General features: G+C 34.0%; 1 protein-coding gene across 2 annotated transcripts; it reads right to left on the reverse strand.

The window, feature by feature from the left end:
* Positions 1 to 11,445: 11,445 nt before the first annotated feature.
* Positions 11,446 to 52,027, reverse strand: LOC145256540 (uncharacterized). Of its 2 annotated transcripts, none has more exons than XM_080115576.1 (5): positions 51,840 to 52,027; positions 51,042 to 51,112; positions 41,435 to 41,537; positions 27,720 to 27,841; positions 11,446 to 11,593 (listed from the first exon to the last, which is right to left on the reverse strand). In XM_080115576.1, the coding sequence occupies exons 1-5, from the start codon at positions 51,952 to 51,954 to the stop codon at positions 11,582 to 11,584; spliced, it is 423 nt and encodes a 140-aa protein (XP_079971702.1). In that variant the 5' UTR covers positions 51,955 to 52,027; the 3' UTR covers positions 11,446 to 11,581. The 2 variants fall into 2 exon arrangements, with proteins under 2 accessions (XP_079971702.1, XP_079971701.1); XM_080115575.1 differs by lacking the exon at positions 11,446 to 11,593 and adding an exon at positions 22,460 to 22,984 and having other exon boundaries at positions 51,840 to 52,026.
* Between the last annotated feature and the right edge of the window lie 20,062 nt (positions 52,028 to 72,089).

Genomic DNA, 72,089 nt, shown 5'->3' on the forward strand with positions numbered 1-72,089 from the left:
GTCTCTCTGTTGTCTGTTGTTTTCCTTTTAGAACACAACTTGTTGGTCTGTCACATAGAAATTGAATCAACACATACTCTTTAGATACGCCAATATAAACGCCATTTACAGTCATATAAATAAATGAATTCCAGGACTTTAAAAATTACTTGGATTAAAATAATAATCAAAATATTAACTAAAGTTTTGAAAAAACGCAACCTTCGTCGCGAAAATGTCTCTCAGTCGTGCGGGGATGACGGTTTAACCAGTGTCACCCGAAATCTGCCCATTTTTAAGTGAAGCGGGCCAGGGTACTTATTCCTTATTTCCTCTGAAAATTTTTACAGTTTCTTTAGATCATTTACTGGTAAAAGTGATTATCGCTGCTACAAGAAGATTCGAAGCAATAAAAGGAATAGATAAGCGTACTTAGGAGGTATTACCTATCAAAGAGGAATGCTTAATAGTACTAGTTTATATTAGACTTGAACAGAGCAATGTTGTACTCAGAAATTAACTTTGTTAATGGAAGTTTTGTTTAGGTTAAAAGTACACATTTATGCTGACGACACTACACTCTATGGAAGCACATCAAAGACTGTAGACAACCAAGTTCTCTCTGATTTTCTCTCCTCTGATCTTGAGCCAATGGTACAATGGGGAAACAGGGACTGTTCACTTTTACTGCGTAGAAACCCAAGCTTGTATCTTTACATCATCAACGCTCTGATGTCTATTAGGCATCAGCTGAAATGAAGTGCTCTCGTCTTGGGAAGGCTTCATATTTGAAACGCTTCTGGGCCTTTACTCCCGATTTGAAATGGAATACATATTTCAAATCCATTGACAAGATCGCTGGGTAAATAGTAGGATCCTTCTACCGTTCCATTAGATACCTGACGTTTGATGTAATTGTCTGCCTATATAAAAGCCAGGTACGACCAATGATGGAGTACTGTTGCAACATCTGCGCAGCAGCTGCCAGAAGCATCTTATCCTGCTTGAGTGAGTTGAAAATAGACTTCGTAGCTTAGTTGGGGATGCTCTTTTATCTTCCCTGCAACCTCTTTCCCACAGAAGAGACGTTGCGAGCCTTTCTTTGTTTTATCGTTATTTTCATGGCGGATGCTTGTCTGGGCTTCAATCTATGGTCCCACTCGCCAAACTTTCGTGAAAAACACTCGATCTGTAGCTTAAGGCTCTACAACTGAACTATATCTACAAATGTAAGTAATTCTTTTCATGTAAGAAGAAATCGGTTTTTAGATATTATTATCTTCACTGCAACCATAACCGACTGTAAAAATTATTTTTATTCATAGGAAATAAACTCCTGGTTAGATTGAATTTTTCGACTCTTATTGTAAATATATATATATATATATATATATATATATATATATATATATATATATATATTCGGAATTTATCTATTAATTATGATTAAATGTTCTGATATTGTATTAAATTCAATATTGGGTCTACTAAAGAAGGTAGGATGTCAGAGCGACATAAAACTTAATTATTTAATCGGAAAGATTATTTTAAAGAAATTCAATTATTAAAATACAATTTCTCAAACATCAAGGCACGATAATGTCAGTTTCAAATCATCAAATTTTCAACTATAGATCGCAGTTACCTTAAGGTAAAATGCGAAATTCTGTTTTGGAAAATAGATACTTCATACTGATATGTTGCATTAGTTGCTTTTGTAAAAGAGTGTCGATAACTTAATCAAATAGCGGCTTCAACTGAAGTCCTCTATGCAGCACGTATTAAACACAGAATATCTAAACACACGTTTTAAGAACGAACCATCTAGAAAAACGCACACCAATTGCTACCTATAACTGATTCCTTAAGGATAATAATAGCCTTTTACCTAATTAATAGTCAATTAAGGATGCTGAGCCTGCGGTCTAAAAACGATATGCGAATTTTTGGTTCACTAGTTGCGGCTTACTGTGGTCTTTTGTGGAAATATTAATATATATCTTTGACAAAATAAGTATTTTATTTTTTCTCTAATATAATTATACATAAATTTAACACACACATGCACACACATAAATAAGATATCTCACTGCTGATGGAATTCTCTATCTATATAAGAGCCAGATACGTCCAAGGATGGAGTACTGTTGCCACATATGGGCAGGAGCTGCTAGAAAAGACTTTTCCTACCTTGATAGGGTTCAAAATAGACTTCGTGGCCTGGTGGGAGATGTCCTTTTCTCTTCGCTGCAACCTCTGTCTCACAGAAGAGATGTTGCGAGTTTGTCTCTGCTTTATCGTTATTTTCATGGAAAGTGTTGAACTGAGCTTCAATCTATGGTCCCCCCTCGCCAAACTTTCACAAGAAACACTAGACTAGCTGAAAATATTATCAATAATTTTCCCCACTCTTTATCTGTGCCTAAACCTAAACATAGATTCCATGATCAAAGCTTCTTTCTTAGAACTGCACGCCTGTGGAATTGTCTTCCGTTTTCCTGCTTTCCAGCTGTCTATAATATGGTTGTCCTCAAGTCCAACGTGAACAAATTTCTGATGAGTCGTTCCACTTAAGTTAACAAATTTACCGAACTTCCATTACTATCGATTACTATATTGTCCTTTTGACTACTCTACACTCTTTAACCCTTATCCTTGAGTGGCCTATCGGCCTTGATAAGTGGTGACGTCTATGTAAAAAAAAAACTGCATTCGTTGTTGTAACTCCGCGGGAAAGTTTTTTCTATAAACGAAATGAAATTAACCTAATAATTTTTAGCATATAAAGTAGTATTTCTTTGCTGGGCCAACCTAGTGGTAGTGTTTCTCATCACTGTGATCTGCGCTTTGTATTACTTGGACTGACACTTCCTCAATTTAGTGTTAATTACAAAAAATGTGTAAATAAAAATAATTGCAATAAATTTGTAAATAAATATTTTTATTTAAAACAGTCCATTAACTAGATAAAAACAATATAAATTATTCGAAAAAAATTGTTTGTAAAACACTGATACCTTTTTGTCTTCGGTTTTATCACGCTTTCATTTAACAAATTAATTCCAAAAAACAAAGAAATATTAGATGTTCCTATACAAAACATGGATATCAATGATTTTGGCTGTGTTCTTAAGGTATAAATTAACGGGCTTTATGCGAAAAGTCAACTTATACTAAAAGTGTGTTTTATTAACTCAAAATAGACGATGTGATAAGGAATAAAAATTTTGTTGTATATGAAATGGAATTACACTTGACTAATTTTTAAGTTGCATTCATATTTATGAATGTCACAGTTTCTATTGATATTTGGATTTCTATAACTGATTACTTTTTGAAACTCTATGCGTTCAAATTAACCTGTACTAAATTATATTCAATCTCACTATTATATTCAATCTCACTATTTAATGTTATCTTCGTATTTCAAAAATTTAGATATATGAAATATGAAGTTTGTCAATTAGAAAAATATGTAGCAGATACAGTATATTTCAATCAAATGCAGGAATTCTAGCAGGACGAAAAATATATATGATTTTGTGGGGAAAATAGAAACGAAAATACAAACGACCTACATGGGAAGCGCCCACGTGTTTGCCTGTCGTGCGCGTTGGAGAGAGAAAAGAGAAATCAAGATGGCGTCTCATGTGATCTCATGTGATCTTGCGAGGTGACGCGAGATCCACGTGGCTGATTGTTATATAAATGTAGGTCGCTTGGAGGAATAGGAGAGTTTTCGCTGTACAGATGGTAAACAAGTGACGTTACAAGATGGTGACTCACTGCATTGGACATAGTAAGGAAGCTCCCATTTCTACAAGTTATTTTCAGCATGGCGTCTGGGTTTGATCCCAAGCTGATTCAAATATTTCAGAGCAGTAGCGCTGAGAAGTCAGTACAGAAATAGGTCGAAAATGCAGAATTGATATTCCAGCTCAGCGGTGTGAAGTGTCTGGAATTCATGGTCCAAATGCGCCTAGCTGGGGGCGCATACGCTGTATACCAGCATCTAACAGACGAAACAAAGGCAGATTGCACCTGCATCCAGAACGCCATCTTCACAGCGTTTGCACTAGATCCAGTTGCTGCATGACAGGAGTTTATAGCGCGATAGTTACATTCAGGGAGACGGTTGATATTTATCTGGCAGAACTTAAGAAGTTGCGATCATGTTCGGAGAGACGAGACATTGAAGAGATAAACCAAGCACACAAGAAAATAAGGTAGCAATTGTCGAATGGGCAATTGTTTAATACAAGGTATTATAAACTACCGTGCGATAGCTCATTTATGCTGACGATGGAGACTGTCAGTTTCAATAAGGGGAATATATATCTTGAATGAATGGCTATCATCTGGAGAAAACTAAGATAGTGTTTAGCACATATCTCCAGCATGTTTAATTGAAGATTCAGTATAGTTTATTCTTAAAATCAATATCTATTCTACTTAATTTGGCGGAGGTTAATAGAGGATAATACAGTGGATGTGTTATCGGCAGCTCCAGTAACTCTCGCTTCTTCTATTTTGTCATTCATTCCTCATTCAATGAGTGATTTTTCTGACAAAGGGTGAAGAAAAAGCTGCTTAAAGGTCGGTACTACTTGGTTACCAGTAGTCTAAGATGTCGGAAATTTTTCTGTCTCTGTCTGTCCTTGTGGCCATGTAACTAGTAAGGGTGCTGGAGGTAAACGTTTTGTCTGGGCTGACGTTATCCACCTGATAGTCAGGGACCCGAACCTTGGATTAACCACTAAGGACGCTGTCCTATCAGCAGGCGCAAATTACTGGGACTGCTGTATTGCCATTTGGTGATTGGATCTGGACCATGCAGTAGTCTCTGGTGGGGCCTTTCGATACCATACTAGTGGGTAATTGTTACGGCTTTACCTTTTCGTGTGCTACAAAAAAAAAAAATTTCCTGTCTTTTTCTCTCTTACTTTCCCTCTCTGTACTACTCTAACCAAGTATGCCGACCTATTCCACAAATCCCAAAACCTCAACATGAAATATCTCCAGAATAAAAACTCGACTAAACCTAGAACCCCATCTTCCAACGTAGACCCCTACTACCAGGTCTCTTTCTCCAACATCAGGGGTCTACGTTCCAACCTTCCAGAGGTTGAAACCCAAGTACAGGAGACGAAATCGGACATATTATTTCTAAGTGAAACTAGAATAGGGCCGACCACTTCCCTAGATGAGTTCATAATTAACGGATACTCTAATTTAACAGCTAAATCTGACACCCAAGTTCGCCATGGGCATGGAATATGTGCCTACATTAAGGATGGCTTCCCGTGTGGCAGGGATATCTCTAGAGAAGATCCTAATTTACCCTATATGTGCTTCAGGGTTGCACTTGCTAACACCACTGCATTTATATTTGCCCTCTATAGGCCCCACAACAGCGGAGTTACTATCTTTAAGAGCATATCTAAGAAAATAGACCACATACTGTCTTCACATCCCTCGGCTAACATCCACATCTGTGGTGACTTCAACGTCCATAACGTGGAATGGCTGACCCATTCAAATAAGACAGATGATGAGGGGAGGTTTTGTCATGATTTTGCCATTGCTTATGACCTCACTCAGATTGTTCGTGAACCCACCCGTGTGCCCGATACACCCGGTCAATATGCAAGCCTCCTAGACCTTTTTCTCTTAACTTCCCCTGAGCTATGTTCATGTTCCGTTCATTCCCTCTAGGATCCTCCGACTACTCCGTCGTACCAGTTAAGATAAAAACGAAATGTAAGAAGCCCCCAGACGTACCCCTCCACCGTACTGTATACCGATACTCTATGGCTGACTGAGATAGCTTCCGTACATTCATATCTGATTTACCTCTGCACTCCATGTTTAAAAAGGAAGTGTCCTCTATAGTATCAGATCTGACCGAATGGTTAATTGTAGGCATAGAACAATTCATACCATCTAAAAAATTCCAACAAAAACCTTACAGACAGCCACGGTTCTCCCCAGAATGTGCTGCTGCTATCGCGCACAGAAATCACTTTTTTCCATAGCTACCAACGTAATAGATGCACTGAGACTAAAGCTGCTTTCAGGACTGCCAGCAACCACTGTAAAAGAGTAATAAAAAATGCAAGAGAGCTATATGCCCAGTCTGTTAAATCCAAGGTAGCTGATCAGCGGCTTGGTTCCCACCAGTTTTGGCAAATAACAAATAGGATCCTAAACAGAAGTGTGCGTTCTATCCCAACCATTATCAATGGACCAGAGGTCATCTCATCAGCGTCAGATAAGGCCAAACTATTTGCAAAGAACTTTGCAGCTAATTCTACCCTATGCGACGAAGGCCATCAACTCCCCATATTTCCTCCTATAACACAGAACAAGTTAGGTAACATACAAATATCGGTGCATGAGGTCGCCAAGCATATCAAGAACCTAGATTCCAGCAAAGCAACTGGCCCTGATGGCATTCCAATTATAGTGTTAAAAAAGCTTCAACCAGAACTTGCTTCCATACTTACGAAACTGTTTAAGCGCTGCCTTGAGGAGAAGTGCTTTCCGTCTCCCTGGAAGACCTCATCAGTTTGCCCTGTATTTAAGAATTCAGATGATAAGTCATCTCCCTCTCAGTACAGACCAATAAGTCTCCTGTGTGTTATGAGTAAGTTGCTGGAATCCATATTAATAAATACCTTCTTAGTGACACACAATATGGTTTCCGCTCTGCAAGATCTACCGCAGATGTGCTGACGGTTATATCCTACAGGATTAGTGAATCTCTTGACAAAGGCTTCCTTTCTAGGGCAATTGCGCTTGACATATCGAAGGCCTTCGACAAGGTATGGCATAAGGGTCTACTTCACAAGATTTCCAGCTACGGTATAACTGGAAATGTTTTCTCAATCATTAAATCATTTCTCTCCGATAGGCTCATAAGAGTAGTGGTCGATGGACAAAAATCGGAGGCCTGCAATATAAATACTGGAGTCCCTCAGGGGTCAATTCTAGGCCTAACTCTCTTCCTGATCTACATCAATGACCTCCCTAAACACATACTTAAATCATTCGTTGACATCTATGCTGATGACACGACCATCTACGGCAACACATCAAAGGCTGTAAATGACAAAGTTCTCTCTGATTCTCTCTCCTCTGATCTCGAGCGAGTGGTTCAGTGGGGGAAGATGTGGCTGGTTACCTTTAATGCATCCAAAACCAAACTCCTATCCTTACATCATCAACGCTCTGATCCCCATCTCGCATGAATTGTGATGGATGGCTCTCGTCTGGGTGAGGCCCGTGTTTTGACAAGCTTCTGGGTTTGACCTTTACTCCTGATCTGAAATGGAACACGTACATCAAGTCTGTTGCCAAGGTCGCTGGAAAGATGGTGGGATCCTTCTACCGCTCCAGAAGATATCTCACTACTGATACAATTCTCTATCTATATAAAAGCCAAGTACGTCCAAGGATGGAATACTGTTGCCATATCTGGGCAGGAGCTGCAAAAAACAGCCTATCCTGCCTTGACAGAGTACAAAATAGACTTCGTGGCTTAGTGGGGGATGCCCTTTTCTCTACCCTGCAACCTCTCTCCCACAGAAGAGACTTTGCGAGCCTATCCTTGTTTTATTGTTATTTCCATGGCAGTTGCTCGTCTGAACTCCAATCTCTAGTCCCCCCTCGCCAATCTTTCACAAAAAACACCCGTCTAGCCGAATCCACTGTGAAAAATTTCCCCCACTCTTTATCTGTGCCTAGATCAAAACGTGGATTCCATGAACAAAGATTCTTTCTTAGAACTGCACGCTTATGGAACTCTGTTCCGTCTGCCTGCTTCCCACCTGACTACAACTTGGATGTGTTCAAGTCCAATGTTAACAAATTCCTAATGAACCGCGCCCTTAAGTAAACACTTCATCAAATCTCTACACTAACGTAATGTACTTGCAATAACCCTTATCCCTAAGTGACTTCCGGACCTTGATAAGTGGTGATCACTGTGTAAAAAAAAAAAAGGTTCCACTTATATGCGAAAAATTAACTGACATTTATTCATGCCTAAAACTGTTTAGTGGATGATTAAATGCAGTTACATACATAGAGCAGAGTACGTTGCTTTTTTTAATTCTTTAAATAGACGGATTAAATTCGTAGCCGAAACGGATCTTTAACTCATTGACATCAACGAAAAAGACTGGGAGAAGATGATGTTGGCGCCATCCTTCACCTTGAAATGTTTCGATCGAACTAGAGACAGTTCAACCTTAGAATTTCCTAGACATTAACTACGCAGCGTCAAGTAAAACTGTCTTGTATGTCATATTTGCTGTAAGTGCTGCATGCTTAGAAATTGACACTCATATTTTAGTGAAGTCACGCTTAAAAAAGTAAAAACGTATAAAACTATATATATGTGTATATATATATATATTATAGAGAAAAATAATAGGACGATGAAATTAACTATGCGTATATATTATGTGCATACATATATACACATATATATAATTATCTATATAGATATATAGATCATAATCATCATGATGACGGGCTCCTTGCCCTGACCAATGTGACTCTTCCTCTCCAGAGTTTCCTGTCTTACATCAGTTGCCTCAGATCTTCATGTTCACAGTTGGCGTCGTGTGCTATTTGTTGGATGTACGTGGATCTAGGTCGTCCTCTGCTTGCGCGTCCGTGTCGTAAAGTCCATAGCAATACGTCACTCACCAATTCACGCTTGCTCCTCAGACAATGGCCGGCAAATCGTAGGCGTCTTTCTCTGATGGTATTAAATATGGCAGGTAGGTTGACATAAAGTTGCTGCCTCGTAGGAGGATTTTGCCAAGATATATTTAATATTGTTCTAAGCATACGGGTATATGTGCTGTCTAGTTTTCTTTCCAATCTTTTGATGTGTGTCCATGTTGTAGCACCGTAAACAAGGACATACTCTACCACTGCCCTGAAGAACTGGTTTTTCAGTTTGTCAGCCAGTCCCGAGGTCCATACCGAATGTAGCCCCTCCAATGCGGTGCATGCTTTTGAGAGGCGAATTCCGATATCTCTCTCCGTGGAACTATGTTGCTGCCCAGATACGTAAACTCAGCGACTTCTTTCAATGTTGATCCAACCAAAGCTCTGATCTCTCCTATCACATTGAAAGTCATAAACTTTCTCTTATCCTCATTTATGTGGAGACCAATGTCATTTGCAGACTTTTCTAGCTTACGTAACAGTGTTTCCGCATCAGCAGTGTTGTTCGCGAACAAAGTAATATCGTCTGCTGATCAATGACGTCTTTTTCTGGATTCATTTAACGTGAAGCCTAGCGTGTTGTGTATATCAACAGAGGTGTGAAGTACAAAGTCAAGACAGACAATGAAAAGAAAATGGGAAAGAGTTTCTCCTTGTAGAACCCCAGTGCAGATGTCAAAAAATTCAGTGTCCTCATCTGGGGACCTGGCTATTGCTCGAGTGTGCTCATATAGCATCATAATACCATTCATTTGGAATGCCATATGCTTTTAATATTCTAGCCATATTTCCTCTACGTACGAAGTCAAATGCTTTGGAGAAATCTACAAAGATCATGACTGCTTCAATGTTTTTTGCTTTGACTCCTTCAATCAGTCTCCTAACAGTAAGTATTTGACTAGTAGTATAGCGATTCTTTCTAAATCCATTTTGGTTCTTCCTGAGCACTTCTTCGGTGTTTAGTTGGATACGGTTGAGAAGCATGGCATTGTAGATTTTTGCTCCAATTGGAGTGAATGTTATTCCCCTGTAGTTGCTTGGTATGCTTAGGTCACCCTTCTTGGGGAAGGGAAGTATGCATCCTTCCCTCCATATATTAATAATTTTTTATTATATACAGAACTGCATGAATTAAGAAGTATGTCATTGAAACCACCTGTCTTCCATACTTCAGGAGGTATGTTATCTAAGCCTGCAGCTTTATGATTCTTGGTCTTCTTTAGTACATTTAGAAGTTCCTCCATTGTAAAATCACCCTTCTCAATATTGAGTTCCTGTACAACAATCGGATGAATTGGTTGGTCTGTCACTTCTGGTTTGTTTCCGAGTAGCTTTTCAAAATGTGCTTTCCATTTCGAACATGCATTGTCCGGAGTGTTTGCCTTTAACTTAGTTGTGGCGGGTCGTTTGCGCCCAGATATCTCATTTACAACTTCCCAGATATCTCATTAACCACTTGGCAGGCCAGATATGATTGTTTGTTATCTGCTGCATTCTGGATTCGATCTATTTGTTCTTTAACATACTTCTGTTGTTCTGATAGGTGCATCATACTAAGCTCTTGAAGCGCCTGCTTCCTTAATTTTGTATTCTGTCGAGTGGGTTATTTATGTTGCTTTTTGATTATGCCTTTTTAACTTTTCTCTTTTTAATATTATTTTATCATTTTCCCACTGCACGTTTCGCTGTACTTTGGGATTCAGAGGTATACACTTCTTTGCTGCTTCTTGGTGTGATCTAACGAAGTTTTCCTAGGTGGTATTTGCAGTTGGTTCCTGCTCTTGTGCTTGTAAAGCATCAAATCTGTTTCGCAGTTCGAAGATGAATCTGTTTGATCTGATTGTCGTGTGACAACGTTGACCATGTGTAGGACTGTCTAGATTATTTTTTAGTTTTGTTCGCTCGTAGGCTTACCTTCAACTTGGAGGTTACAATCCTATGATCAGTGGACACACCATAGAAACTGCTATAAGCTTCACAGTTATGACAGCTATTGGTCCACTTTTTATTTATAAAAAGATAGTACAGTTGTGCCTTGTCTCCATTTGGGGATTGATTGGTCCAGAGCTTACCGGGTCTTTTCTGAAAACGGATATTCATGCATTGTAGGTTGTTTTCAAGTAGAAAAATTAATAGAAACTCTCCATTTCGGTTTGTTCCATCATGGAAAGAGAACTTATGCTTGTTGTCTTCCCGTCCTATATGTGCATTCATGTCACCTCCGATAACCAATAAATTATGTTTGGGGATTGAGCGCACTGTTGTTGAAAGTTCATCGTAGAAATTCAGAATCTCTTGCTTGTCATTGACTTCGATAGATAGATGGATATATATATATATATATATATATATATATATATATATAGAGAGAGAGAGAGAGATAGATAGATAAATAGATAGATAGATAGATGTAACTATATTATGTGTGAAATAATTTCCTACATAAAGGAACAAGTAATTACTGTTTTAGAAAATATATATTCTAATAGACATGATGGATACATTATGTTTTGGAAAACAATTAAAGTTGTGCGCCTATTCACAATTACAAAAATCTCTTCGATATATATATATGTTAGATACAGAACATGAATCAAAGAAACAATTCACACATAAATGTTTAACCACATGACTGTGACTGCTTCCACTCAAGGGTCAAAATCCTCGGTCATGTACACGAATGTGACCTGTAGGTAGTAGGACACGTCTTGTCTATCTTGCTACTCAGGGTCAATTCTGTAACAGCTCTCCTGATTGCTTCCGATCTGAGAAGCTACAAATTTCTTCAGATTCCAGTGTCTTTCAATCTTCATTAGATGTCGACTGTTTTCTCGTCTACTCCTTTCTTATAATTTTTATTTCAAAAATTAGTCTGTAAAAACAAAAAATGTCAATATCAATGTTTTTTTTTTCAATCATTTCTTTTCTATAGTTAACCTTTTTCTTTCCTCATGCCTTTGGCTCGTCAACGTTTATCTAGGACAGTCTCTTGTATCAGTCTCTATAAAAGAAATTATAAAAAATCAAAGTTAATTTTTAATTGTTCCCTCAGTTTAGCTCCAAGATATTTGTACTTGAGGCGTCTCCTTTACTTTGTTTGCATTAAAAACTGCATCCTCGCCATCGGTGCTGGTAACCCTGAAACGTTCCTTACTCTCAATCATCATCCCTCCCTTCCTGACACACCATACCGCTGCCGATAATATCGCACTTAGAAGCATTGTCATGCATATCCATTTCCCCACAATTATCAAATTATGGAAGCTGCATTTTTAGTGTACACTAATTATTAATATCCTAAACAAGTTAGTTACAAGTTCTTTTAACAATATTTTGATAAATTCATCTCAACAGTCAGTTACAGAAAATGTAATTTTTCCCTTGAATTGACTGGTAGCGACTTGGTAACAGTTGAGTCTTGGTAATTTCAAAACTCAAAACCTCAACCGGACTGACTTAAAAAAGCTAACTATAACTTGCGCACCGATATTCATAGTAAAAGTGTGATGTTGGCCAAAAGGGCTGTGGGTTTCTCATTCTGCTAATCATCTTGCTCTACTGGACCTTTTCTGATAGTTGGCCAGCACAACCTTGCATAGCAATTTGGGATTTTCTCCAAGAATTGCGTAATTTATATTTTCTGCACACGACTTCAGGGGTTAATACTTTGACCCTTTAGGCCATATTCTTAGAAGAAAACAAAACATGCCTTGTTTTGCCTTTGCACTTTATTGCGTCATCATTACATGTTAACTCTTTTTCGTATTTAAAATCTCTCAGGTCATCCGCTGTTCTCCAGAACAGCTTATATAAGAAAAGCGTCAATTCGGTGTCTATTTAACCCTTTAATGACACATTTCCTGTCCCCTGAAGATTTGGGCCGGATTCTCCCCCTTAGCTATTTCACTAATTTGTTAAATCACAGCAGTAACAGGTTTTACAAACATATCAGCGTAAATCTTAAACTCCAACCGCACTGCTGTATCAGATTTGTTTTCCTAAACTTGGAGTATATCTTATGTTTTTGTGTATAAATGCATAAACAAGATACACCAATGTCGCCCTTGTTTCCTGTTCTTACAAGTAATAATGTTGTGTTCGTTACAGTTCAAAGTTTTGCCAGGTCGTCGAAAAGGAACAAATAATAATACATTTTTACTACCGTTATGTACTTGACCCGACACCACTAAAGGCTCAATCACCCACTTTTATTCGAATGTGTTTCTTCCCCGAGTACGTGGTGTCCTTTTTCTATTTTCATTTCACATCAATTGGAGCACACTTTTAATATGGATGTGCGCTTTTTTTTGCTACAGCCGGTGCTAATCTGTTGGTAAGCCATGCGTTCATATTCACTATGTTACAAATGGATAATATATATCTTGGGAATTATTCACAAATCGTGGCAATTGGACTGACGTATAAAAACACTTTTCAATTGTTGTGTTCCATTTCTATTATATAAATTTTCTTTGTGCAAATTGCCAATTTTTTCCGAACTCTTACAGAACCACAAAATTTACGCAAGTTATGTAGATAAATTATGTTTATATGAACAGTTTATTAATGTATACAACATAGACAAGTCATAAAACAAGGAAAAGAAGGTATAAAACTCTGTGTAGACTCATCCATACACAATTAAGTACAGCCAAGCACTACGCAGACTAATTCCTCAGCTCAACAGATAAAAAATGTCTATCAGACTGTTTTTTAGAAAACTATAAATACGAATTATAATGTTCCTTCTTAAAATAAATACACCGCGAGTCCTTTCTTTTAACATCGGTCTTTAACATTGTTCAGTGTTATAATCCTCACTTGAAACCGATTATTTAAACATTTCTTTGATATTTAAATTGAACTAAAAATAAAAACGCCATTTACCGAGAAGAATGGGACAAGTATGGATTACTTCCACCGCTCGATAAAGGACCAGGACGACTACGTCTACGATATGTGCGATACAAAGATTTTAACATGTGGTGTGCCGAGTCAGAAAGAAAAAGGCACAGAAAGAAATAGGGATAAGGCGGTAAAAATAGTGATACATACATATTGCTTTACTTATAAAATAGCATTACATTGTATGCGATCGACTTATCCCAATATTGACTTTCCGTGGCAAACCAGCAATTAAACTTCGCTTTTTTACATTAAAATGAAGCCAACCAAAGGTCAGATATTTTCATTTGAGGTTTTCTTTAAAATCTTGCACTTGTGCCCAAATTTATAAAGGTTGAACTCAATTTACAAGAGATCACATTTTATCTGTTTTATGTGTGAAACTTGTAACGACAGTTGCTATGGGTGATTTTATGATAACATGTTATTCGCCCCTCATGCATTTAATATTGAGCTATGTATGTCTTAGAAAAATACGATAGAAATAAAACATAAAATATAAAAACGTATATCAATGAAGTAAATGCAATTAAACTTCGCTTTTTACATTACATATATGAAGCCAACCGAAGTTTTCTTTAAACCCGTGCACTTGTGCCCAAATTTACAAAGGTGGAAATCAATTTACAAGAGAGCAAATCTTATCTGTGTTGATATGTGAGAAATGTCAGTTGCTATGGGTGATTTTATGATAACATGTTATTCGCCCCTCATGCATTTAATATTGAGCTATGTATGTCTTAGAAAAATACGATAGAAATAAAACATAAAATATAAAAACGTATATCAATGAAGTAAATGCAATTAAACTTCGCTTTTTACATTACATATATGAAGCCAACCGAAGTTTTCTTTAAACCCGTGCACTTGTGCCCAAATTTACAAAGGTGGAAATCAATTTACAAGAGAGCAAATCTTATCTGTGTTGATATGTGAGAAATGTCAGTTGCTATGGGTGATTTTATGATAACATGTTATTCGCCCCTCATGCATTTAATATTGAGCTATGAATGTCTTAGAAAAATACAATAGAAATAAAACATAAAATATAAAAACGTATATCAATGAAGTAAATGCAATTAAACTTCGCTTTTTACATTACATATATGAAGCCAACCGAAGTTTTCTTTAAACCCGTGCACTTGTGCCCAAATTTACAAAGGTGGAAATCAATTTACAAGAGAGCAAATCTTATCTGTGTTTATATGTGAGAAATGTCAATTGCTATGGGTGATTTTATGATTATATGTTACTCGCACATGACCACAAATTCTTAGAACTGTTTCGCACCTCATACATTTAATATATTTATCGCTAGTATTGAGCTTTGTATGCCTTAGAAAGAACACGATAGAAATAAAACATAAAACATTAAAACTTATATCAATGAAGTAAATGCGCTGCAATTCATCTCAGAATTTACACACATATGTGAAAAATCTGAACGAGTAGTATGTGTAATGCGTTAAATGCACGATTTCTGAGAATAACTATGTAAAACCTTTATCTTACCTATTATTATTAAACTTTTCACAAAACGCTTTGTATTTTACACTTTCCTCATAACGACATATCTGTAAAGAAAATATTTTAAAATTCGAAACTAGAAGTTGTTTATAGCCTTGCGAAACTTTTTAATCGTTGGATAAAAGTTAAATTGTTTAAAAGCTTCGTCAGATCAGCATTTAAAAATAGTGGACATATCTCACATCTACGGACATCTCAGTACAAGCTGAACAATCTTATTTGCGTCCTTAATAAGTTGGATATTTATTCCTGATAAATTACGAAGTTGTAAGCAACCTAAGCTATTTATTAAATGACAACCGTTATGGATCTTACCGAAAATAATCGAATTATTCCTCTCTTATAAAATTAGTGTTTGATTGTCAAAAGCAAGTTGTATCAACGTTGGCGTTCACAATGATCTATTTTGAACTCAACGTTTTCGGGAATTTCATCAATTAGTAATATACGTACGGATCACGCAACTATATATCTCATGACTTCTAATTAATTTTCCGACGTTAATGAACATAACTTTTACTTTGACAGCATTATTTGCAAGTATGTTTCTGTGAATAAATATTTATACACTAGTCCTGTTTATTTCTTAAAACCTGCTATTTATGTAAAATTAATTAAATCGACGTATCTAAAACATATTGACGGCTCCACTCTATATTTCTATGCAGTGTTGACTCATAAAATCCTACAAAAACATCCTCTATATTTAGCCGTATATTATTTTTTAAAAAATTGCTGTATCGTTTTGGTACTGTTAAAAAGTTATATATCCCCATATATAATATGTGTATTGCAGAAATTCCCCTCTCGACTAAATACCGTATTTTTGCAACACACAAATTCAATACATCTACCCTGATAGCCACTATCTAATATACCTTATGAATACCATTTCTGCAACTCTCTTCTGATAATAAAATGCTACAATACACCCGCTGAGTAACTCTATCACAATCGCCCCGTCTACAGATTAAGACGTTCCTATTTTTCTGTCTGAATATTAGTGCTGCCACTGCTACCAGTAAAGACCGGGTCAAATTCTCCTACAATATTGTGCTTGCAACGCTATTAACTGTTTTACATAAAAGTAACCACTTATGAAGATCCCGGGGCACTCGAGGGTAATGAGTGTACATAATGGGATAATATCGTTAGTATTGAAAATTTGGAAATTAGATTACTTAAGGGGACCGTTCAAATAGAATTTGTTTACGTTGGACTTGAAGAGGACGAAATTGTAGTCAGCTGAAAAGCATGAAAAAAGAAGAGAGTTCAACATTCGTGCTATTCTAAGAATAAAGCTTTGCTCATGCAGTTAACGTTTACGTTTTGCCACGGACAAAGAGTGGGGGACATTATCGATAGTGATTTCAGCTGTACGAGTGTTTTTCGTGAAAGTTTGGCGAGAGGACCATAGATCTTAGATAAGACAAACACTGTCCATGAAAATAATGATAAAGCAGGGACAGGCTCGCAATGTCTCTTCTGTGGGAAAGATGGAAAGAGGTTGTAAAGAAACAAAAAGGACATCTCTCACTAGATTACAAAAACCATTATGCCTGTCATAAGAAAGGTTATTTTCGCTGAGGTAGTTGACTTCTCTATCTAACTAAATTTCCGGTTACTTACTCATGACTCATGACCCACAGGAGACTTAAAATATCCCAGCACAATTTGAAGTAGGATTTTAATCAAGGTGTGACGGTAACTGAAACAAAAGGGGTTTATAATATACTTTGAAGACCAACGTTTGTTGCGACTAAAAGTTCTTGAATAGAAAGTTCGCAAAAGGGTCAGAAAGTTTGTTTCAATGTTTCATTGGTAATGTGTGTATTTGCGTTCTGTATAGCTACATTGTCACTGAGGATATAGCAGCAGTTTTTTAAAAGATCATTGGAGTACTCCAGTTAATGTTTTTGAAATTAGAAGTCGAGGCACTTCGCAGTTTCATTGCTTCTGTACGTTTAATTACTTTGAATTAAAAATTATTTTTATTTTTATTTTACTTTATGGAGTTTATTTTATTTTATTGAGTTTACACCCGGCTGTGAAAACTCTTACTTGCTTTCTGAAATAAAGAGAATAGCGTATGCGAACGAAACCGAGAAAGAAAAAAGAGTTGCTATTTAAGCTAGTTGTTTTTTTTTTATTTTGATCATTCGTTCAAATCGCATTTCGATGTAAAAACCTGACGCCCCACTGCTATTTTAGAGCCACTCCCATTATTATTATTATCAGAAGAAGGAAATAAACAGAAAAGAAAAGGGACATAATAAACCGGGCGAACAAAAAAAGAAAACACTTAGCTAAGTGTTCGTCTCATTAATTTTTAATCACTTAAGCTTTTGTTCATTGCTATTCATAAAGGTTTCTTAAATGCAAGGATTCCATCAATCCACTTGGAATCTAAACGTATCCTTCATTTATTTAGATCCAAATGTCACGTAGAATCTGTAGATATGGAAAATCTACTTACATTTAATTCCTCTAAATATTATACTCACAACTGAACATTTTTATCTCCTTTTCTTAAGTAAGTCAGGTACAATTTTAAGAAAGCGCGTATTCTTTTCATTGAACTTACTCTTACCATAGTAATTCAGGTGACGTAAAAAAGTGGAAACAGGAAAAACTGTTCACTGTTTCCTTTTAACAGAAAACCTTATTATTCGTAATAATCATTATGTAATCTACTAAAAGATGGTATTTGTTAAAAATTTTGGCGATTCCTGTTGCTTGCTACATCCAACATGCATTGTCTACTCTCAAGTAACAATAATAATGAGATAAATAATTAGTATTATACTAAATGTAAGTTCAATTGATAGATTTAGGGGAAAGTATGGCGATAGGTTCCCATCTCACTCATTGAAATAAAGAAAGAAGTCGATTAGTAATTTTTACGGTGTTTTCCACAAGTCATTCCCGAGTCGCAATTTACTTATACCATCACCAGATGACTTTCGGAAGACCCCCGTCGTTTTTATTTTATATTGCAAGTTTTTTAAAACGTCATTAGCTAAAGTCCAGAATATTATCATGCTTTTCTTTTAACGGTTAATTAAAAAAAATATTTGGAACGCTGATGTTTTTAAAACTTAAACTTTTTTCAACGGTTTGCATTCTGGAGACGGATCACTTTTTTTCGAGATAAGTGATTTCTATATTAATCTTTTTTATCTTTTGATCCAATTATTAATTAACTACATTTTATTTCAGTATTTAATTTATATATTCTGATTGTTTTATTTAATGCTAGTGTTTTCTCATCTATAAATGTTGTTTATTACATGTACCAAGCTCATTGCAAAAATAGATAAGGAAATTGTATTCATTTTTAGTTCATGAGAGGGGAATCAATCACCAAACTTTCCCTTAATCACGCCAGTTGGACTTTTATTAAGTTAATTTACATGGTATTTGTCTACGCCTTTTGCACATATTCAACACTACGCGACTATTTCAAAAATCTATTAAACAATAACACCGGCATTTTTTTGCAAAAGAAGGAGTAGATAGAAAATATATTTAAAATTGGAAAATGCTTTTATTTTAAGGAAAATTGCAAGCGAATCACAAACCGCATATTGAAAAAACATTCCAATAATAAATTTTATACATTTAAAACACAATAAAATAAAAATATAACTGAAAAACTGAAATAAGTATAATTAATGTTAATATTTGCATAGAATAGATATGACAAATCCACAGAAACTCTTCTGAAAACTTCACTCTTCATGCATAATTATTAATGATCGTATGAGCTTTAATACAACTCTGCATTCAACAACATAAATAACAAACGTCCTAAAGTGTCATCGTTTGGCAGTTGGACTAGTGTGTTGTTTTAAAAGATACTAGGTGCAGGGGGTGCAGAAATTAGAATTGTCAGATGTATGTATGTTATATTTAAAATCAACAGGCCAAATAAAATTGGCCGCAAAAACTATCATACATTAATTAAAACAGTCAATTAAAAATATGAATTAAAACTAAACTAAATACCATTAATATTAAGATTTAAAAATAAAAATAAAAATCGCAAATTATTTGCATCTCCTAAAAAGAAAAGAAAATGAATGCATGACTATGATTCATACACCAAAATATTGAAATATAATAAACACATATATTAGATTTCATCAATATACAATAATAAGGTACAAAATATGAGATGTAATTTTCAAATCAAGGAATCAACTGAAATCTAACTGCACAGGCGACTATCCTCATGAGAATATGATTATAAAATTCTTCAGCTGCAATGTAGATACAAGAATTTTAAGGAGACTCAATTACAAATGTGGAGAGCTGCGTTAGCGAACATACATTTTTATTTTCATGTACGCTTGACGCTTCAACAAACAGTACCAACTTTTTGTCGATAGTGGTGAAACGGCACATGTGATTACAAACGATTCTGATTTTATCCATTTTAAATCAGATCTTAACCTTCAGAGTCGCTTCGTAGAGCTGGTCGATGGCAGTCGTGTAACCGATATCCTTCTAAGCGAAACAATTTTAAGTTTAGCTATTTTGAGTTCCAAACGATTTGTTAGTCGTTAAATATATAAAGTAAACTCGTGTTTGTTAAAACCTTACTTAATTTTTAGTAAAGAGAATAGCGTATTCGAACGAAACGGAGAAAGAAAAAGAGGTGCTATTGAAGCCAGTTTGGGCTTCGTTCAAATCGAGCATCAATATACCGGGAGAGAAATGAACAAGAAAGAAAAGGGGCAGAATAAACCAACCGAACAAAAAAAAGAAAAGGGTACCTTATTCTAATTTTTATTCTCAACCCATATTACTTTGCTTATCAACATCAATAAGTAACTATTTTCCTTTGTATTTTAATATTTTCCAGATGCATCTGCGTTTTAAAATATGCTAGGTTTATTTATGGTGTCTTGTATGAAAGAAAAGCCCACCCAATATGTTTGCTGATGGGGAGATTTTATTTCAAAAAACTATGTTAAACTTATTGTCCATGACTTAATATCTATCGCAATAAAAACATCGTTTCCTTAACAATCGTACAATGTATTGGATTTATTAGACTACTGTTCTAACCCCCTTTAAATTTATATATATATATATATATATATATATATATATATATATATATATATATGTATATATATATATATATATATATATATATATATATATATATATATATATATATATATATATATATATATATATATAAAAGCTGAATGTGTGTGTGTCTGATCACGACTAGGCTCCTATATGGTTGGGTACTTTTAAAAATATTATTACATATAATGATAGAAAATGTATCAAGACACAGGAATGGGTATGTTTCATCTGACAGAACGGTGGTTCATTAAAACTGTGTGGTCTGCGTTTGCGCCTGGTCCACAAAGTATGAAAATAAAAAATTTAAAAATTAAAAAACAAACGTATATAAGTGTTTTTGATATAGATGTACATAATAATACTTTGATAAGTATGTTTTAACTTAAATAGGGATGGTATAATAAAATTGTGGCGTCTGCGTTCGCGCCTGTCCTCCATAGAATGGAAATAGTCACAAACTTTAATAAAGACTTTTCATATCTATCTGCGTAAGTGTACTTTGACAATTATGTTTCAGTTTTAAGAAATATGGTATAATAATATTATGGGGTGTTCGTTCGCGTCTGACCTCAATAGAATGGAAATATGTCACGAAGTTTAACAAGGTTTTTTTAATATAGATCCACAGAATATTGTGATATGTGTTTCAGTGTGAACAGGTATGGTATAATAAATTATAGGGTTTATCTATTTTATTTTTATTTTCATCATATTTTGCTTTGGTATCATTCATGATAGGTTATGAAAAGGAAGGGTTGTAAAGAGATGGCTTAGAATTTGGGGGTATCAAAACCAAAACAAAATCTGATAAAAATAAAAATAAAAATCATAAATCAGAATCTATTTTCTGTAGGCTGTTTTTAACCCAGTCAACGACGACTACTTTTGCTAGTATATATATATATATATATATATATATATATATATATATATATATATATATATATATATATATATAGAGAGAGAGAGAGAGAGAGAGAGAGAGAGATTGGTTATTGTATATACATATAGCCCTTGGTATACATATATATATCTTTATTTACGCACACCTAATATTTTTGCGAGAGATCAAGCAGTCGGTCACATCTTCAATGATATCTACATATCATTCTAGATGGCCAATTCATACGCAATTAGCCAGTGTTTTCGGAGTCATTTTATATTCAATGTTGTTTCGACTAATTTTTTTTTTACGAATGTGCTTAATTAAAAAGAATTTTACATGGTAAATTGAATCGTTAGGGTATTGTGTGGTTATTAAATTATTAAGTCAAGATGCTCAAACCATACGAAAATTTCTCGGCTTAGCTTTGAAAGTCATGAAGACACAAGGTTAACATTTAATACGCTCAGCATATTTATCTCATTGACAACGTGTTAAAAATACTGGTTTTTTATACATTAGATGCAATTATTATAATATTATTTATATTTATTTTTGTTTTAATCGAATGTTGCTTATTTTGATGAGACACCAGTTAAAATCTTGTTATTAGTTCATCTGACGCGAAAATCATGAGACTCTTTTTTCTTTCGAAAGATAGAAGTTTAACAAAATGTGAAGTCGCTATTTTATCGGAGACATATAGTCAACAAACCTGCCATGGTCTTAAATTACCGGAGTAGTGGGCTAACATTTTTAGAATGTGCCAATTTTCATATCCTATTTTATATCGATATAAGAAAGAAAGCCTAATGCGTGTCGGGTTAATTAGTAAAAGTGTACTCTAAATGCCATTTAAGTAAAAGCAATTTCATTTTCAGTTCAGTTTGCGAGAAAAACACTTCTAAAACTTGCTGTCTTTCCTTGATCCCTTATTGTAGATATGTAGTTTAAGTAGATGTTTTTAATGGTTTGGAAAGAAAAATATGTATTTCATTTCTTGTTACAAGTTAACATCTTTTCATGTTAAAACACTTCATTCTGTTTGGCTAAAGAAAGAATATATTATACATCGATAAAAGTTGTTTTAGCACTTGAGGTGGTTTGAAAAAAATCGCTGTTGTTTCTCCATTTTATTCTTTTTAAGATAGCACTCCAAATTACTTAATCGTCGTCGCCAGTATTGTGGCGTCCTTTATAATGTTATCGAAAATAAATTCCGTAATAAGTCTTCGTTGGCAGTGTTGTACGTGACATATGTTTCGAGTTCCTTAATATTTTTCGCCATGATGCCATCCGGAAGAAAACACAACAAGGCAATTAGTGGAAACAAACTATATTGAACAGAAAATGAATACACATAAGTGAAAGAGTACAAATTACAAATGTACTTATATCTAGCGAAATTCGATTTATATATCCCTCCCACCGGAAAATGCCGGTATACTGTCCTGCTAGTATGTAAATATAGTGTATACATACATACATACACACACACACACACACATATATATATATATATATATATATATATATATATATATATACGTAGAGAGAGAGATTGAAAAAGGCATGTTTTATGCGAGATTATAAATCTATGAAACGCTTTGCGTTACAAATAAGAATTATTTATCAATTAGTTTACACCAACCAAGGCGTGTGTAATTCAGGTAGATCTGGATATTCAAAATGCATTCCATCTGGAGAATATACACATTTGGTTAAATTTTTTCCTCCGACCCAAACGCACTTGTTTTTATCTGTTGTTATTTGTTTGTCGCGCATCATCACACCTTTTTCCCATTTGCAGTCACTCGCCTGATCCTTATAGTCGCCGATTTTCTTCTGCCAGAGAAAAAAGATAATATTTATAAAATTAGTTTAATTATTTTGTTTTTCTACTGAATTCAGTATATTTTAATGTATTTTCTTTAGTTTGAAACAAAATACACGCATTGCATTTTTAGTGTATGGGGTTACTGATATATGCGAAAAGATTTTAAGTGTAACAGAGCTGCTGATGCAGTTTACACCAGTAGCGATATGCAAATGACCAAGCCGGTTGTGCGATTTGACAGCATAGATAAAAAAGAGACACTTGTTCGATATGATGATGATTCCAGAGGGGTTCGAGCCGTACAGTATCGAGATGAATAGGATACACGATAAATAGACATATTACTCACGTAGAAAGGAAGTGTAGCACGTGTACGACAAAAGTAAAAGAAGGGGTTTAAACCGAACACAAGGCGTTATTCTGGAAGCACCTGTAAATAAATATATGTTCTTTCAACTAAGAAACTATTCGAATTCTTTCCTTGTCTTTGTTTTCTTGCGACTGTCTACAGACAACGCGTGGGTCCCAAGTTTTGACATGTAACAATAACATAAGTAAAAGGAGAACAAATGGGGTAGAAAGTTTGCAGCAAGTTGCTTGTTTACAGTACATTTACATTTCAGAATAATGTTAATTTTAAACATTATTGGAGAGTCACAAGTTTCTCGACTCGAATTCACGAATAATCTAGATTCTTACTTCTTGCAGACGTCTTAGAATTAAGTAAAACAAACTTCTAACTACCTTTACATGGCAGGATACTTCCATCACTGTCATAATAACTCAGATAGATATATGCATAGGCTGGGAGTTTATATTCTCGAGAGCAGCCTTTCATCTCTGCATTAGTTACTGATATTTTCTCTACCTCAAGTCAGGACTGAACCCTTATCCGATAGTATAGATGCAGCTCTCTCCTTTAAGAATAACGTCCAATTACATGTGCTTTTTACTTTAATGCCCGCCATAAAAATTGGCTCGATTTCCCAGGTTGCACAGCTGCAACTTGACACTTAAGATTTTTTATAGCTCATTCCCTAACGCAGAGTCATATTCCTTACCAGGCCTCTATGCCTTCCAACAGTACCCGTGGATTGTGTGACCAATGCCCACAGTCTACTTGGAAATGCAAACTACCTAGAGATCACATTTAAATCCAAGTGCCAAGGTAAAGAGACATTGATCAAAACGACAAAGTACTTCAAAAGGGCTGACTGGGAAACTATCACAGGCCACATCAGAGATTCACCATGGACAAATATATTCTCACTTACTGCTGGACAATGTGAGAATGAGAGAATAGAATGGTGCAAAGCGGAAAATGAAGCATATGTTCCTACATGAAAGTCTTATAGCAAGCTCCACTTACCCCCATTATTCACCACATATTGTGTAGCTGCCATTGCTGAAAGACAACATGCATTCCGCCGATTTGTACGTCATAAGTCGAATACAAATAGGAAAACATTTATAGATGCTAGAAATCATTGTAAGAGATAAAAAGCCACAAGCAAAAGAAGGCATGCTGAAATAACTAAGGAAATCGCAGAAAGTAGAGACTTTATGCTAATTCTTATCCGAAGGCAAATATCATATTCCAATGAGGCTGTCCAAACCAGGAACTTCAAACAATTAAAATACATCTCAAAGAAAAACAACTGAAACTCAGTTCCAAACCATCCTTAACACAATCTCCGAATGCTCCCACTATGACCAAATCCAACACAAAATAAAATTACAATAAAAACCGAAAAAGTACTTAAACCTACCAATCCCCAACCTTAGCAGACAACAAAATCAATTCCTTGACCTTGGCCCTAACTGGTATCTCTCTAAGAATTACGACCAAAACGTAAAACTATGCGAAATCCAGATTCTTTACCAACAAGTCCAAGACAAAAAAAAATAAATAAATAAAATAAAACCCAACCTCAAAGATCTTTTAAAAGCCGACGGATATAAAAGTCGATACAAATGCAGAAAACTTACTCCCTTCTAACCCCAAACCTACAGGAAGCAGCCAGAAAACTCTACAACAATACGGATATCACTATACAAAATGCCGACAAATCCGATATTTACAATCTTTAATAAAACTGACTACAACAGTAAAATAAACATTATTTTCTTCAATATATCAAAATTTAAACCACTCATAAAAATCCCTCAAAATAACTAAAAAAAACAAATAACCATATTATAACAGCTAACAACGCTGAAATCGAAACAATAAAACTTAATAATATAATACGAGACTATAACCCCGGCTAAATATACGAGAAAATTAAAATTCACAAAAAAGATAAGAACCATAATCTCCAAAATCCCCACTCCAGTATATTGTATCGCCAAAACAATCAAGAACATTACAAAAAACTACCAACAATAATGAAAATTTTTTTTAAAACTGCCTTCATGAAAAAATTGATTCACCGCTCCTTGCATCAACCTTATTATGCACCCATGCCTCACAATTACAAGCCCATCTGCCCCACATCGGGTATCTTTTATCTTTCGAAACTAAACAGAAGCATGGATACGAAGACTAAACTTACTAGAAGCTATACTAATTTAAAAACTACCGGGTGTCATTTAATACCGGGACAAATATACTAATTGTATTCAATAACTAACAATAAATAAACTAAATAAATAAAATAGAAAATAGAAAAATCAGAAAAAAAATAATTCGACCCTACCCATCCTGCACCCACCTAAATAACCCGTAAAAACTAATTATAAGAAAAGAAAACTACAGCAAAAACAGTTGTTCCTGATGAAAATCGGATGTACCAAAAGTAAGCGCTTGAGAAAATACACGCGTGAGCAAAAAAATGGGCCAAACAAATGTTATATATTTTATTTTACTAAAAGCTATATTGAACAAAGAACAATTGAACAAGGAAACTTAAACGAGACTAGTTACACCGAACAAGACATTTACTTTAATAAATTCTTAGTATGGAATCGCATTCCCTTTTGATTTCTTTAAAAGAACATTGTGAAAAGGAGATGCTATTACATTCGCTTTGTACAGCTTCCCACAGGTTGCTATTGTTCTCAAAAGTTCTTCCGGCCAAGGCACGACAGATTATGGACGAAATATTCTCGATTGGGTTTAAATCGGGACTTTCACCTGGCCAAAATATCACATCAGTTGAATTATCAGGAAACCATTTTTGTGACTTTAGCAGTGTGTGCAGGGGCATTATCATGTTGGAAAATAATGTTCTGGGATATTCCCAGGTTCTGCATACTTGGTAACAGTCCTGTTTCTAATATTCGAATGAATTCCTTTGCATTGATTGAGTTGTCACATCTAATAAGTTCCCAACTCTTGCTGCAGTAAAAGTTCCTCATACAATTATCCCTCCATTACGGTGTTTAACTTTCATTTTATGCCACTTGTCGAAAATCATTCTCCAGTTCTTCAGTTGCACCGTTCGGGAGCATCGGGCGCATCACTAACAAGACAAAGTCTTCATTCATCTAACCAGAAAACATTCCTGGCCCAGTTTGTATCTTCCTAGCCATAACAAAAAAGCTCTTTCTATCATTAATGTTCTTCTTAGATAAAATGGCTTCTTTGCACAACTTTTAGAGGAAAATCCCATTTCTTTCATCCGTCAAGATATTGTATAGTAGAAAGAGAATTACCAGCCCCTGTTTTGAATTCTTTGCTATGGTCAACATAAGTTTTCTTTCGATCCTTCAAAATTGTAAACTGTTTGTGTTTTCGTCTCCTAGCATGAGACCAATGAATTCGCCAATCGTTTTTATAACCACCGGCTGTGCTAAACAACCAATGAAAACGTTCCAAAGTTACTATAAAAATTGTCGAATTTTGAATTCAATAAGTTCGCTGTTAACTATATAACGGACTGCGTTTGATTCCTGGCCGCCATCTTGGTTACTGTCAATTACACTCAGGATCTTATCTGAACTGCACCGCCATCTTTCTTCAACATAATGTCTCGCACTTAACAAAAACAATTAATTTTAGCTTGTGGTCGTCCTTCAAAGTGGATGCTCTAGGGCGACTAAATCAAGATTTCCTTTTTACTGAGCGAAAGACGTTTTCATATTTTCTTTTTTTAAAATATCTAAAATCTGCTTGTAAATCATTTTGGACTGCTTTAATCCTGCAATTCGTTTTTTTTATCCTTGTCAAGATGCGATCTTACCAGTTTTAGGATTAATTTTTCCACGTATTGTTATATGCTATAATAATAATGATCTACAAAATCGAAATTTTCAATAAAAATTAACAAAAATGCATGGAAAAATATTAAAAATCGATTTCTTCCTTCTTTCACTCTTGAGCATTTTTTTTTTTTTTTTGCTCATGAGAGTGTGTCCGAACAACAACTTTTGCGCAGAATAATATAGAACATGCCAGCCGAAATAAAAAAAAAGACCGCTCGGCGAATTGAAAAATATCCAACAAAATCGGAAAAGTTTTCTTTTTATATTATTGTTTATATTACTTGCTTAGACAATTTTTAACGAAGTTGTATTTTTTCATACTGATTCTTTTATGCTCAATCTTAATTTAATATAAAATGTTTATATTATTCAATTAAATCTATCACATATATACGTTACATTGTAAATAATATAAACGTATGTATGTATATGTGTATGTATATATCCATGTGTATGTTTCTGTTTATAACCTGCAATAAATCTGTTTTTCACGTTTTTACTTGTTTGTTGTCCATTTGTCTAGAAAAAAATACTTACAACGCAATCGCAGCCCAGTTTGTAATAATGACGCAGAGCATTTATCTGAAATGCCGAGATATATCGCTTTGGTATAAATCCTTTGCACCATTTAGACTTGATAGATCCATTTACATTTATACCTGTAAAACATACAATATTAGAAATCATTTAAAGACGCGCGCTTCCAAATAAATGTGAAATTTTTATTTATTTTTAACAAATCACAGCATGTTTTATTTCACTCACTCATTTTCTCAGAAGGTTAGAATATATAAATACCTGAAAATAAAATTATCTCAAATATTGGAGCTTTAATGTGAATCCTGTTTACTAAACTTTACTTTGCTCCTTGTGAGAAATATGGCAGTTACATCCAGTAGGTTATACACTGGCCAATCAAATATATATATATATATATATATATATATATATATATATATATATATATATATATATATATATATATATAAATGTAAAGTTGGTTCGTTCTAAACAAATAAAACCATGTTTATACGTTACCAATTTATTTGAAATTTTCAGACAACCCATTTTTAGAGTCGAGGTATGTTTTTATGTTATTAAAATAAATTTACCTAATTAAAATTAAAATATTAAATAAAATAAATATATTTATTTAATCGTTTCTGCGAATCTGTTCTGTTGATAAAACTGAACTTCCGGTTCGATTCATTTCACAGCCACGAATTGACGAAAGGTTTAATTTTCTGTTAACTCGATAAGTAAAAAAAAAACAAAAAAAACATATTTCATTTGTTTATCTTCCAAATTTTTTAATTTACACATCTTTTCTTTATTATATAAGGCCAAAAAAAAAGTTTGTTGATTGCTTTTGAGTTTTTTTATTTTTTGTATATAAGATTACTCATGTAGAGAGTGATCCGTGCTGAAATAATGTTATTATTTAAAAAGTCATTCTTAACATGGGGAGGTAAGGATGTTTTGTACCTATTCTGTACTTTAACCTTACAATTGAATAAATAAAAAAAAACATATCCTGAAACGTTATTTAAACGTGGAAATATGATTTAAAAAATAGCGCGGCTCTCTGCATTAGCACCATTTTTATTTATTGTTGTTGTTTCACGAATTTTCGGCCAACTATTCCTCTGGCCTTCATGAAAAGAAGTCCTTTTATAAATGTTCAGTAACTTTTTCCTTTTATTATTCTTAAAGAGTAAAACTTTTCTTATTCATGAAAGGAGTTAAGCCTACGTAAATAAATAAATGTTTGTACACGTGACAAATTATCAATAAATGGTTTAGTTACTTTTTTTAAAAAAATGTTTGTAAAAGTGCGAAAGGCGACGTTGTTGTATACTCCCATGCTTAATTTCTATACTTATAGGTTTTTGGAATTTTTTTCACTGGATTATTATTGATTGGACACTAATTAAACAGATTATTAAAAAAAAATGTAAAAAAGAAATCATTATTTCGACATTTGAAAGTGGTGCTCACTTTTTAGTTACAACGTTCTGATAAATCAGTCACCCATTTTGTAAGCAATAAAAATGCGGTATATCAAAACCATAGAAAGTAAAAATAATGAGTCTCTACCGCATTTGTAAGTCAGAAATATATTTGTTTCTCAAAGAAAAAAAAATAGAGAGAACAGGACTTTTTTTTATTGTTTTCATGAAAATAAAGTTTCGAGATTTTTAATTATTTTTTTTTTTTACTTGTTTAGTCAGTTTGTGGTTTTTTTTTAAATTGTTTTTGTGAAAGGTGAGTTTTTTTTCCAAACTTTTTTTTGTTTCTTTTTAATTTTTTTAAAGTATTATAAATTTCACTAACATGTTGGAGAAATGTTTAATAATTTGGTATTTTTTTAGATTAGGTCCACCTCCACAATTTTCCTTTCAATGACGACATTTATAGGTTTCCGAGTATGCTGAACATGCAAATTGCATTGAAATTTTGCGGAAATAAATAGTTGTATTATGCATTGTATTCTTCGGCGGCCATCTTTTTACGTGCACACGCGCCATAAACAAATACACACACGTAAAAAAGATGGCCGCCAAAGATTACAATGCATAATACAACTTTTTATATCTTGATAACTACTTATTTCTGCAAAATTTCGATGCGATTTTCGTATTCAGCATAGTCGAAAACCATTTCAAGTCGTCATTTAAAAGAAAATTGAGGAGGTGGACCTAATCTAAAAATTTACCAATAATTTTTAATCCCGTACGCCTCCCGATACATTGCTTCGTCAACATGCGACCATTTTATATCTCCCGAAGACACTTCCGTATTTAGAAAAAAATAAATAAATAAATAAATAAAAAGTGACCGATTTACCAGAACGTGGTAACTAAAAAGTGAGTATCCCTTTCAAATGTTGAAATGATTTTTTTTTTCAATTTTTTTTCATAATCTGGTTAGTGTTCAATCAATAATAATCCAGTGAAAAAATTTCAAAAAACCTATCAGTATAGAAACTCTACCACGTAAGTAAATAAATAAAAAATGTTACGTGCGCATGCGTTAGCCTTGACTAGGGGGGTACTAAGGGAACGACCATTAAATAATTCTGCGGGTCGCCATGGAACTCAACGCCCAAGGAGTATCAAAATAGTTTTCATGATCTGAAGAAATTTTTTTTTCCGAAAAGTGGGTGATCACTTTTCCATCTACATTTAACTTAAAATGAGCACCCACTTTCTGGCCACCTGAAGAAGGGGCATTTATTTTCGTGTTTATTGGCTTAAAGGTTTTTTTGACAAGGCAGTTTGGTACGCGAATGCATATTTAACAGTTTTCGTTTATGCTCACGCATAGCATAAACAAAGGCTACGTCTGTGAAATGGAAAATAGTCCCAGAGTTCAGGGGTTAATACCATGCAAAAGAAATCAAACAAAAAGACTTTTTAGCCAAGAAACACACAGAAAGAAAAAAAAAATAGCATCCATTTTTTTCTATCGAATTCATTTGCTGTTTTTATTGAAAACTATTTTCCCCCAGATTTTTTATATAATTTTCCATTAAGGGCTGTGCGTCTTACGTTCGTAAATAACAAAAAAATTTTTGTAGATTTTGGTGTGCTAAAAACGAATCTGCAAACCGTTTCCGTCACAAAAAAAAAATAGTTTTTATGATATGAAGAAATTACTTTTTCGAAAAAGTGGCGATCACTTTTCCATGTAAATTTAACTTAAAATGAGCACCCACTTTCTAGCCACCTGAGAGAGGGGGGATTTTTTCCCATGTTTATTGGCTAAACAGCTTTCGTTTATGCTTACGCATAGCGTAAACGAAGGCTACGGCTGTTAAATGGAAAATAGTCCCAGAGTTCAGGGGTTATTACCATGCAAAAGAAATTAAACAAAAAACTTTTTAGCCAAGAAACAGAAAAATGCTCCTCTCTCAGGTGGCCAGAAAGTGGGTGCTCATTCTAAGTTAAATTTACATTGAAAAGTGATCACCCACTTTTCGAAAAAGTAATTTCATGAATGTCATGAAAACTTTTTTTTTGCTAGGTAAACGGTTTGCAGATTCGTATTTAGCACACCGAAATCTACAATAAAATATTTCGTTATATATGAACGTGAAACGGGCCTTAAAGTAAAATAATACCGGATTTTTTGGAGCAGATTTGCCGTTTAGTTGTACAAATATCCTCAAACCAGGTAATCACTAAAAGGGATTTTTAAAAGTCGGCACCTGTATCGAGCAAAAGTTTAAAACCACCGATTATATGCCAGCCTACATCATGGTAACATATATTGAGTGAGTTCCTAACAGTATTTTTAGTTTAAACTCATTTTCCCAAAATTTCCCCAAACTTAACGTGTTCGATACAGTCTGCCGCCATTTGTATTTTTCAGATATACCGATAAACATTGAATGTTTTTGAACCGATTATACATTACATAAAAACACTAAAATCTTATCCAGTTAGGTAGAACACTTACTTTTCTTGCCTTTGATAACATTTATTTGTTATATATTTATTTTTTGACAACTTCTTTGTATCTGTGTTTAGTAATATAAACCCTTTTCATTTAATGTAACGTTTAGTCGGCTCGAAAAACAGTGTTTATTGGTGTATTTGAAAGCTACAAATGGTGGTGATTACTTTAAGTTAGAGAAAGTGAGTTAAAACTAAAAAAAACTATACAAAATACTGTCAGAAACCTATCCATTATGCCAGCCTATGTCATAGTAACATATGTTCGGTGAGTTTCAGACACTGTTTTGTATAGTTTTTAGTTTTCAACTTACTTTCCCAAACTTAACGTATTCAACAGAATTCGCGACCATTTCTGTTTTTTGAGCCAATTAAACATTTTACATTACATAAAAACACTAAACAATTATCCAATTAGGTAGAAACGTAAATTACCTTACCTCTGCTTTCATTTATTTGTTTTTGGACGACTTTTTCGAATCTGTGTATAGTAACCCCCCTCCCCCCACCATCAACCAAATATTAATTACTAAATCACATTTTTTAAAACAACAAAAAAAAAAGCATTTAGCGTTTCAACATTTTTGCTACGTTCGGCTTCATCCACTGATTGTTGGTCAAGTCCAAAACATGAATGATTGACAGAAACTCTCGAGGATCCAGATCAAATTCTGCAAGAGCACCATTTTTTTCAGTTTCGCCTTCTTTTTCACTTTTTGCAGTAGATTGCTGTACTAATATAAGAAACGTGCATTTTCTCTTTTATTAAATTTTTCCATTACACCAAATTGAGCCACTGCAACGCGTGGCAGGGTACAGCTAGTATATATATATATATATATATATATATATATATATATATATATATATATATATATATATATATATATTGATTGATTGATTGATTGATTGATTGATTGATTGGCCGGTGAGAGCAAATGGAAGAAAAAAAAATGGATTTTGTTTTTATTTTCTTAATTATTTTGTGACGTAACAGATACATACAGATGTAATGAAAGTTCTATGTTGTAACCTACTGGATGTAACTGCCATATTTCTCGCAAGGAGCAAAGTAAAGTTTAGTAAATAGGATTCACATTAAAGCTCCAATATTTGAGATACATCTTATTTTCAAGTATTGATATATTCTTCTAACCTTCTGAGAAAATGAGTATTGAATGATACGTGCACGAAATATTTTTAATCATTATTAAAACAAACGCTTAGGTTGAGAAGATATCAATAGAACATTTATTCTATACCTCAGTATTTTTTAGTTTGCCAATTGAAAAGTTTACAATATATATAACATACACATTTGCATCTGAGATGATTTACGTCACATTCTTGCAAAATTGTAAAATATGCAAGCGTGAATTTCTATGAGACGGAAATATGACAGGCTGTTCTCCTTTTTCTTCTATTCTTTATTTTCTCATATTTCGACTTTCCGTTTGCCGTTCTGAGAACTGTAAATTTTAAGAAGTTTTTTTTAATGTTTGCGATTAACACAGACGTGCTCATTAAGAAGATTACTACACCTCACAACGATACCTGGCTTAGAACAATTACATTGAAAACTTCTAAATAGAAGTATTATCCGAATTCTTGTTAAAAACTGTTAGGACTCCATTCATGTATTTCCCACTAAACTATACGTTTTCTCTCTGTGGGTATTTGCATACAAAATAAAGGGTCATGAGAAAGAAGATAGACAAAATTACAAACTCAGCTATGCACTTGAACTGCATGATAATAATGCAGTGCATGAAATGAAAGGAAGTTTTTAAGTTGGACATAAAAGTGAGTGGGGAAAGGAAAGAGGCGTGCCTTCGCGTTGTGGGAGCACTTTTTACCAGCCTCTTGTTCCGTAGAGCACGAGTTGTTTCGGCACAACACTTTGAGTAACATGAACTGGAGGTTAAGTGTTCAAATGTCGAGGCTCTTTACTGGAGAATGGGACCTAGTTTAATGGCTAGAAAAGTTAAAGATAATGGCAAAGCTTCAGAGGATTGAAGATGTAGTTAACTTGCTACAACAATACTTAGAAAGCTGATGCCCTCACAATATACCAGCAATGCAGGGGGGATCAAAGAAAACCTTATCCTAGTAGAACAGTGACTGAAATTAGCATTCGCAGAGCGACATTTGGCGCATTTGGACGGCAGGGAAGTGAGATGCCGCTGGAGGACACGACAGCTGAAGTGATGGTGCAAGATGTTGCCATTGTTCTATGAGTTCTTGGATTGTAAAGAGAGCACATTTCGAGGGGAGATGATAAAAGAATCAGGAAAGCATTGGAGAGGTGGATAGAAGAGTAAATCCTGAAGCCTATTTTTTGTTCAGCCTACCAAGAAAAATGTTAATGTACTAGACTTCAATTAGCTAAACAAACACTTAGCCTGCAATACTGGAGAGGGAATCGATGTATGCTTAGCGGTCCTGATGAAATGAAGGAGGATGATGCGGGCCACTAATATCGTAGACCTTATGTTGGTCTATTTGTAGATTTACGTGGAAAGAAAGCTTTAGCAGTAACAACTGGTCAAGTACCAGAGGCAGCTGTATTGTCTGATGAGGTTCGGCTTTGGGCTAAGTTCAGCCCCGAAAATCATGACTGTGGCCATGAAAATGGTATTGAAGAAGGATTTGTAAAGTAGACGGGGCGACTAATTCATATATTGATGACATTTTTGGAAGAGGCAGAGGTAACAGAAGAGAAAGTGAGAGATCATATAGATTAATATAGATTAAGTACAGATGGAAATCAAAACCTTGTCGTCAAACAAGGAAATAAAGTTCCTGAAGTTGGGACAGAATTAAAAAAGCAAGAACTTTTCTCAGTTGCTGGTTGGCTTAGGATGGTGTGCAGTTTTATAAAAGACCAAACGGGTACTGACTGCTGGAAGGGCACTGTGACGAAGGAGGTCGTTAACATCATTAGAGAAGTCATCACCAGAGTGGGGAAGGAAGAGCAAGCAAAGCAATAAAGACGGGGTAATATGGTGGATGCAAGTAGCCTGTCATATTGGAAATAGAAGGAGTTACTGTGGAAGACGCAGCATAGCTAAGGAAGAAAAATTACTATTCCCATATGAATGTTTCTGAATATGAAAGGGATCCATCCTGCCCTAAAGTGGAGATTGAAAATAATTGAGATCAAGACTGATTCAGCAACAGTAGCATCGCGGATCAGGTCGGCAGTGACTCGTGATAAAAAAATTAAGACGAAAGGTGCTGCTAAAAAGTTGATCAAGCGAAGTCTTGGGGCGCTTGCGGATCAGATAAAGGAGTTCCAATTGAAGGTGTCTGCCATGCTGGTTCTATCAGAAAAATAAAAGCGGATATAATGACGTGAGTAAAGTAGGCATGGTTGCAGGATAAAAGACCGTGTCTTCGGTATCGTGTGCAACAGATGAGGTTACAGAATTGCACAATAGGCAGGAAAACTACACGTGGCGAAGGAATAGAAACAGTTGGCCACAAACTGTATCTATCGATGATTGACTGTGGACCAGTGAGATTTGATCCTGTTCTTCGTTCGGAAATTTTTAATGGGGTATGTGACAAATGGGGTGTTCGGCAATGTTGTACAGCAGCATATCGACCAAGTGGCAACGGAATAGTGTAAATGTATCACCGTACCATCATGGTTGCTACTACTGTGTACTACTCGCTAGGGAAGGGGAGTAGTAACGAGAACGTAGTCAAAGAATAATGTAATTGTAGATGACGTTCTTGAAATATCTTAGACTTGGGTCATGTTTCGCCGCCTGTGGACAATTATGGTTGTGAGGAGGAAAAGGTCACGATCCATTAGGAAGCGATTGGCGTGCCCCAACTCGACGGGGCTTACATTCGGATGGGTATGACTGTAACATAGCTGAGAATGTCATCTCTATAGTAGAAATCGTCCGAGATTAAGAGGATAAGGCCTGCTTGGATTCAATGCGACTGAGTGATTTTATTCATCTCGGAGATCAGGGGAATGTATATGCAAAAAGATGAAGGGCTTTCCTGTGTTGTGCATGTATAAAGTTCTTGTAGAAAAAAGACAATGACGCAACAGTGCCAGGATATGCAAGTATCGAGGTCAATGTGGTATATATTAACTTAAAAACTAATTGTTTTAATATTGTATTTGTTTGGTTGTGTTTGAGTTTACGGCATTTCAAGAGCTAATCCTCGTATTTGTATTTTTCTATGTTTTAACGAAATATAAACAAATAAGTCTTGTATTCGTTCGAACTGGTTATGTTTACGTAAGATCAACAATAAAATATTTCGTTCATTTAGCTTGGTTATGGAAACAAAATATCAACTACAAAGTGTTATCTTTCTTTGTATTGGTTATTTTAACGGAATATCTACAACAAACCTTGTATTCGTTTAGTTTATCTTATTAAAGGTATATCAACAATTAAGTCTTTTATTTGTTTGGTTTGTTTGTGTAAAATGCAAATCACATAGATATACTATATTTGGTTTGTTTAAGTAAACTGTATATAAACAACTAAGTCTTGTATTTATTTGGTTTATGTTTACGGAATCTCAATAAAAAAGTATTGTATTTGTTTGGCTTTTTTGTATTAAGGAAATATCAACAACTAAGTATTGTATTTGGTTTGTGTGTTTGTGTTAACGAAATATGAACTACTAAGTTTAATATTTACTCAGATAACTATGGTGTTAACGAGATAAGCAACAACATTCGAATAGTACTCGTTTGGTAAGGTTCAGTTAAGGGATTATAAACCACTAAGTCTTGTATTGGTTTCTGTAAACGGAATATCAACAAATGAGTATTGTATTTGTTGGATTTGGTTGTGTAAATAAATTATCAAGCACCAAGTCTTGTAATCGTCTGGTTTGTTTGTGTTAATAGATATTAACGTATACGTTGCATTATGTAAATAATCTCTGTTCAACTGGTCATTTAGCAAGAACAAAACGTTAACAGTACATATATCTAGATGACAGACAATTTTTATTCTAATATCTTCTATGAACTGCTAGCCTTTATAATTCTTTTCCTGCTTGCTGTTTCCCTAACCATGTTAACATGTAGAAGTTTAAATGTAATGTGAACAAGCATGTTGTGAGTTTAGAGCGCTAGTGCGCATGCGCACCAGATGTTTACAAATAGAACGAAATTGGCGCCTTTTCCCAGCTTAGTCGTTCGTTACCGACCATGTTGTTGTACCTGCTGAATTTTATGTTGAATAAAACCTTTCTAATATCTTAAAAGGTCTTTATTTTTCATTACAATTTATTCAACATAAAATTAAAAATTAACAGCAACAATGGATGCTATACTGAGACCTGATAAATTCGAAGGATCGTCAGATACAACCGCTGACGAATGGAATCATTGGTATCGTACCCTCATCAACTGCATTGACTCTCTCACAGTCGCTCATCCTCAAAATCCTCCGAATAAGTTAAGTATTCTGATTAATTTCATCTCACCGAAGGTCTATTCTCTTATATCTCACTGTTCAACATTCGAGAGGGCTATTAGCATCCTTCAAGCAACCTATGTAAAACCGGTAAATTCTGTGTTTGCTCGTCACCTTCTCGCCACTAGGAAACAAAATCAAGGTGAATCTATTGATCAGTTTCTCTTAAAACTAAAGAATCTTTCTAAGGATTGTAAATTTGAAGATGTTACTGCCTCTCAACATGCGGAGCTAGCGATATGTGACGCATTTATCACAGGTCTCACTTCCTCAACTATTAGGCAGAGATTACTTGAAAGTTTTGAAATTAACCTAGATCATGCCGTAGCAACTGCACGAAGTCTAGAAATGGCCCAACATAATGCAGCAGCTTATGACACATCAATTGTAGCAAAGGCATCTATTCATGCAGATGAATCTGAAAATAACTCTAGTTTGGAACTAACTAATGAATGTGCTGCTGTTTCCAGAAATAATCAGGCGACTCACTTCGCCAGATACCAATTCTGTGGACGAGAAAATCATTCTCGAAATATTTGCCCAGCTCGGAATGATGACTGCCTTAAATGTGGAAAGAGGGGCCACTTCTCTAAAATCTGCCGATCTAAAATAAAACAAACAACTTATAATACCAGGACTAGTTCTGCATATATTGCCCTCGCTGCGTCATCCCAATGCACTCCATGCACACAATATTCTGTAGTAAATGCAACAATTAATAGTACCTGTTTGAAAGCTATGGTAGATAGTGGAAGCACTCATAACTTCATACGAATGAACATCGTGAGATCACTCGGCCTTAGTATATTACCTTCTAATGATACGGTAAGCATGGCTTCCTCGAATCTCACGAGCAAAACCTTAGGACACTGTGTTGCGTCCATCGCTGTTAATGGACAAATTTACACTAATATGCGTCTATCTATCCTTCCCAACTTGTGTGCTCCAATTATACTAGGACAAGAGTTCATGCAATTGCATAACCGGGTGGAATTCCGTTATAACGGAAAGATACCATCTTTACAGATTTGTAACGTCACTCAGATGAAAATCAAGCCACCGTCTCTTTTTGCTAATTTAGCAAAGAATTGTAAACCCATCGCAACAAAAAGCAGAAACTACTCAGCATCGGACTGCGAATTCATCCGGAATGAGATACAAAAATTATTAAAAGAAGATATCATAATCAAATTGAATTCCCCATGGAGAGCCCAAGTACTAGTAACTAGAAATAAAAGACATAAGCGTCGCATAGTCGTTGACTATTCTGCAACTATAAATCGGTTTACACTTTTGGATGCTTTTCCGCTTCCCAAAATTTCGGATATCATACGCCAACTATCACAGTACAAAATTTTCAATAAGTTGGACCTGAAGTCTGCATATTATCAATGCCCTATACGTAGAGACGAGAGAATTTACACAGCATTTGAAGCTGACGGAGGACTATACGAGTTTTCTAGGTTACCTTTTGGGCTAACGAACTCAGTAGCTGTGTTTCAACGTATTATGCATAATCTGATTCGAGAACATGAACTCCAAGGTACATTTGCCTACATTGATGACATTGTCATCGGAGGAAAAACTAATAAAGAATTAAACGAAAATATGGAAGCTTTTAGAAAGGTTATCAACCGTCTTAACTTGAAACTATACCCTGTAAAATGTGAATATGGTATAACCAAACTAAAGTTTCTAGGGCACTTATTGGAAAATGGAACAATCAGTCCTGATCCAGACAGACTTATACCACTGAAAGAATTACCGATTCCGAACTGCAGTAAGTCACTCAGGCGGGCTCTAGGTCTCTTCTAATACTATTCACCATGGATAGAGAATTACTCAGATCAGATTTCACCTTTATTAAACATTACGTCCTTTTCTATCACTGAGAAACTCAAAAATCAATTTCAAGCCATAAAAGATGAAATTTGCAAGGCTTCGGTTGCAGCCATTGAGGATGAAGTTTCTTTTACGATAGAAACTGATGCATCTGCGACAGCATTAGCAGCCTGCCTTTCCCAGAATGGACGTCCAGTAGCATATTTTTCCAGAACCCTAACGCAGTCAGAGCGTCGACATTCAGCAGTGGAACGTGAATCGGCAGCCATTGTAGAATCTGTGCGTAAATGGCGTGACCTCTTACTCGGTCGACACTTTACCATTATTACTGACCAACAGGCTGCATCATTTATGTTCAACACGCGGACACCAAATCGTATTAAAAACGATAAGCTGATTCGGTGGAGACTTGAACTTTCAAACTATTCTTATGAGATAGTATATAGACCAGGTTCTCTTAATAACTCTGCAGATACCCTTTCTCGATCATGCTCTGCTTCGCGCTCATTATCACTAAAGGACCTGTACGCAGCACTTTGTCATCCTGGAGTAGCGAGACTCTATCACTTTGTGAGGCAGAAGAATCTACCATACTCGATGGAAGATGCTAAGCGCACCTGCGCTGAATGTCAAATATGTGCTGAACTAAAACCAAGGTTCTTCAAACCTCCATCAGGTCGATTAATCCATTCCCGATCCCCCTTTGAACGTCTTTCAATAGATTTCATGGGACCGAAACCATCTACGAATAATCTCAAATACCTACTCGTGATTGTAGATGAATATTCACGCTATCCTTTTGTCTATCCATGTCAGGACATATCAACAAAAACTGTTATAAATTGTCTCCAGAATTTATTTACCTTTTTTGGCTGCCCAGATTCCATCCATAGTGATCGAGGAAGTCAGTTTATTTCATGTGAACTAAAAGAGTTTCTCTGGCAACATGGAGTTGTGAGTACCCACTCAACTCCATACCATCCAATCGGCAATGGACAATGCGAGAGAGTAAATGGCACAATCTGGAAAACGATCAAACTTGCACTCAAAACCAGGCAATTGGACGAACGTTACTGGCATGAAGTACTCGACATAGCTTTGCACTCTATTCGATCGCTACTTTGTACAGCTACTAACTCAATCCCACACGAGAGAATGTTTAACTTTTCCAGAAGGTCGGGCACCTTACTCGAGTGGCTGCAAGGAGGACCGGCCCTCCTTAGGAAGTTTGTCCGCCAACACAAGTCAGATCCCTTAGTGGAACCAGTAGATATAATATCTGCAACTCCCAACTTTGCCAGAATTCGTTCCCCTGACGGCCGTCAGTCAACAGTCTCAACAGAAGACCTACCCCCCACTCTTGTCACTGACCCCTCCTCTACAAACTTGGAATCTCCTGTCTCCCCTGATCATGGTACATCACCAGATTCTACTACTCCATCAAACATCCGCGAACCAGAGTTGATTGATCAACAGGAGACCCCAAAGAATAATACCTCACCAAATGGAGAGTCTTTCTCTTCAGTCGACAAAACAAAGTGTTTAGAAATAGAAGAGCAGCAGCAACAGTCTGACTCGAAGAAGGGCGTTTTCAAATTTCTTCCAGAAGCTACAAAAAGAGGAAGGAAGATCACCTGCAACCCGAAATATAAATAAAATGTGGTGGAGAGTGTTGTGAGTTTAGAGCGCTAGTGCGCATGCGCACCAGATGTTTACAAATAGAACGAAATTTGCGCCTTTTCCTAGCTTAGTCGTTCGTTACCGACCATGTTGTTGTACCTGCTGAATTTTATGTTGAATAAAACCTTTCTAATATCTTAAAAGGTCTTTATTTTTCATTACAAAGCATGTCGATAAACAACCTCAGAATTAATTCGCAGTAACCACTTGCATCTTAGTGGCATTTTACTTTATTTGCTGGTTATCGTTATTTTCATGGAAAATGTTCGACTGAGTTTCAGTCTATGGTCCCCCGTCGCCAAACTTTAACAAGAAACACTCGTCTAGCTGAAAACACTATCAATAATTCCCCCACTCTTTATCTGTGCCTAAACCTAAACGTAGATTCCATGATCAAAGCTTCTTTCTTAGAACTGCACGCCTGTGGAATTGTCTTCAGTTTTCCTACTTTCCGGCTGACTACAATATGGTTGTATTCAAGTCTAACGTAAATAAGTTCTTGATGAGCTGTTCCATATAAGTTATCAAATTTACCGAATTTTCATTACTAATGATTATTATATTGTCCAATTTCTACTGTACACTCTTTAACTGTTATCTTTGAGTAGCCTCTTGGCCTTCATAATGTGGTGAGGCCTGTGTAAAAAAATTAAAACAGACAAACAATCGGATTATAGTTACATAGAATATGAATTAAAATAATAACATATGTTTCTATCGCTTCAATACGATGCCATATATGTTCGTAATTATTTTATGCTGTCTTGATAATAAATTCTCATTTAAGTGTGAAATAAATATCGTTTTTATTTACCAAAGATGATGAAATCAGATGTATTCGTATAGACCAAATCTGAATAATTGTCAAGTTTTATGGTTAGATGATGATCCTTGTATTTCACCGTATAAGGTTTACTCTGAAACAGAAGAAACGTCATCTCATAAAATGCAGAAAGAAAATTATCGACCGATGATGGAAAGATAACATAAAAACTTTAAAATGCCCAACTTTTCGCACTAAAATGAAAGATGACTGTTGTGCATGTGTATTATACAATGTTTAATTTAAACTAGATATTTTAAATACTAAAGCTACTTGTCTGTCCCCGCCATGAAAGGGCTCAGATATGTTGATAACACAAATCTTGTCGTGGCTGAGGAAATGGAAGCATAATACTCCTATGAAGTACATGAAGTATGAAGTGAAATGTTTTGTTCGAAATTCCGTGAAGATACTCGAGTTCGACAGAAACATTCCCGAGTTCAGCAAGATGCACCTCAAGAAAGTGACAGGTTATATAAAGAGAAACTTTGTGAAACTCAAGACGAGAACGTAGTTCTAAAAATAAAGACAAATAACCAATACTCATGTATAAATTATGAAATCTATAATTAAATCCGAACAAGATTTTCACGTGTGAAAACTTGTACAACAGTCAAAATACCATGGGACAAGAAAACATTCTTCGTAAAGTTGCAGAAAGAAAACATAGAACTGAGGATAGAAATTCTTCCCAACAAATCGCGAACGATGAAAAAGTGAACATCCCTCAATAGCACTGGATACAACTAATGGAAATGGTCGTTATTTTTTAACACCTGCGTACTTGATTTAAATTCGATCTCATGTAAAAGACTCCTGCGCATTTACTCAGATGATAAGTAGTTCCCAGGAAATTGAAATGATGAATGACTATAGTAGGCACCGCCAAAAATGGCCGCAAAATCAAGTTGTTGTTGTTTTTTAAAACTAAATTACATTTATTAAAATCCATTATTTCTGAGTAACTTTTTTTTTTCCAGAAAGATAAAACCCTGAATTTTATCATATAGAAAACAGAATAATGTAAAACTTTTTCTACTATTTTTAATTCAATTTTAAATGTTAAATTTTCCCCAAAAGTTAACAATTGACATTTTTTGTCTTGCACAAAAAACGTACTTAAATATTTAAAAAAAAAGGGTTTTTGAAATAATTAATTTATTTATTTATTGTCTAACTAAGATTTAGGATGATTTTCTAATAGAATATGCAAAAATATTATAATATAAGTACCTGAATTTCAAATAATTCCACTTATTCATATAGGTAACCAGATATTTCGCGTAGTCGAAGAGTTCAGATCGACTCTGTTTACGTTTTCTTTTGATGGGAAGAAAACTATGGAAGACCAAACAGGCCAAAAAAAACTTATTTTTCAGTGACGAAAATTTCAATGTATTATTAAGCTGAGGCTGGCCAGTACCAGATGGGTGACCATTTGTATGAGTTTGGTTTTTAATGTGTATGTGTGTGGGGGCCAGGCTCCCCAAAATGGGGGGGGGCAATTTAAAGCAGAATAAAAAAAAAATTATTTCAGCGCGTTTGGTCCACCGTAGTCGAAAGGCGGCAAACGTTTTCAAACGAGATCGAAAAAAATGATGCTATTTTTAACACAAAGGGCACAATATTTATCGAATTTTTTTTTTTGGTATCGATTATTCAAAGCATGCCCTGTTTAATAATGGTCATGCATTATTCGGCTCGCTAAAAAAAAATTGTTAATTTATTTATCAAAAATTTTAAAATGGCTTTTTTCGTATAAATATTAAAAAAAAATTTTTTTTGTTTTGCTTAACTTAAATTAATTATTTTACTTAACATATTAACCGAATTTCACACTTCAAAACTCAAAAGCGGGATAATTAAACACAATCGAAGTTCTGATATTCAGACGTCAAAATAAGGTATGCAAACAATTTTTTTTTTTTTTTTTTTTTTTTAATCTATAATTCTGTCCCTTACAACAACACAATATGTTTTGTTCAGTTTCAGATGATTATTTTAAGCATATTTGTTCCCACTTTAAAACAAGGGGGGGTTTTGTAAGCAAAAAAAAATATATATATAAATATCGTTTATGAAAAATAAGTACACTGTTATAAAGTTCATTCTTCTCCTAATAATCGCTGAAAATTTCGTATTGATCGGATAATTACCTGATTTTTGGTAGATTTTTAAAAAGACGGTCCGTCAAAAAGTACTGACCTGCCCCCCCAGTTTTGGCGGTGCCTAGACTATAGTGATCACTCGATTGGTTACAAGTTACAGCAGAATCATCGGAAATCAAGCAGATACAGAATTTAGATAGTATCATCAAACAAAAGCGACATTAGGTATAACAACTACAATAATTGATAATAGTAGGAAGTTATTCGTACCGACTCACTCCGACGACGGTTGAAATAGGTGAAAAACACGTAGGTTTATGAAAAGGTAAAAATTAAGTTTACAGAGTATAGGCATAACAGTTATCTGTCCCTAACAATAGGAGGTGTGGGAGTTGAAAACTCCCAGCCTAACTGGATTGTCGCCCTTTGACTCAGAGGAGCGACCTAGCTACGTCACTTCCTGTTCCCCATATTTCTTTCTCTTTTGCGCTGAACCTTCAAGCAGTCAAGATGTAACAAACACCGCTCCGGGTGGCATGAACCACGACAGCGTCCTGACTAGCCAGTCAGCCTTTCACAGCTACTGATCGCAAGTAACGAACTCTTATTCTAACAAACTCTCATTCTTTCTATCGCTTCTTTATGTAAATAAATTGCATTTCTTTCGCTGATATATAACGGTATATTTTCGTCCTCATTATGCGATCTTTTGCCTTTTCAATTCCTCTACACCCACCATTATACAAATCGGGACGGGGTCGTCTATCACACAGCAGACCACCCTGTCCCCAACATCCAGTTAACTCCCCCGAACAAGCATGCAAACATAATAACCTCCCATGATTTCATAAATACTTTACACACTGGGGCAACCATATGTTTTTTCGTATGGAGCTTACTACGAGCCAGAAGAATATAATAATCTGCTTGAGTTAACTCTTACACAGCACTACAAACAAGATTTTCACTGTAAAGCGTGAAAAATTGTACAACAGCATTATAAATTGGATATATTTACCGTCAAAATGTTATGGAACAAGAACACGTTCTTTAATTAAAGCAACTCGCCAAGTTGCAGAAAGAAAACATGGAACTGAGGAAAGAACGATAAAAAATGGAACAACCCTCGATAGTACTGGATACAACCGATGGAAATAGTCGTCATCTTTTTACACCTGGGTTCGATACAAATATGTATGGAGATCAGAAGACCCAGCCGTCATCCGGAACGAACGAACTAATGGGAGACTTGTACACCGGAAACAAACATAAGTTTGTAACTAATTTTTTATCGACCTCACGTGGGCAAGGCAAACTTTGTGAATTTCGTATTCAGTATCTGAAGAAACCGACTTTCAGGCAGCAATTAACTGTTCAGACCATCAGGTTGCCGGTGTAATGATAACGGCGTTATAAGAGAAGCAGAGTTTGTTACAGTTGGCAAACCGACTGGAAAGCATGTTAGCCTTCTCGCTTGCTGAGCAAACAACCTCATGATTGTTGATTGCACATTATTTACTACACTGTTGTAGATTTTTCCAGAAGTCACGGTGTTACAAAATACCGAGCAACAGAGAAGCAGAATATCTTACCGTTCGCCAGTCTGTAGGTAAAAGACAAGTCAACACTCTATTTTAACGATGCCACACACCCTTTGGTGTTATCTACGTACAAAATTCGAACCAGGAACAGCACAACGAGGAGACAAATGCACCCGTTACTCCACAGTATACTAAACGTTGCAATGGTTGTGGGAAGACATCAAACCCAGGAGGATCGATGAATCGAAAATTTGATTCAAGTACCAATTTTGCGAGGTGGTTCGACATCTAAAAAAGGTATGCCGTAAATTTAAGTAATCCATAACAGAAGCTACAAGCATGTATCGAGAAGGAGTCAGCTACCTTACGAATGAAATCCGATGCACGAAGGCAGGAAGCATCGGTGAGACACACAGGAACAGACAAGTCCGAGTTGATGGGAGAAATAGAGTAAGATTTCGCAAGCGTCGGTTTCTCCATAAACGATTTCCAGTTGTAGATGGCCCACATTACACGAGACCAAGATAAAATAGAAACTTAAAATATACATTCCGTTTAAAACTAAAAGCAATTGAATATAGATGAAAAAGGTTCAATTGCAGAATACAAACTATTCACTATGAAATCTAAACGCATTCTAAACTCAAATATTGTTAAAGCAATATTTGTATTTGCCTTACGTGTTCAGTTAGTTATACTACGCGTTGCAAACCGAATAACATTCAACGACTTAGTACCTTGAGATTTAATTCACGACCAATAATATATATATATTAGTTTTTATTATTTTATATATATATATATATATATATATATGTTTGAACCGTTAGACTTCAGATGACCAACTGTTCAAAATAAAGAGGCGGAGTGTAGTTAGCATAAACTATGACTCCAACTTGATTGACATTTGATTGCATATAGTTTATCCATCGAGTTGAATGTAATAATCAAAGAGGAAAGCGCTCCGTGTGTGTGTGTGTGTGTGTGTGTGTGTATGTGTGTGTGTGTGTGTGTGTGTGTGTGTGTGTGTGTGTGTGTGTGTGTGTGTGTGTGTGTGTGTCGTGCGGGCATATAACTTACCTTCGGATGGGATCTGAGAGAAAGATAAATTAAAGATGGCAGCCATGGATTTATAAGGTGCAGTCTCGTAGAATCTCACGAGATCTCATCTTCCACTGCACATGTATGCAAATGGAATGGGGTCAGTGGGGAGAGATGTGCTGGAAGTTTAGAGAGAAAGTTGTCAGTGACGAATTCTAGCTGGACTTTTGCATATTGTATTTGGTTTATTTTGTTTTGCTGTTTACCAGCCCATTTAACGTCAGGCTATTTCGGCATAATGGGGGACACATTCGACCTTTAATTAATACAGGAATTCGACGGCTCGACCCAGGTACGTGACTGGGTGGAGAAGGTAGAGCTGCATTGCCTTTTGTCTACTGTGAAGAACATTGGACATGTGGTTCCTCTACGTCTGTCCGGCAGGGCTTTCGCAGTATATCAACAGCTTAGTCCTGAGCAACAACAGGGTTATAAAAGGATCAAGGCGGAGATTATACAGGGCGTTCGCTATCGACCCCGCCACTGCTTGGGAGCAATTTGAGGCAAGAACCTTGCATCCCGGTGAAACTGTCAGGCCAGGACCGTGCTGAAAAATACTTATGAGATGGGAGAGCCGGTAGTCGCTGCTACACAGCGCGCATTGAATGAGGATAGACAATCCCAGGGGCTCGTCCTGCGCGGTGAAGTAATGTATTATAGGTGCAATGACCAGGGCCACATTGCGAGGAACTGCCGACGGCGACTGACAGCTATTCGCTGCTACCAATGTAATAAGACTGGTCATATCGCCCGGGATTGTTCGGGAAACGGGGTCGGGGACAAGGTGCCAGCGTCGACCTCTTCCCCAAACAGAAATTAGACGAGGCGCTTCCGACAATTCAGGTCTATGTCAATGAGACATTGTGCTCAGCACTCTTCGACTCCGGACCTCTGTCGCACTTGGAAGAAGAAGACTACTAGATTAACCACTCTCAGTAGAGCGACGCGGACATGTTGCGACGTGGGCACTGTGAACATTCGACTAAAACTGAAAATCCAGCTAACACCAGAGCGCTGGTAGTACTCGAGAAACCGCTCAGCTTTGACCTGCTCCTAGACTATGATACCATCAGATCCCTAGGTGGTGCTCACATAACACAGACGGGGGCGATACAGTTTCAAGAGAACGTTCCAGTGTGCGCTGCTTTGAAGATTGATCAGCCAGACTTTATTGCCGAGTGTGACCAGCAGCAGAATATTTGAACAGCCGCATGGAAGTGGTCAGAAAACTAGGAACCAGCCAAACTGCGAAATTAGGTAACAGAGTACAATGTGTACGACCAAATGAAACCTGCATATGAAGAGGAACTTCGTGATTGGATCAAGGATGGCTGGTTGATTCTCTACCCCTATGAGAAACTTGTACCTCCCAAAGGCTTGATTCCGCTGATGGCGGTCGCTCAGCACAACAAATCAAAGGTTAGGCCAGTGATGGACTATCGCAAACTGAACGCGCATGATGATGCGTTCACGGCAGATGCTGACGTTTGTGCCAGTAAGTTACGAGAGTGGCGCCAGCAGGGTTCCAATGTGCCCCTGCTGGATCTAAGAAAAGCATACCTGCAGGTCCGAATCAGTGAACCAATGTGGCCATTTCAGACGGTAGTGTTTGCTAGTAAGAGGTACTGCGTTATCAGACTAGGCTTTGGGCTGAACGTGGCACCCCAAATAATGAAGACAATTATTAACACTGTGTTGTCACAGGAAGAGACAATAAAAGATGGGACATCGGCGTACCTTGATGACATATATGTGAACGAAGATATTGTGTCATCCTCACGTGTGAGGGCCAAACTGGCTGAGTTTGGTTTGACGTGCAAGGATCCAGAACGTTTGGTGAATGGCGTTCGTGTCTTGGGACTGAACGTTCGACAGGAGCGAGGGACTTTGAAATGGAGGCGCAGAACTGCAGTTGCTGAAGTGCCCGATGTCTTCATGAGTCGAGCAGTATTGTGTAGAAAACTTGTGAGACATTTACCAGTGTATGAATGGACTCGCGTGGCAACATGCATCATAAAAAGGAGGGCAAGCGCAGTTACCAAAGGCTGGGATGATGAAACAGCCGACGATCTGTTGGTTTGCATGGTGAAGGAGACCATCGCAAGGGTAAAGCAGGATGACCCAGCCAAAGGAGACTGGCGCGTGCAGGGAGACAAACTGAATGTGTGGGTGGATGCGAGCTCTCTGGTAATTGGTGTGCTGTTGGAGAAGAATGGTGCTGCGATTGAGGACGATTGCTGGTTGCGACCGGCGAGTGACGCTGCTCATATCAACCTGACAGTGCTCGATGCTCTCATAAAAGGTATCAACCTGGCACTCCAGTTGAAAGTCAGGAAATTACGCATACACACAGATTCACTATGCGTGTACCACTGGATATCAGACACACTGACAGGCAAGACTGGGGTGCGCACTAAGGCAGCCAGCGAGATGATGATCAAATGGAGGTTAGAGACCGTAAAAAGCTGGTAACAGAGTACAAAATGTCTGTGGATGCGGTACTGGTTACTTCAAATTGCAACCTTGCTGATAGGCTTCCTCGGGTGCAACAGAGATGGTATGACACCATGAAATAGAAAGCCGAGCCAGTACCATTATGTGCCGCCTCTATTGGTCAACTGGGAGTAAGCACGACTTGGAGGCGACTGGGTATGGACATAACCCACTACGGCAGCCAGCACTTCTTTAGCCCGATCGATTGTGGACCGACAAGGTTTGCAATCTGGCGCCCGTTAATAAGACAGGATTCCTCCAGTGTAATCCGTGAATTGGAGTCCATATTTTATGAAATGGGGCCGCACGAAGAGATCCTCACAGACAATGACACGGCCTGCTGCAGTGGGGAGTTCAGACGTTTCGTAGACGAGTGGGGGATCCAGCTCAGACACAGATGTGCATATGTACCAAGTGGCAACGGCATAGAAGAGCGATGCCATCGAAGTGTGAAGAGGAGCGCAGCAAGAAAACAATGCACGATCACAGAGGCGGTCTATAGATATAATGCAACTTCAAAATAGGGCATGACTGCTGCAAGCGCACCCACTAATGCGATCCATTGCTATCGAGTGCGAATCAAGGACATTGACGCCCGTCTGCCTGATCAACAGGAAACCCGAGGGCCGTATGAGTTAGGGGACACTGTTTGGGTGAAGCTTCTCAATAATCGATTCACTAGCAGCTTTCAAAGAGGGTAAGCCGTGCTAGTCAATGGTACTTCACGCCATATGAAGGATATCCGGCCTGCTCTGAATACGAACCAGTTGGCGAATAGCAGTGATGGTGAATCGTCCAACGATGACTTGTGGATTCGTCCTATTCCCCGCGATTGTACAACTGTGAACCCCAACGCTGAGAGCTTCGATGAAGATGAAGAAGCCAAGCCTGATGGTATGACTGTATGTCCTAGCGCTGATGCTAATGGTTCCGACCCATCTTCTGAAAGCTCCAATGAAGATGAAGTAGTCCAGCCAATCCCCCTTCGTAGGAGTGCCCGCAACAAACGACCGTGTCCACCATGCCAAATGTGTGGTCTGGAGACCAGGGGGTGTAGTGTTGAATGTAATAATCAAAGAGGAAAGCGCCCCCGTGTGTGTGTGTGTCGTGCGGCCATACAACCTTCGGGTGGGATCTGAGAGAAAGAGAAATTAAAGATGGCAGCCATGGATTTATAAGGTGTAGTCTTGTGGAATCTCACGAGATCTCATCTTCCACTGCACATGTATGCAAATGGAATGGGGTCAGTTTTCTGATAAAATGTCTGTTGGCAGAGGCAGTGGGGAGAGACGTGCTGGAAGTTGAGAGAGAAAGTTGTCAGTGACGAATTCTAGCTGGACTTTTGCGTATTGTATTGTGTTTATTTTGTTTTGCTGTTTACCAGCCCATTTAACGTCAGCGTCTAACAACTATGAATCTGTGTTAAAAAAAACTATGCCGTTATTTGCACTTAAACGCTATTATTTCAAAGCAACGAAAACCGTTGTGCATGTGAATTTTACAATGTTTAATTTAAACGTTATACTAGAGTTACTTGTCTGATCCCGCCATGAAAGTGAAGTATATAAAGTGTTTTGTTCGAAATTCCGTAAAGATACTCGACTTCGACAAAAACATTCCTGAGTTCAACAAGATACACCTCAAGAAAGTCAGAAAAGTTGTAAAAATAGCATTTAAGACGAGAAGGTAGTCCTGAAAATAAATACTACTAACCAATTCTCGTACTTTGCTTACAGTTGCTGCCAATATGTCACAGAGAGCCGCGTCTTTGATTCTGTCATCCACGCACTTTGTTACCTCCGTTGCTAGGCGCTAGATGGATGTAACTGCAGCCCGGTACCATCAAGACATGTGCAAGTACCCACGGAGTTGCCCACAGTGAGAAAATACACGCCGACATGTCAATTCATCACAGATTTCCGGAATTGGAGTTCTCGTTTCAATCGGACAGGGCTATTTTTCTCAGACTTGCATCACAAGGACTCCTGCCCAGTCTCTCAGTCGCATTGAATCCTTAGAAACCAAACCATTGTCTAAAAACGCAGTTGTGACGCAGGAACTACACATTCATTAATGAAAATATCATCAACATATGCTGATGTGGCGCTTTTGATCGCCTGATCTTGGGGCACGATAGCGTCTATAACAGATTTTATAATACGTAGCCCAAATCCCAACCGTATAAAACGAATCCCGTGAAAATAATTGTTTGAAACAGCCATAGCGCCTCGTCAACATTCCACAGATCAATAATCAACACATTGAGTCCTTATATCATCGTTTCAAAGGGATTCATACTCTATAGCTTATATTCATGGTTATTTTCCAATTCTATGATGACAAAAATATACCCACCTTGAATAATTCTTTGAGTTCCATCAGTGCGCCTTCATATTTACGTAATTTGGAGTATCTCGCTTCAAAAACTGTAAATAATGAGATTCATCACATTTATGCATCCATGACTATGAAAAAACGAAAATACATTGTTATTTAAAACATAAAAAAAGAAATTGATTAATTGCTTAATAATTTATATTTTTGCTTCTACTTTTCGTTATCTTTGAATGTTCAACTTCCAAATTTGAAGTACTGATAAATCGTCAGCATCAGACTAAAAACTGACTATGATTATCATCTCATAAAAAAGAAACTCACCAGAAAAAAAAGTAAACCTCCGAAATAGTAGGTTTAACACATAGCTAATCTTACACCTCTACATAAAAGACTTGGTTGAATCACTCACAATGGAGGATTTTTTTTATTATTTCATGCATAAAGTATATTTGTGCCTTCATTGAATTTGCTTACTTAATATTATGCATAAATAGAACGTTGTGTGAGTTTGTTGCCTGCAGAGGAGAAAATAGTGTGGTTTATTTATTTTTAAATTAAAAAAGAAGGTACTTGCTGTGCTTCCGGAATGAGTTCGATAAGTATCGGAAATCGGAAAATTATTATTCTCGCTGATAAATAAATATGAAATCAGGAACGACCGGAATCTTGTAAAAATAACCTCAAAGATGAAAGTTCTAGTCAGAATAAACAATAAATACAAATTATTAAAATTCAAAAACATTACATATATATATATATATATATATATATATGTTAAATTATAGAGAGGTAAATACATTAGTATATTTTACTTACCATAATCATTACTGCAATATAGCTCCTGTAGATGTTTTTCTGGACATCGGGAAAATATAACTCCCATTACCAATATTGCTAAAATCAGGAATCTGAAAAAGATCTCAAGAAACATTGCGTAATCAATATATAATTTCTGGTTAGGATTCCGAAGAATAAGAAAATAACAAGAACCATTTAAAGACTAGCGTTATATATATATATATATATATATATATATATATATATATATATATATATATACATACATGATGCTTGCGTGTGTGAAGTGTAAACTAGTCAACCCATTCTTATAATTGATTGTGATTTAAATATTAAAACGAATCAGACTGTGTAAATCATTAATTTAAAATGCATGACATGATTTTGCTGACGTTTGAATTTCAATAATTGATTGATATTAGCAGAGTTTACCGCCTGTCTTTACTCCGTCTTTTATCTGAAAAAGAATAAACAAAAAAAAAATGAAAATAAAAGTTAAACCTTTTTGTCCAGAAAATCAATAAAGAAAGTACGAAAATAACGGGAAGCGAAAGTGTCCCGTTTAAAATAAGTACTTTATAAACCAAACACGAATGGCAAACATTAAGAGAAAGAGTTTGTGAATGCAAATGTAAAATAATTGCACGCATATTTGCAGAGGATATAGACACCAACGGCTGACAATTAATAAATCTACAATTAGGAAACGCGTAAAAACGTTTATTATGTAGGGATTAGCTTAATTTGTTAAATCTTTAAAGCATAGCATACAACACGTGTTACATGATAAGGGCTGTCCCCTTTTCATGTAAGTATAAAAATAGAGAGATTAGTTAAAATGAAAATGAAATAGCATAGGCGAAATTCGAACCTCGTAATCTAGGTTTAGAAATAGATTACGTGTGAGAATTTAAAAATGTAAAACAAACATTTGTTTAGAATATAGATAAATATTTCAAGGAAAGAATGTGAACTCTCAAGTTTGTTATGAAATTTTAAATTGAAAGAATGCAGCTTATAAGATAATGTTTTTAACATATTGGATAAATAGGTTACTGGGAAATAGGAAAAGTTTTGGACACGTATGTCCAGAGCACGTGAAAGAAGGCACATGTTTTAACATGTGTATGACGCCACGGAAAATAGAAAGTTCTAGGAATAGAGAAAAAACTTTAGAGTTAGTCAGTCAGTGAAAAAACTCGGAGAGAGACAGTCAGGCGTCTAGGAAGCGAAACGTCACTTCAAGGAAAAATGTGAGACTTTGAATTCTTGGTGATGGAAACGGCCGGTCGTGACGAAATAAACCATTATGTGTTTTGTAAAGCTCGTCTTGTCTTATGATTCTTACAAAAAGGTAAAGTGGAATTGTATTATATATTTGTGTTATATGTCTTTACATACACGTCTCAACATCATCATGTCCGAACTGTCTGAACACTATCCCTTCACTCCAAGAGTCTCTTCTTCTACACAAGAAAAGAATGAACATTTAATATATAAGAATCTCTCCTAACATGAACAATATCTATCTAGTCTCTTACAAGAACATCTCTCTCTCTCTCTCTCTCTCTCTCTCTCTCTCTCTCTCTCTCTCTCTCTCTCTCTCTCTCTCTCTCTCGGAGTCCTTTCAACATCCCTCTTAATAAATCTCTCTCAATGAAACGCCTATATAACACACGAAAAAAACTCAAGCCTAGAAATAAAAATCATGACCGTGTGGAATGCAGATCTCGTCATTGAGCACTTTAAAAAATTCATGTTGTACTTTCTCTATATTAATGAGTCATTCACTTCAAGAACTAAATAAAATGAATAAAAACCTTCACACTAAACAGTTGCTTCCTAAAAATACCTTACTCAAATAACAAGATCACAACAGCGATCTGCATGAAAAAAGAATATCTAAGTATGCAACTTGCTCATTCCGATCGACTTTGAGGCAAGAGCTAGCCATACGCACACAAAACAATCCACTTCGATGCGCAAAAACTGTCCTATGACCATTTCAAACATTTGTCACAATACAGTGTAAAAATTAGAATGCACTACCTGCAACAACTTCTTCGTAAGCAGCACTACGAGATCCCTTACAGACCAGAATTACCGAGAACAGAAAAACCCAGACTCCATCTTCTTTTAAACGAAACGTTGGAAGTCTCCGCATAAAAAAGCCTTTACTCATTTCCAAGTTACGTCCCGACCTCAATAACTGAGCTCACCATTCTTAATATTAATTACACCATTCTTAATATTATTTACACAATTTTAATATTAATTACACTATTTTTAATCTTAATTACACCATTCTTAATATTAATTATACCATTTTGAATATTAAGTACACCATTTTTAATATTATTTACATCATTTTAGTATATATTACACCATTCTTAATATTAATTACACCATTCTTAATATAAATGACACCGTTCTTAATATTAATTACACTATTGTTAATATTAATTACACCATTCTAAATATTATTTACAAAATTTTGAATATTAATTATGCCATTCTTAATATTAATACACCATTCTTAATATTAATTACACCATTGTTAATATTAATTACAACATTTTGAATATTAACTATACCATTCTTAATATTAACTACACCATTCTTAATATTAATTACACCATATTTAAATATTAATTACAATATTCTTAATATTAATTACACAATTCTTAATATTAACAACACCATACTTAATATTAATTAAACTATTCTTAATATTATTTACACTATTTTGAATATAAATTATACCATTCTTAATATTAATTACACCATTCTTAATATTAATTCACCATACTAATTATTAATTAAACTATTCTTAATATTAATTATACCATTCCTAATATTAATTACACCATCCTTAATGATAATTACACCAGTCTTAATGTTAATTTTACCATTCTTTATATAATTATACTATTCTTAATATTAATTACCCCATTCTAATATTAATTATATCATTCTTAATATTAATTACACAGTTCTTAATATTAATTATACTAATCTTAATATTAATTACAGCATGTTTAATATCAATTACAACATTCTTAATATTAATAACACTATTGGGAATATTAATTACACCGTTTTTAATATTAATTAGACCATTCTTATTATTAATTATACCATTCTTAATATTAATTATATCATTCTTTTATATTAATTATACCATTCTTAATATTAATTATACCATTATTAATATTAATTACACCATTCTTAATATTAATTCATCATTCTTAATATTAATTACACCATTTTGAATATTTATTATACCATTCTTTATATTAATTAGACCATTCTTATTATTAATTAAACGATTTTTAATATAAATTACACTTTTATAAATATTAATTAAACCATTCTTAATATTAATTACACCATTCTTAATATTAATTACAATATTCTTAATATTAATTACACTATTATAAATATTAATTTCACCATTGTAAATATTAATTACACTATTCTAAATATTATTTATACTATTCTTAATATTAATTACATCATTTTGAATATTACTTATGCCATTTTTAATATTAATTACACCATTTTAAATATTAACTGCACCATTCTTAATATTAATTACATTATTCTTAATATTAATTGCATCATACTTAATAATAATTCCACCATTCTTAATATTAATTACACCATTTTTTTTATCTTAATTACACCATTCTTAATATTAATTACAGCATTCTTAATATTAATTACACCATTCTTAATATTAATTACACCATTCTTAATATAAATTACACTATACATAATATAATTACACCATTTTCAACATTAAATATACAATTCTTAATATTAATTACACTATTCTTAATATTATTTACAACATTCTTAATATTAATTACACAATTCTTAATATTAATTACGGCATTCTTAATATTAATTACACCATTCTTAATATTAATTACACATTTTAACCTTACAATGCAGTGACATATTTAGATCTTTTGATCATAGGATAAAATAAAAAAATATCTATTAACAAAAAACACGATTGAAATTATAAATACTTGTACACAGACAAAAAAAGAAAACTAATTAATATATTTATACTAAATTTTATTGCATGAAGGTCTTTACGTATGACATGAATAAATGCTCTTAGCAGAAATAGACGCTGATTAATAATAATTATTATTGCTTATTTATTTAATTCTCTTTTAATAAAAATAAGCAAATAAAATATAGAAAACGATGAAATATATAAACCAACAACGACATGTCAACAAAAGAATAACATTATAAAATGGAGAAACAAACAAATCAGTGGCAAATAATTGAATTCATTCAAAACGCATAGCAAAAACAAAAACAAATAAAAACATCCATGTAATCGCAACATATCCAAAAAGTTGTGCAAGATAGACGAATGGTAAGAGTTTAGACTTCTTACCATGGGTCCGTTTTCGAATCCCGCAAAAGTCAGCCTCCCTGATAAGTTGAAGACAACAAAGCACGTGTCGGTGGATAATTATATTTTAAACCAATATATTATCAATGATATTTTAAATAGATATTGATATGTATCTATCCGTGCTTATACATGTATGTATGTGCATGTATATATGTCTGTGTATGTATGTGGGCATCTGTTGAAATATTTTGCAGGTTTCATTTCCCGTGAGAGTAACTAATTGGCATAGCAATAGATAATAATTACAATCGTAAAAATAAAACAACAAAAACAATTATTATATAGGGATTTCCGGCTATATAAACTAAAAATAAACTAATTCACAATCAAATTCTGACATATTTTTTAAGTGCATGTTCATACTTGCTTATCAAAATTCCAAGCACCCACTATTTGTAAAATATTCAGTAGATTGTGGTTTTCTAAGTAAGTCGTATTGGCAAAATATAAAACCATTAAATAAATATGTGTGTATATATATTTATAAATATGCAGTTTATATTTATATAGAGAGAGACATTCATATATTCATGAAGAGATGTATATAAATCATTTATTGTCTTGCTTTCTAAAAAGTACTATTATTCCACTCTTCGCATTGTGACTAACACTTATCTTTATACAAAACCTCTAATGCTTCAATAAACTACATTTCCTTATATATATATATATATATATATATATATATATATATATATATATATATATATATAAATTACAATTAAATTTACCAAAATGATAAAACTAAAGCATATTGTAAATATTAAAGAATTAATATTAAGATTTTTGGTTTCATCTCCTATTTGGTTATATATATATATATATATATATATATATATATATATATATATATATACACTAGCAAGTACCCGTCGTTAACTGGTTCAAAAACAGCCTACAGAAAATGGACTCTGATTTATGAATGTATGAAAGGTTAGGAATAGGAAGGTTTATAAATTTGGTTTGAATTTGGGGGTATCAAAACCAAAGCAAAATGATGAAAGTAAAAATAAAATAGATAAACCCCATAATTTATTATACTATACCTGTTCACACTGAAATATATAAACAAAGAATGATTTGCAGCGATTTGGAATTGTACCGCTTCTTTATTATTAAGAAAATAATAGACTAAAGTCGTGAGATACAACCGGGTTTGGACACGGGATCATTCGACCTGTAGCCGAATGCTCTACAACTGAGATATATCTACAAATATGAATATCTTTTCTTAAGAACGTAAATAAATTCGCCTGTAAAAATTATTTTTTTTATTTGTAAGAAAAAAAAACTATTTTTATTAATAGGGGAAAATCGTTTTAATCGGTTTTCAGCCAAAACGTTGGCTTTCAGGGGGTCCAAGTACAACGACATGACCTTTAAAATCTCTATCAAACTCCTCCGCCAATTTTGGGTCCAAACACATGAAATTTTAAGGGTAGATTACTTGGACCTGGATCAACTTTTATAATTTGATTTGAACCCCAGAAAATATATATTAAGGGGTCAAAATTGAAGTCAATTTTTTTTTAAATTGACCTCTGCTGTCTCTACCAACTTTTCACGATGGTAGTTAAAGAAGCCTATTATATAGAAAGGTATTACGGTACACATGCAGACTTTTTAACATATACCTATGCACATAATGTTATGAAAAGTACACAGGGCTCGAGCAAAGCCGGGTTGGACTGCTAGTTATACATAAATTTAATACACACAGAAAAATGTATTATTTGTTGCTGCTCCCTGACGAGAAAACTTTTTCCTATAAACGAAATGAAATGAATTTAATAACATTAAGCTTAGAGCAGCAGGCATAAAAGGTAATATTACTTTACAGGGGCAATGTAGTTGGAATGACTGACTTCCAGCATGATGCATGTACAGTTCATGTTCGAGGTACCCCATCACTGTTATCTGCCCTTCGTATTACTGATTTTACTTACGCAGTTTATTGTAGTCCTATGCAAACTAAATAACTGTATAATGTGTTGTCTTGTGAAACTGTAAGTTTTACCTATAGGCCAATTTAAATGTATACATTCTACAGGGTATGCGTTGATATTTGACTACTCATAATCACTATCATTATCAATTTACGATTCTATATGACATTTAGTCTCGAATGCTTATGACAATTTTACGAATTGAAAGCAAGAAAATTATATTGGAAAAAGGGTTCGTGGAAAATTATAGTTCAAGTATAAAATATGTATCAATCGGGGTGGCTACGCAATTAAAAGCTATGGGTAAGGTTAAAGTTTTGAAATAAAGGATAAAGACGGACGGAGAGACGAACGGACACAAATGATTCTAGGAGCTAAAAATTTACGATTCTATATGACATTTAGTCTCGAATTCTAATGGCAATTCTGTGAATTCAAAACAAGAAAGGGTTATAGTGTCTAGTTTGAGATCGTCTTTACTGGTTAATAAAAACTGAAAACTTTTCTATTTGAAACTTACGTTTTATTTTAATTTTATTATGTCACAATTTGTGTCTGTCATTTACAGATTATTCTAACAAACAAAGTAATCTCTGTTCAGGTTATATTCTTTTATGAATTTTGTATAGTAACATTCCTTTAATATATTTAAAATTTATGAAGGCAAGTTTATTCCGAAAACAAGGAATATTTGATTTTCTTTAAACAAACATGGCTCTCAACGAGTTTGGCTGTGTTTCTGAGGTGATAAAGAAAAACTTTTGACTTGTCAGAATATTAATAAAGATCCTAATTTTTTAGTATATTCATCTTTATGAATGTCACGATTTGTATTGACATTTGCATTTCTATAAATTATTATTCGTGAAAACTGTCTGCATTCAATTTTTTTTTGCATAAGTTCAAACATTGTTAAAATATGTAGCAGTTACAAGATGTAAAGGAATCCCAATATAAACGTTATTACATGTCCAAGTACCTAATAGCGTTATTTAAATTTAAAGTTGTTCATTTCTCAAATGTATGCCGAAAGGAGCGACAATAAACTATGCGTTTGATCCAAAAAGTAAATTGTATTTTAATGACTATAAGTATTGAAATCTATTTTTATATTTAAACAATTAATTAGTTCTATCATTTGGATTATTTGTACTACAGTTCTAATCCTGGATGTTATTATTACAGCTGTTTTGTTCCACACGGGCATCTTTAAATCGAATGCGGGAATTTTAACGAATATATATATGTAATGTATTATAACGCAGTAGAATTTGTTCGTGAGATCCACGCCTATACAAGCCTTAAACAATTCAAGTTTATACTAGCAATATAAATAATTTATAAATTAGTAAAATATCATATGAGCTGGAAATGTATTTAAACCTCCACCACTTAACAATCTCAGGCAATATGAACCGGAACATATATGTTTAGAACATGCATGGAATATTGTTGCCACATCTGAACCAATGCATCTACTTCGAGTCCCTCAATAAGGCCCATATATCAATGATTCAATTCAGAAATAATATATAAAAATAACATTTGTGAAAAAACGATATTGTTTTTGCACTGACATAATATAAATATAAGTATAATTGGTTTCAACATTTTCTTTAGTTTTATATTTATTTATACAATAATATAAATTGTTTTATGTTATGTTTGTATTAGAATGTCTAAAGTTGTAGAACGTACTTTTGTTTTATACAGAAAGAATTGTGCGTAATTTTATAGAAATCGTCGGATAAATATAAAATGGTATTTAAGGAAAATGGTCTTAACAGAATTTGAAATATATAATCTCAACATTAAATATATATATATATATATATATATATTCTCTGTAAGCTAAAGAATTAAAATAGCACATCAAACTCACACGCATATATATATATATATATATATATATATATATATATATACTAACTGTTTTTACTAATAAGCGATTCAACATTGTGAACATTGAAGTCATGAATGTGAGCTGACAGCATATGAACGCGGTGCTGAGAGCAAGTGCTAATTGAAGGCAAATATAGGACAGATTTGGATGTTGTCTGGAAATGCCTTACCACATGTAAAACCATCTCTAATGGAGGCACATATTCCATGCCCATGACGATATTGGGAATCAGATTTGGATGTGCAGTTTAAGTATTCTTTGATCACGAAGTCATCTAACGAAACTACGTCAATGCCGAATACGCACAGGAACAATAGGTCTGGTTTGGTCTTTTTATAATTTGATTTAAACTTCTAGGCGGATAGCGTCAACTCAGTTAAATCGCTTACCTCCAGCAGCCTTATTAGTGACATGACCATAATATAGGAAAAGAATGAGAAAAATTCCGACGTCTCAAGACAGAATTTATATATATATATATATATATATATATATATATATATATATAATCAGTTGTATTAGGTAGAAATGTCGTATTTGTTATGTCTGCGACAATATCCATTATAAATTTCGGAAAAAAAATCCCTTTTCAAATGGTGAACATAACAGATCGATTCAGATCATGCTAGATGATGAAGCGTAAGTTGGATAGCTGTGTGGGGTATCGGAGCAAATGTGAGGAGGGGAGGATTTATGTACGGTCTGATTAGGTAATTAACATGTATATATTTTTATTTATTTGTATTTATGTATTTATTTTTTTAGACATTTTTACCTAATACAACTGAATAAGTATATATACATATATAGACATATATGCATGTACTTGTTGATTTGTAAATCTCCACTTGTTCTCGTCTTCTTTTCCCGACAACGACTATATATCATTCCTCGCATTGTGATAGCCTTCTAAATCTCTACTACATACCTATCCCACACAATGCTTCAAGCAAAATACATATCAATATATATATATATATATATATATATATATATATTATATCTAGTTATATGTAAAGATTTATAAACACTAAATGACACGGAGAAATTTCACTAATCATCACATACCCAACGCATTTTATATACACATACATATATGTAGAACATGCAACGTAACACTTTTTTATTAACGTTCGACTGAAGGTGTTGTGTTGTTGTATTATAAAAAGGGATCGTGTGTGTTATATCTAATCAGAATTAACGTTTTGTGATCGTCTAGTGGTCAGTCTATTAAATGATATGTTCATATGCCGTTGTGTGTGTGTGTGTGTGTGTGTGTGTGTGTGTGTGTGTGTGTGTGTGTGTGTGTGTGTGTGTGTGTGTGTGTGTGTGTGTGTGTGTGTGTGTGTGTGTGGTACATGTATTATTTGGACATATCTTCCTGCGTCGCGATGTTGGTATATCTGGATTCATCTCGTGTCTCGTGTTTGGACGAAGATTCTATCACGCCAAAACGATGAATTGGTTTTATAGTTTATTTCACTTTCTAGATGTCTCGCAGAAGGATGAAAAGTGAATCTCTGGCTTGCGTGGTATCTCTTGGTCTCATTTCTACACATGTCAGCGTCCCCACAGTGAAGGGGGAGACGACTGTAAAGCCGTCTGTCGCCTTCTAAGTCCAAACTCAATCTCAACGATTCAGCTAACCTAATCACGTGACTCACACATAATCCGATCAGCTGACACTGACTTCCGTTCAACGGGTCTACAATTGTTCATCCCTCCTCTCTCTCTCTCTATCTCTCTCTCTTTCTCTCTCTCTTTCTCTCTCTCGATCCATTCTATAGCATATATTTGCCTATTACTTCTCAAAATGTATGTTTTCGACATACATTTTCTACTACCCACTTTTGCAAAGGGAATCCTAAGCTAACCCCACTGGCAAAGGAACTGTCATACCATTATTCAATAAATCATAACATCTAATTAATAAAATAATATTCACAAATAATACCATGTGGCGCGAATCCTTACGCCGTCGAAGGTTAACAACTCTGTGACCCGATGGCTCCCATCTCGCATCTTATAATCATGCAGAGATCATGATATCTCTCGTCATGACTCCTACGAGATAAAAAATTTTTCTTATAAAATTACGAGAGCATTTTCCTATGTCTCCTGCCGAATTACGCATCCGGAGAGACATCCCACGAAAAAAAAAATCCACAACCACGAAAATTAGAATAAATATCGACTAAACCTTTGACTCTTCCAAAACTTAAGAACCAGTTGACCCCTTATTCAATCCAGTAGTGTGTCTTTTTTTTACACTGCTTATATCTTGTTTATTTCTCTTTTTCGCAATTTTATTATTATTATTATTATTATTATTATTATTATTATTATTATTATTATTATTATTATTATTATTATTATTATTATCATTAATTAACAACATGTTCTTACTTTTAAAGTAATTATTATGTCAATAAACCCCACAAGGCAAAGAGTCACTCCCCTCTATTCTGCGAAAAATACATGCCAAAGAACAAGAAAAGCCTGCACAATTCTCATTTTAGAAAACATCAATTACATAAAAATAATAATAAAATAATTCCTTATAAGCATTTACAAAGTCGCATCTCACCAAGAATAAAATTTCAAATAACAAAACACAGATTCGTGGCAACCCAAAATTGTCCACGTCAACAAATTCTGATGTCGGTTGCATCACCTTTACCATTTAACAGAATATCCAAAATAAAAAAACATCAATTTTCTTTCTTCTGTGTTTTCAATTTTCATATTCCAAATCAACAAATCGTTATCTGTATGTCGATATAGCTATCTGTTTTTTTTACAATTCTTCTTAATTTAGCATATAAATCTATCTATATATAATTTTAATGTGTCTATTTTTCCTATTTTTTCGTTGTGTCTATATCTTTTTTCAGTACAGGTTCGATTTTTTTTCTTTAATTTTCTTTATCTTTTCATCTGTATGCCTAGTGTACAATATTTTTTTTGGTTGTGTCTATATATATATGTAAATTCCAGGTTCGATTTTTTCTTTCAGCCCATGTATGGGTGAACTGGTCAACGAGCACCAAAATTTGTATTGTTGTTTTCAATATTAAAAGAACTCTAGGATATATATCCCTATCTAGCTTATATATCTAAATTATAACGAACACTGTTTTCTTTTTAATTTATTTTAATTGTGTTAATGAATTTACTAATACATTACAATATATTCTACTCTGCTCTTTTCTCGTTGTTCTAATCCACTTATATATATATATATATATATATATATATATATACTAGCTGTACGTTTCTGTGGCTCAAATTGGTTCAATGGAAAAAGTTCCAAAATGAGAAAAAACATGTTTCTTATAGGTTTAATTTTCCATTTCGTATGGGTACACAGTTTTTGTTGTTCCATTTTCTTAGCTGATGTAAAGATTTCTGGTTTGGTGACTCTTGAATGCGTAACATAAATTGTCCATGTGAAAAAACAGTCGGCGTGTAACTGTAAACCACACAATTGTAAAGATTGTTCCCTGTGCTTTGTTGATGGTTATTGCAAACGACAATAAAATGTATCCGGTGGAATCATAGGAATGTGTGGAATGAAGATATATTCATGTGTAAAAAGTCCTGTTAAGATTGTTGTTTCTATGATATTGTTTGTTAATTTTTTGTTTGTTACTGCAATCTATGTGCCTTTGCAAAGCTTGGATTGGTTTATATTTCACAACATGATAATTAGTACGCCAAATTTCAGTTCCAATACATGCAGTAGCATCCCTGGCAAATATAGCTGTTGGATGATTAACCACTTTATCTGATTTCACAATAGTCTCGATGGATTTGTATTTGACTACCTCACTTGGAATTTCTTTGGAAAGTCTTTGTATTGACCTGCAAGAATAGCTCGTTCACTCAGTCAAGTGGAATTCTTATAATTTGAATATCTGCTAAACCCTTTTAAACTAACTCTTCTTTTGATGTAATAAAATTACAGAAGTTAAAAGTCAAAGAATTTTGCCCTTATCTCTGATTAGCTGGCACTTTTCCGTACCCAATTTCCCACAAGTGATGCAAAAATTTATGTGCGGATCCAACAGTCTGCAACTGGACATGCATATTGTGAGTTAAGTTTAATGTCTTCCCATGGCACAAAAAAGTAGAGTATTTGAGGCAAGCACTTATTTCCTCTGCTGGTGTTGATTGAAGAATAACAAGTAATATTTGTCTGAAATCTCCTGCAAGCAATATTACTGCATTTCCAAATGGTCTGACATTGCCACGCAAATCTTGCAAGGATCGACCAAGAGCCTCAAGTGATTTTTTGCGTACCATTGTACATTCATCCCAAACAATAAGTTTGCCTTTCTGCAATATTTTTCCCCATATTGGATTTTTTTGGAGATGTCGAACATGAGATTTTGGAAAAATTGAATGTTTCAAAGTAGAATAAATAATTCTTCTACTTGGCAGCAAGGTTGCAGGTATTCCTCATGCAGCTATGGCTAAGGCTCTGTCATCTTGTTACCAAATGGCTGCCGAAATCAATTTAATTAGAAAGGTTTTACCAGTTACTTCTAGTGCTGTTCAAGGTAGCGGTAATTTCCAAATAACTTCTATTTCACATCAGAAAATTAGGTGACTAAAATAGGATTTGTCCATGTTTTGAAAATGCCTAATAACTGTAATTAATTTAGAAGACTAAAATAGGATGAGGGATTAGAGATGGACGGATAGAGAGGAAGGTATATAGATAGAATAGTCAAGGCTAATGCATGCTTACGGAACATATTTTTATTTACTGACGTTGGCTTAGTAACTAAACGATTTATTGATAATTTCGTAACGTTTAAACGCCTGCCGGAAGATTTAAATCGGTTCATTATTGTTGCAATGAAAAAAAAACGTTTTATTCAACACAAAACCAAAAACACATATGAATGATAAATGATTTATTATTCTATTCATTGAAATTTACTAATTTTTAAATAAAAAAGTACAAAAAAGTTAACAAAATAGTTGCTCGTGTGTGCATGTAAAATTGTTTGTAAAAGTGAGAAATTATTTTAATCATTTAAAAAACTGGGTATTTTTTTTAGATTAGCCCCCCCTTTAATCACCCTCAACCTTCTCATCTTAAGAACAGCTTCCGGAATAAACACTATTTTTGGAGGGGGGTGAAAAAATATTTGCAAAATTTAACTGATATTTGTTGTCAGCATACCCACCCGAAAATACTATTTAAAAAAAGGAGGGGTTCAGTAGATTTATTTCTCAATGAAAGTTGCAGGGATTTATTTATCAATAAAAGTCGTCATTTAAAAAAGAAAATTTTGGAGGTGGACCTGAATGTAAATATTTACCCAAATAATTATTCACTCATATAAATTAAAAATGTCTGCAAAAGTGAGAAATTATCAATACATGGTTTAGTTTTTTTTTAATATTCATGAAAAGACTTAAGCCAACGTAAGTAAATACATGAATTACACATGTTTGTAAAAGTGAGAAATTATTAATAGATTTTTAGTAACTTTTTTTCTTTTAATATTCATAAAGAGTAAAAAATTTTCCAATATTCCTGAAAAGAGTTAGGCCAACATAAATAAATAAATGTTTGTAAAAGTGACAAATTCAGGTTTATTTTCTTTTTTATTCATGAAAAGAGTTAAGCCAACGTAAATAAATAATGTTTGTGAAAGTGCGAAAGGCAACGTAAGTAAATAAATTATAAATGTTAAGTGCGCATGCGTTAGCCTTGACTAAGGGGAGCTAAGGGAGCGACCATTAAATAATTCTGCTGGTCGCCATGGAACTCAACACCCAAGGAGAATCCCACTTTATTTTAAATATTTATTTTCCAAAGGACTGTTTGAATAAATCAACAATGAATAAAATGATGCTTATACCCTTTATTGCCGAAATTGGAGACGCCATTTTTTCACACACTTGCTATACAAATCTAGGGGAGACATCATTATATGGTCGAACGATTGCTTCCAGAAAGAGAAAGAATAAATTTACCAAAATTTACATTTATTACTTCCGAAAACGTTAAATTAAACTAAAATTATCATTTATTACTTCCAGAAACTTGGTAAACCGATATTACTGGAGAAAATGAATCTTGACAATTCAAAAGAATGTTTAAAATTATTTATTTGTTCGAAAAAAAAAGTAAACTTCCGGAAAGAACTATGAAAAAAAGTAAATAAAGAAAGTGAAAAAGAACATATATCCATATTTGTTTAATTGGAAATGTTTCGATTTAATTAATGAGAACGGGAAAGTTTTTCATGGAACATTTTTTTATTAAAAACAGAAAATTGAAATTACATAAACTCGGAGAGCGCCATTTGAAAACCAAAACAAAACCAAAACATTTATTAGTTTTTATTTGTTTGTTTATTTTTTCGTTTGTGTGTGTGTATTTTTTTTTTAACAAATAAATAATTTTATACATTTTTTTAATTAAAACAACTTTGAAAGGCCAACAAAAAATTAATTTAAATGATTGTTTTTAAGGGAGAAGTGGGTTGTTTTTATTTTTATTTTTTTACTGGGAATCGAAATATAATTATAAAAACATTGATTGAAAAGTTTGCGTAAAAAGTATAATTTTAAGAAAACAATTTTGAAATGGACAAAACATTGGACTTTTATAAAATAGTTTTTTTTTCGAACAAATAAATAATTTTAAACATTCTTTTGAATTGTCAAGATTTTTTTTTGTCAAATAAATAAATTTCAAGCAATTTTTGCAATAAATAATAAATAGCAACTTCGTTAATTTTACGACTCGTCCCAGCATATTATAAACACCCTAACCTCCCCATGTTAAAACGGCTTTCGGAATAAACACCCCTAACCTGCCCATGTATAGGACGGCTTTCAAGGTTTGCGGAAGGGCGTGTTTAATTTGAAAGCTGTTTTAACATGGGGAGGTTAGAGTGTTTATAATACGCTGCGGCATGTCGTAAAAATGAAACAGTTTAGAAAAAGTTAAAACGAACTTTTTTATGTAAACAATGCCTTGAAAGAAACTAAACAATTAAAACGTAATGTTTTATGAGTGAAAAGCCTAAAAGGAATTTAAAATTAAAAAAATTGGTAAGATACAAAAATGAATTTAAATTTTAAAAATATGGGATTTTTTGTGCAGAGAGTGATCCACCCTAGATTTTAAATCGTATTTCCACTTTTAATTAGATTTTTGTTATATGTTTTTTATTCAGTTGTAAGGTTAGAGTACAGAATAGGTACAAAACACCCTCCCTTCCCCATGTTAAGAATGGCTTTTTAAATAATAACGTATATTATTTCAGCACGGATCACTCTCTGCATGATACCTTTTTTTTACTTATCTTGTAATTCGAGCATAGTTGAAACGGAAGTTACCGGAAATATAACCGGGCAGTCTCGCAGAAATGACTTACGAAAAATATTTATATTTGAATTAATAGTTTTATAATTCCCAATGTTAAATTATTTTAATAATATGCAAAGATTCATTGGCTTTACAGATAGATTTTCTGAAAATTGCAATTAAATTGGTAATGTAGAAATATGGTTTTATCGATGTTGAACGAACCAAGAATTACATTTATATATATATATATATATATATATATATATATATATATATATACTAGCTGTACTCGGCCACGCGTTGCTGTGGCTCAGTTTGTTAAAATGTGAAAGTAGAGAAACGTTTGATTCTTTTTTTCAAGAGAATGTACAAATTATTTTTTAACAGTTGTTAGGAAAATAAACAGAAAAATACTTCCATCATTAATTATGCAAAAAATAAAAATAAAATGTTGATTTAGTGTTTCAATATGCTTATAAATTACGATAAAACTTGCTGAGTATGCACTGTTTTACGGTTGTTGTAAAAATGGAACGGAAACTTAAATTTCGCTTCGTTTTAATCTTTCTTAATTTTTTAATTGTGCCCCTCCAAACGAATATAATCAAAACAGTAACATTCAACAATTGTACTTTATGTATATAAAACACAAAATATTTATTAAAAAAAATTTTTTTTTAAGTTAATAACGAAAGGGAAATAATTCCAGTTTTAAACGAAAAAGTCAGTTTGGTATATCTTTTTGTTATTTTTTACATAAGTCCAGCTTACCATTCACATTGGAATGTTATAGGTTGTCGGGTACGTTTACAACGAATAAACACTCCAATCTAGTAGATGTATCAGAATTTTTGTAGGAATTTTTTACACCCCTATCACGAAACTGCGAATAAAATATAAAAATCTCGTAATTTCTCTTTTAAAAGTTGGTTGTTTGTTTTCTTTATGGATTATACTTCCAAAATAAACTATTAAAGTTGTTTTAAAAGTAATAGAAATATCTTTTTTTATTTTTTAAAAAACAGTAATGAATTTTACGAACTCAATATTTTTCAATTTTTAAACTTTAAAAAGCTATCAAAAGTTTTCTATTGATTCTATTTTTACGATATTTTCAGGGTCAATAAGAAATTTTATGCTCTTTCCAATAAACTGAATATATTTTAGACAAACGTTTTTTTTTAATTCATGCCCCCCCATTTTCAAATGTCTAGTAAAAAGTAAATAATTAATTTACTCACCAAAGTTTTATATATCACAAATTGAAGAGAAAAGGTCAATAAATAATATATTCAAAGTTAAAACAAAAAAGTAGTGTTTTTTTAGAAATTTACCTGTTAAGTTCGAAGTTTAACACCTTTTTTTTAAACCACGTTGTTTTTTTTTCTTTTGATTTTTTTTTTATGAAACCTTGGTCCTTGCTCCTTTAATTGAAAAAAAATTAGGGTTGAGTTACATTTTTCGAGGAGTTAAAAGCTTGGAAAGACGTGGTGGAATTATTCACTATTTTTCACGAAATTTCTCACACACCTACCAATCTACCCATGTTAAGAACGGCTTTCGGAATAGACACCCCTAACCTTGCCAGAATACACAAAAAGCTATAAAAGTTGACGTGTCGAATGTGAACGATCAGTTGGACGTAATGTAAAAATGTACCGAATTTAAAAGGAAACGAAATTCAAATTTCCGTTCCATTTTTACAATCGTAAAGCAGAGCATTCTATGCAAATTTTACCTAACTTACTGTATTAATGCTATTTTTTAAGCAAGAAAACATATTTAGGTTTGGCTATAAATTCCTAAACTCATTTCGCCCTAAATAATTTAGATGACTGAAATAGGAATTTAATCGAATCTTTAATTTCCTGAATAGTATGCGAGAATTCATTTTTCTTCGAGTTATATCGAATTCATTAATACGGACTTTAGGGGATTTTTTCGTAATGTTACTGCAAAAATTATTTTTATTGTTACAAATTACAATGCTTTATTTATATAAAAAAAGCAAAAATAGATTATTGCGTTTTTTATTTACTACTGAAAACCATAACTTTAGTAAAGGTATTTTTTGTTTAAACAAAATAAAACATTTTCACCAAGAGTTAAGTAAACATAATTAGTTCATTATATTCTGCGATCATTATTTGAAAAATACTGCAATTTTCATTAAAATTGGTTAATTTCCTGATTTTTGGTGAATTTTTAAGCAAAGGGAGGAGTCAAAATGTTCATACACTTTGAGCGTCTTTGTGTGTACCTACCATTTTTCGGTGAATATTTGATAGCAAAGCGACCACGTGTTGTTAAATTAAATTTCAATCACATGGTTACATTATCAATAATCATGTAATTAACCCTATTGAAAATTTACCGATATTGTAAACCCATTCTGTTTACATTAAGCCTGTAGTGTTTTTTTAGTGATGCAATGTTGGCAACTGAGATTTTAAAAAATCCGCGAGATCAGGAGAAAGAAATGTCCAGAAAATCGCTAGATTTTTAACTTTTATCATCTGAAATTTTCAAAAATCGCTAATTCACCCCTCCCCCAATTCTATATTTTAACTTCATGCAATAAAAAAAATTATAAATATAGTATATTCAATATATAAAATGTTCCGTGTTTTCTCACTATATGTTTCTGGAATTATATTGAAGCGCTTAGCTCCCCAGAAGGCTTACATATTTTATCAGCTAGTTTTGCCTGTTTTTTTCAGAGAGGTTTTTTTTTTTGCAGGAAACAAATCATAAACTCAAACTTTTTATAATAAAAGCTAAATTGAAATATACTGCAAATTAAACATCACAATAATGGTGCAACATATTTTGAAATTAGAAAAATATAAAACAAAAAACTTTGTTTTAGCATGTTAAAAGTATTTAGGTTGGTAGATAATTAAATTCTACTGCATTGGTATAAGTTTTTTTTTGCTGTTGTTTCTTGCTTTTTACAATTTTAGATCGTATTTTAAACTAACTTGGAATGCCCCCCACCTAAAATGTACTTGGAAAAATCGATTTTATAGTGAGATTTAAGAATGGTTAGTCGAAAAAAGGTGAAAAACAAAACAAATAATCAATAAATAATTGTTACCAAAGCCAATAAATCCTACTTTTTTTTTACTTACATGAATGAGTTTATTTTATGTTTTAAAGTATTTTCAAGCGCTTTTCTTTATTTTTTAATAATCTAATGCGGGTGTGTGTGTGCCAAATATCTCCAGATTTTCTAGAATTTCCCGCTAGATTGCAAACGAAATCTCCAGATCTAGCAGGAAAACCGCTAAATTGTAACACTGGTCACGTGACAGGAAGCGGTAATAAATAAGTGTCCCTAAATAAAAAAAATGGCCTCTCGGTACAAAGAAAAACAACTATTTATCATAGAAAAATTAAGTATAATGTTATAATTAAAAAGAAATATATAAAACCACACATGGATATAGTAAACATATTATACCAAAACGTGGAAGCCATCCGTCGAACGAACCAAGAGTTACATTTATATATATATATATATATATATATATATATATATTATTATTATTATTATTATTATTATTATTATTATTATACTGTTGTAGAATTTTTTAGTAACTCATAACAACAACACAATATGTCATTCCAAGGAGTGCTCAATGCATGAAACAGAGCAATATATTGATTGTTGGAGAGTTATTGGCTACACATTAGCAAACGTGTTTCAATGACCCCCTAGCAGGGAAAATCACCTCATCAGGCCAAAAACCAACCACGAAACTTTCAATAAAGATCATCCCTTTATATTAAATTCAACTTTACAGGGTTAAACCATTCTAAAAAGAAAGAGGGGTACTAACAACTATAACCTATTCACAAAATAATGTTAGGTTTTTCAAGGTATAATTCTGAAGCAGATTTATTATAAGTTTGCATTAAATTTTCTAGCTCCAACCATTATAATTATAATTGTTTTTCGTTTATTTTGTTAATACGAATTTTTAGAACTATTACTCCAACATCAGAGCAATCAATAAATTTAACTAAGGTTTTTTTCACTTAAAATCGAGATATAAATATATACATATATTACTAAACTATAAATTTAGCGCTATTTCTCTATATAATACAAAAGTACCGACATATATACAAACAAACGTGAAAATTTATATATAAATTACTCTTATAATATGGTGAAGAATATTAGTTACTAAGTCTACTTATATTATTCACGGTAAAGATTTCACTAAAAATTATTTTTATAAAGATTAATAGATTCTTCGTTAAAAATTAATTTCACTTTTTACATAAATTTAGCGTTTAAAATAGATTTAGCGTTTAAAATAAATAAGTAAATCAGATTTAGCGTTTAAAATCCTAAAATAAATAATAAAGCATATTACAATATATAAGTCAATGGTATGATTAACTCGTTTATATTCTTATAATTTTTTCAGTGAATGTATTTGGAAATGTTTACAGGAAATTGTTATTTGCTGTTTCCTGTTTAATGTTCAATAGTTTCTCCCGGTCTTTAAAATTCGTTATTTCTAATTTTTCATGAAGGCATAAAAAGCACGGTGCGTGTAATGAATTACATACTTTCGATCTTCTTATGATCCGCCATTCTAACTTTGGAGTTTTATTCTCCTTTATT

This window comes from Euprymna scolopes, chromosome 32 (assembly GCF_053919585.1).
Source record: "Euprymna scolopes isolate OS-2025 chromosome 32, ASM5391958v1, whole genome shotgun sequence".
Classification (NCBI taxonomy): domain Eukaryota; kingdom Metazoa; phylum Mollusca; class Cephalopoda; order Sepiida; family Sepiolidae; genus Euprymna; species Euprymna scolopes.

What these genes read in the sequence shown, in the direction of transcription:
- LOC145256540 (XM_080115575.1), bottom strand. Translation starts at nt 51,954, where the DNA reads ATGTTTCTTGAGATCTTTTTCAGATTCCTGATTTTAGCAATATTGGTA. An exon ending in AACTCAAAGAATTATTCAAG is followed by an intron (nt 41,538 to 51,041) that starts GTGGGTATATTT and finishes CTTCTGTTTCAG; the next exon opens with AGTAAACCTTATACGGTGAA. An exon ending in ATCTGATTTCATCATCTTTG is followed by an intron (nt 27,842 to 41,434) that starts GTAAATAAAAAC and finishes TATGTTTTACAG; the next exon opens with GTATAAATGTAAATGGATCT.